This window comes from Furipterus horrens, unplaced genomic scaffold (assembly GCF_987537825.1).
Source record: "Furipterus horrens unplaced genomic scaffold, mFurHor1.1.pri manual_scaffold_4, whole genome shotgun sequence".
In the NCBI taxonomy this organism is placed as follows: domain Eukaryota; kingdom Metazoa; phylum Chordata; class Mammalia; order Chiroptera; family Furipteridae; genus Furipterus; species Furipterus horrens.
Window position 1 is genome coordinate 179,387,126 of NW_028327174.1, and position 72,089 is coordinate 179,459,214.

The 72,089-nt window shown below is 35.5% G+C and overlaps 1 pseudogene; it reads right to left on the reverse strand.

Moving 5' to 3' along the window:
* Positions 1 to 30,242: 30,242 nt before the first annotated feature.
* Positions 30,243 to 30,546, reverse strand: LOC150013482 (non-histone chromosomal protein HMG-14 pseudogene; annotated as a pseudogene).
* Positions 30,547 to 72,089: the final 41,543 nt, after the last annotated feature.

The following is a 72,089-nucleotide window of genomic DNA, read 5'->3' on the forward strand; positions in this document are numbered from 1 at the left end:
AAAGGATGTTACACAGGTTTGTCTCCACTGATAAGTGTGTAAAGATTTTGTTACCCTTCTCTTCCAGGCACAGAGAAGGACACGACTTTACAAATGGAAATTTTCCTTATAAATGTAAATGTCTCTTACAAAAGGTTAACTACTGCTTGGTTTTAAGAGCTTCTCCTGTGTCTGTTGTTCCTTAAGAATACCCGCCCCAAATAATCTTTATGCAAAAGAGGCATATTTTGGGGTGGCAAATTCTGTTCCCCTTCACAAGTAAATCCAAAATTCATCTTCCATACCCTCCATGGAGGAAAATCTCTAGAATCAAGCTTTGCTTCCAGAGAATGTGGCAATAGATCTGGGAACTAACAGTGGGTAAAAAAAAAAAAAAAATTATTGTTGTTCTTTTAAGTCATTGAGATCTGTGCTTATTTGTTATGCAGCAAATAATTAATGCATTGACCACTCAAACAATTAAAAACAATATCATGGGACTAAAGGGGTCTGTTTGCCTATGCACATCAAAGCCCAATAAAATGCAAAAAGGAATTTGTAGCAAAGAAAGTAGAGGTTTAGGGAAATGGCACCAAGTTCAGAGTCACAGGTGAGTAAAGGGGTCTGTTTGCCTATGCACATCAAAGCTCAATAAAATGCAAAAAGGAATTTGTAGCAAAGAAAGTAGAGGTTTAGGGAAATGGCACCAAGTTCAGAGTTACAGGTGAGTCAGTGCTGTATGACCTGGTTCCCCGATGTCCACATGGTGACAAATTACATATTGGAAAAATTATTAATCATGGTGACTAAGTAGTGAGGGTTGAGGCTCTACTGACTGGTTGGGGCCAGGACAGGAAGTTGTTGATCACTGTGTAAGGTCTTGATGTCAGTCATGGCATCATCCTGCCTGGTTTTGTGAGTGTGCGGTAGGTAGGGTTGTTCTGCTTTCATGGGCTGGGCTGAAACACTACTGAGGTCAAGATGTTATCTTTAATTCTAAAGGAATTCTGTTCTCCTGTTCAATAAGCCGGAGGTTTTACTCTTAAGACAGTTTGATGCTGACCAGATTCTGATACCTTAAGAGTGTATTGATTAAGGGGGTAGACCTGCCAGGAAGGAGGGAGGCAGGTAAGTCATAGTGCTATCAGATTGGATGAAGTCAGTTTGAATCAAGGAGAAAGAAAGGAGAAAAAGTATTAGTAAAGAAATGAAGTTTCTGAGTGGTTACAACAACAAACGAACAGCCCAACCCTTTCCATCCCATGACTCAACTGCTTAAATTTTGGTTAATATAATCAGAAACGTTCACTTAATTTATAATTGCTAAGTGATGCTTTTTGAGTGGATAATGAGTCTGCCTTTAGTCATTCCCTTAAATCAATTGAGTCCAATGTGAACTGTATTTAGAAACAATTCTGTTAGGGTGGCCGTGACACAAGCTGAGAAAGAATTCACAGAGAGAAGGAAGTGCAGAGAGTAAAGCTTTTATTCACTCTCCAAGAGAGGAGAGGAGTATGGTGTGAAGAGATACGGCAGCATTGAGGGGTGGAGGCTTTGAGCTTTTATTGGATTATAATTGGATTTTAAAAGTGTGGGAGGGTTGCTGTTGTGTGGCTCCTGAGTTGTTGGGGGCATCTTAATGCAGGAGGTTTTGATTGATTTTGCATACACTGCAGTTTGTGCCAATGTTATTTTCTGCCTGCAGCTGTGGGGTGTGGTTAGTCATGTTCTGTTTTGCTTTCCAGTAATTTCCAGTACTGGGGACATAAGCTCAGAAGAGTAAAATGGCAGCCATGTTTAAAAGGTCATAGGCCTGCTTAGCAAATGGTGCCTCAATAGTAAATGGTGCTGGCTTTGTCCATTCAAATTCCTCAAAGTATTGGCAGGTTACTAATACTTCTATATAGTGAGTCACCACATGGCCCTCTCCATCCCTTCATCCCAAAGAAAGAAGAGGCAGTCTATGTGACAACACCCTTGCCAGTCCCTTCCTCCAAAAAGATGCCCTGGTCTAAAAATAACCCCTTCTTTTCTTTGGTCAATAGCTCCTTTGTTCCACCATTTTTCCTATAAAAATCCTCTATTTTGTACAACCACTTGAAGTATCCTTCTAGTTCCAAGATGGAACACTGCCTGACTCATGAGTCACTTAGAAAACTCAATTAGAGCTTCGAAGTTATTCAGCTGAATTTTGCTTTTTAACAAAAGTTATCTGCATTTTCCTGTTACTTTTCATTGGGGATAATTCATTTCTTTCAATAAGAAACTTTTATTTGATTAGTATTTCACAATATAGATATAATCATTTTAGTAATTTTAAAATATTATTTATATTTATTTATTTTTTTAGAGAGTGAGGGAGAAAGAAAGAGAGAGAGAGACACACATTGATTTTTTTGTTCCACTTATTTATGCATTTATTGGTTGATTCTTTATGTGCCCTGACCAGGGATCCAGCCTTGGCATATCAGGATGACACTGTAGCCAACGGATCTACCCAACCAGGGCTTTAGTAAATTCTGAACTCACTAAAAAAGCAAATGAGATGCACAAATAAATGAGTCCAGGATTATACATGTATTTATGGAAATCAAACTCACTGAAGTTCTTTCCATATCTTAGCATCATTGTATTTATTGTTATTTAATTAATCAAGGTTTTGTGGTTTCACCATGGTATGAATTGGTTGTTTTCATTGAATAATACCATCATGTAGACTCTATTAATATGGTAAATGGATGTGAATGTGCATAGAAATTTTGCTGAAAAAGATTAAAAGATTTCCTGCTATAATTCCCAAGACGGTGAGCATGATAAGATAGCATACTCATGATTATATTAAATTACATGAAAAAAAAGATTTTTGTAGATGAAATTTAAATACTTACCAACTGACTTTGTAATAGTGAGAAAAGACATAATCTGGGTGGGCTCAATCTAATCACAATAACCTTTTAAAACCTGAGAAATTGCTTTAACAGTAGTAGAACAAGAAGTCAGATTCAAAGCGCGGGAAGGACTCCAAGTGCCCTTGCTGATTTGAAGATGGAGGGAGCTATGTGACAGACCACAGAGTAGCTTCAGCTGACAGCCAGCATGGAAATGAAGACTTGCAATCTCAATGAGCTTGGAACTGGGTTAGAAATATTAAAAATCTCTAGAAAATCTGAATGCATTTAGGCATATCTAATAATCCTGATATTACTCATCCTTTGAAGAGGATGGTCTCTTTTTATCATGATCATGGACATTTACCATTCCTTAATAATTTAGTTATTTGAATACCCATGTGCTGTCTTTATCTGTGCTCTATTTGGAGGTATACGCTCAGTAAATCCCATAACTTTGGACTTAAGTAGTGAAAGCGGGCATCTTTCTCTTCTACTAAGAGATATCTCTCTCTTTTGGCTTCTCAAAGGTGACAAGGAGTGGGTCAGGAGGATGACATTGGCATTGCACACCCACTCATTTCTAGATTTCTAAATTGCATCTTATCAGAGGTCCAATTGCTTTAACACTGCTCTTTTTTATTTTATATTCACTTTAAGGAAAATATAAGAAAAGTACCTTAAGCTACTCAGAGGATTTTCCTACTGAGAAAAGGCCTGGCTAATCAATCAGGCATTCCCTTGCTCCCTCCAAACTTCTGGCTTTATACAGATGTGTGACTGGGTGCAAGAAGAAAAGGAGGTCCTGGGTTTATGGAGGTCTAACATAGCTGCAAGTTCCCCACCTGGCTTACGGCATGGTTAAGATACAAGGAACTTCATCTTTCACAACATTTGGAAGTGAAATTTGGGAGTGGCTGCACTCTGCATCCACAACAGAGGAGAAAACATAATCTATTTGTGAGGAAGAGATGCCAGCATCCTTCCCACCATCCCAGCAGTTTACTCTCCTGCTGGAGAAGGCAGAGACCTACACTGTTTCCCTCCACTTAGTGCAGCCTTACAGGAATTCTACTGGAAATCATGCAAGTTGCCCTTCCCTCTCCCTGCAGATAGTCTAGAACAGTAGGGAACAGAGCACTTCCAGGTCTGTGGAGTGTGCTCAAAAGAATAGTGTCTCTTGATCAATTACCTATTAAAAGATCATGTACGTCCTTTCCTCCTCTAACCCAGAGAGGACATAGACAGCTCAGTATGAGTGGAACAGATGAGTGACTATTTGCGGAATAACTTGGCTACTGGCTTTTAAACTTCATAGACCTCGCATGGGGGTATGGAGGGTAAACAGCACCATTTACTCCTCTTCCTCTCCCTGACAAACCGAGGTCAAATAAGTGGGAGAATGGAAAAAGGTCTTATTAGAAAAAACTGAGAAGGGAAGAGGCACATGTTATTTACAGCTTTGCTCAAGGCATCTCAATGTATACAGGAAATACGCAAGTCAACTCCATGCAATGCAAAGGGACTTAAAGCAAGAGAAAATCCATTGGACCACCAATCTCTCCCTCAGAGTGGGAGACTATCCCAAGAACAAGTTTCCAGCGCAGCTTGAACACACAGAGGGCTGCACATTGGCCGGGTGAGCGTGAGGTTATGTGCTGGGTGGACTCTGGGCTAAATTGAGCCTGGCAATAGGAGAGATGCTGCTGCATGAGCATCCATCATACCATTGCCTTAACTTCAAATGGGACAATAATTTCTCCCTGCAGAGAAGATATCTTGAGAAAAGGTCTCTACTAATATTTTTTGTCCTTTTTTTTTCTGTCTGATATTACTAGAGCCCTTCAGCACGCTCTCTCTCTCTCTTTTACTATTTACATGGTTTATCTTTTCCAGTCTCTTTACCTTCAACCTCTTTTTGTCACTTTACATTTTTTGTACAGAGCATATTGGTATTACTTTAAAATAATTAATTCTGCCAAACTCTGCCTTTTGATTGAAATTTTTGAATGTTTAATCCAGTTACATAGAATGCAATTACTAGTAAGGTAGGATTTTCCTGCTATTTAGCCATTTTTCCTCTATATTTTATATCTCTTTTGTTTCTATTTTCGATTCCTTTTTTGTTTTGTTAAAAGCATACTTTTGTGCATCATTTCAATTCCTTTGTGTTTTCCTTTGATATATTTTTTGTTATTTTCATAGTGGTTGCCCTGGGGGATTAGAATTAACATCTAAACTTTAAATAATCTAGTTCAAATTAATATAATTTTGTTTTCACTACAAAAACTGCTTTAACATAGCTTTATTCTCCCTACTTTGTGCTACTGTTGTCATACAAATTGCATCTTTATATTTTGTCAAATCATAAGCATAGTTTCATGATAATTTGTTTATGCGGGTTTCTTCTAAACAAGATCAGAAAAGAAAAGATTTACAAATAAATACATTTACAGTGTTTTAATGTTTCATCCATGTCATTGATGTTATTGATGCTCTTTATTTCTTCTCACGGATTTGATTTACTGTCTAGTGTTCATTTATTTCCTCCTGAGAACTATTGAAATAATTCTAAAATATTTTTTGAGATATATAGACTATATTCTGATGAAGAATTCTTAACTATACAAGACAACAATCATAAAAATGTCACAAATCTAAATACCTCAACCTTTTCTTCTTTAGTGGGGATGGTGAAGAATAACAAAGTGAAAGGAGTAAGGAACAAAAATAAAAACCTTTTTATCAGTGGTCTATATTTATTTATTTATACTGCGGGTTACAGAGTTCTACTGTCATAGATTCCAGAAATTATTTTCTCTGTAAAGGGTTAACTTTTCCACTAGGAAAGGGAAGGACATAACATACCTTTTTCTCTCAAGGTCTTTGCATATACCCTTATGGATATCCTAGGAACAGAGTAAGCATTGATAAAAATGAGGGGAATGGGGAAGAGGACTGGATGAAAGAAAGTGACAGGATTGGCCAAAGAACATACATACATGACCCACAGACACAGACAACAGTGTGGTGAAGGCCATAGGGAAGGGGGAGAGGGGCAGGAGCAGGCAAAGGCAGGAGAAAGTGTGGACATCTGTAATAACGTCAATAATTAAAATAAAGAAAAAAATGGAGCTAGAGTTTATCTAAACCATAAATTCTTACAAAGGTCATTTAAATAATCCATCTGTTACCTATTCAGGTTATTCCAATTCACTCAGTTTTAAGAAATGATGTTCTAAGTAAGAGGTTGGCCAGATATGATTTCTGATGTACATTAGCTCTCCAGAGGGGACACAGAACCATAATGCCTCACGCATTGTACAACATTTCCGCTGAAGTTGCCACAACCTCTGCAATCGCTCATGAGATGGAAGGACTGGCAGTCAGCTTCTGACAAAACTGAAACTCATATAACTTCATCTACTTGGTTTCCGAGACTGGTCCCTGTTTGCTTTGAACATGTCTATTGAGTAGGATCCTGGTGCCTGCTCTCTACTATTGAAGCCCTGTAGTCTGTATATCTCTCCTGATTCTTCCGTAGCTGCCTCATACCCCACTCCCCCAGAGTTCTGTTTTAATGTTCTTTGTTATTTACAAAGCTCTTTTACATTCAGTGTCTCATATATTTTACCTCACAAAAATCTTGTATCTGGGAGGTATTATTATACTTAACTTGCTGATCATTATGACTGAGCTTAGAGAGAACCTTTGTCAGGTCTGGGTATAGGAAACTGCTTATTTACAGTTGGAAGACAAAACTTCTAACTGAAAGTTTGATGTATTTGTATATGTGTGCGTCTGAATCCTGTGGTAGTGGGAATTTTTGACCCTTTTTTTGTTGGTAGTACTCTGAACACTGAAAGCTTAGCTCCTATACTTGAAGGAATTTTTTAAAAAGACTCAGAAATACTAAACAAGTCATCATAATTGCCAGGTGATAACAGCAACAGGAAAATGATATTTCACATTGTCTTAAAGCATCTACATTTACTTACTACTCACTCTATGGCCTTTTAGCACCATATTGCATTTGAGTAGAATTGTTAACTGACCTTAAATATTCACAAGGCAGTGTTCTTGCCTGGTCTAAGGAAAACATGTTTTTTTTTTTTTTCCAACAGTCTTACTGTGTCAGCACACCCACACTTCTTCCTAATAGCACATTAGATACTGCTCTGCTCAGTGGCTGATATTTTCATTACACACACGCGCGCATGTATGTATATAATTTATCTTCTTGTCCTCTCCAATGTTTTTCACATTGATAAAAACTTGGTGGTTTACTTTTGAGAGGGCTGAGGTACAACAGGAGACTAGGAACACCAGTTAAAAACCTCTGAAGCATGTCCTGTCAAAGCAAATTAAATATCCTGTCAAAAAACAATATGAAAATTAAGATGGTTGATGTTTCTTTTTAAGTTCATAAATTGTGATAGTAGGTTTCATGTGATGTCTATACCATTAGGGTATTCTGGAAAGAAGAAATTAGTAATTTATTTAGTTACTTCTCCCTGAGCTGCAAAAATGCTATTTCTGCAACTTTTTTCAACTCAACCCTTTAATGGGTTTGCACTTTAAAAGGAAAGACCCCCTCTTTTTATTTCTTCAAAACTATCTCCATAACCAGAATTCTAGGGACTCGAAATTCTCCCATTTTACAAATTCTTCCAAAAGTTAGTTCTTAATATGCTCTTTAGTGATAAATAAAAAGAAAGCCACAAATGGAGCTTCACTGAAAAAAATGCTAAGTAATAATAATGACAACATTTATTGGGCACATTATATGCCAGAGACTGTTTTTAAAGTTATTTGCAAACATTAACTCATTTAATTCTCACAGCAATCCTATGAAGTGAGTATATTGACTACATCTGTTGTCCAGATGGGGAAACCAAGGTACAGAGGGGTTCTGCAATTGACCACAGTTAAAGAGCAATGAAACTGGAATTTGAACCCAGATATTAAGGATACAGAGCCTTGGTATTAAGGCTTTATAAAAAACAATCTAAAAAGAGAAAGACAGATGAGAAAAAATTAAATTTAAGAAATGAAAGTTTGGTTTCCAAACTATAGGATGATGAATCTTTCTCATTGCTACTGGATCTGACTCCATTCCCTTTCTTATGAAGGACTGACCTAAAGATTCACGGTTCAGGAGTCTGAGTCGGTAGAGTTGTTGATGCAGAAGCAAGAACATGTCAATGTATCTCAATAAACCCTTCAAGATTCAAAGTAAAAATTCAATCTTGATGCATCTTTCCCTTCATTCGTATCTAATGCTATGGTTACAGTTATAGAGTTAGGGTATTCTGGGATGAAGAAATTAGTAATGTATCTAATAGTTTTTTCTTCCTTAGTAGCACAAGAAGATCCAGGTTAGTTTTTATAAGTGAAACACAATGTCTACAGAGAAGATAGCCTGCCTACTCAGTCAGTAGGAGGAGGCTGGATCCTGCCTGGGAAATGTGGAAATGATTGCTCTGTTGCTCATTTTTAAGTCAGTGAGGTCCTACATGATGCCAAATGTGTGCTAGTATAAATCTAGTATTATTTCAGGAAGCATTTGGTTTTAAGCTCATTATTGACATGTATCGGAGCTTGATTAAGCTACCTTAGGTGAGTTTTTACAGTAAAGTTTCAGTTCTGTAATTAAACAACGAATCATTTTCATACTCTCATGCCAAGCTAACCAGGCTTACGTGAGCTGTTGAATCTCAGCCAGCAGCGTGGGAGGTAACACTACCTGTAATCTTAATGGCTGTTAAAAGTTCATGTTTAATAGCTTCGAAAATAGAAATCCAACTTGAAAAGTCTATGCAGACACGTGGGATGTGGGTGGATTTCTCAAACATAAGGTAAAGGGAAATATTGACAATGTTTGAGTGCATTTACAATAGTCGAAAGACAAAATCATTCACTGGAGCCACGCATCATCTTTCAGTATGAGTAATCGTGGGAGGCCATCTCTATTTATCAAATAAACAGAATATTCCAGTAGCTTGCACACCATTGTGAATTCTGTGGACAGAGTTACAATTCCTTTAACCCCCAAATAATCCTTAGTTCAGTGGACTACAAAGGCCCTCTTTAATATTACTGTAATATATGACCTAGATCTTTGCTTTAAAGCAGTTCCTACTTTTATCAGTAGAAAGAGAACTGACTTATATTCAGGAAATATTTAATTTCTATAATGATCATAATTTTTCCACTGGAACTGTTCATTCTGTAGCCCCTAAATTGGGCTGCTTTTAAAATGTCACATTATCTTCATGAAAAGTAGTGGGTGCTTTTTTCACCAAGCCATATCTTACAGTTAAATCTCTCAGTTGTTCCACAGTGTTCCCCTCAAGTGCCAAAAGAAATGAGAACACATTTTTATTTTAGGCTCCTTATTAAAAGCTTCATTTTCTTGGACAAATAGATTGTGTTTAAGTCCTTGGGTCAATAGAAATGGTCTCCATAGGTCTAGAATATTTAATCCAAATGACTGGTTAACAGGAACTCACACATTAAGATAGAGCAATCCTCTGAAACTTGTTACAAGATCTGAGTGGACATTTTTTCCCTTAAAAAAGCTAGTGTTTCTGAAATAATTCAGAAAACAATAAAACGTACATCTAAAGCAATGTCTAGGCAAATTCCTTATACTACCAAGCAGATTATATTGGTATATTAAGTATCATGCCACTTTCATAATAAAAAGATTATAAAAGAGTATTTTAAAATATCTTAAAGGGAAAAAATGAATCTGTGTGCATAAAGATGTTTATTGCAGGATAATTGATTGCTGTGTTTCACTATTATACATGCTGACATGGCACAATTAAATATCACTAGGAAATACTTAAAATATAATATTGTATGACTAATAAAGTGTTACACACACTGAGGTGATAATGCAACATAGAAAATACTAACAAAGAAAAACTAAAAGAAGAACATTACATTAAAATTGTGTCCACACTAATTTTATAACTACAACTCACATTTCCCTTTGGACAATAAGAGACTATGTCCAATGAAAGCTACTTACATGGCAGGCAAATGGTCCTCTTTCTTATGAAGAGTTTTATTGATGTTATTGCAATTTCTAATATCTCCTATGATATATGAAAACAGGAAACTTTAAATAGTTTTCTCTCCCACTGGTTATTAGTTGCCTGAGAGGCATGTTTCAGAAGCGCCTAAATGGATAAAAAGCTATATCTCCTTGAAATTATAAACTTGCAAACAAATGTATATGTCTGTATATATGTATATATGCATACATATGCATATATATGTATGTATATATTTGTGTGTGTCCCTGGCTGGTTTGGCTCAGTGGATTGAGCGTCGGCCTGCGAGCTAAGTGTCGCTGGTTCGATCTTCTAGTCAGGGTACATCAGAGAAGGAAAACTCTGACTCCAAAAAACCTCCGCTGCCTTGCGGCATACCTCTTCAGGGGAAAGGCTAAGGGAGTAAACCCCGACAGAAAATCCGGAGCCGGAGTCCCTAAGGCGGTTTGACGTTGTAGTCAACACCGGCAACTCCTGCGGCGCACCTGAAGCCAAGCTGTATTGACTCCGTCTTTCCCTTGGACCCTTCAGCTGCGAAGAGAGGGGGGGTCTGCTGCATGGGCAACAGCAGACCCTCCATATCACCCCGCCCAGGCTCTGTAGCTTCAGCTTCACTGGAGAGGACACTCCAGCGTCATCACAAGATGTCGATTCAACACGGGAGGAGACAGATACCGTGTCACTCCCGAGTCGGACTGCACAGCCATTCTCGGCGGTGCAGATAGACTCTTAAGAAGCTACACCATTGTCTCTCGAGATGGACGGCTGCCGACAATATATGTGTGTGTGTATGTGTGTGTGTGTGTGAAGATAGGTAGGTAGACAAAGTGAGGCGCAAAGACGTGCAATCCAAACATCCCTTAAGGTTTTGAGTTATGTGATTTCCTTTTAGACTAATTTTTTCATTAAAATATTGTTATATTTAAACATAGAAAAAAATTCTAATTCTAACTTTTTATATTAAGTTTCTTAAGTAATCCTTCATTATCCTAGAGACTTGGAGACACTATGTTTTATCTCCTCTAGTTGTAAAGTCTTGTGAATTATTTAGTAAAGAACCTATGGTTCAAACGGTGGTTAAACAAGGAAATTATCAACTTCAGAAAAAGTCAGAAATATTCTCCAAGTGCCCACCAAAGAATAATTCTGCAGACCATATTTATGGAAGCATGTTTAAAACATATTTAGTGAGGACACAATGGCATAGCTTTGATTTAAAGCTCTTGGCTCTGGTAAAAATTAAATTTAAGTTCATTAAACTAAGCACAATGTGTTAAATACAGATCAACTCATTACTGAGCATCATCTCAATCACTGATGAGAGCTTTTTGAAAGGCCCATCATTATAACATTAAATATCATTTTATTACCAGACAGTAACTGCCTGATTAAAATCTTTAATGGATGGGAATCATTGAGAAGCCATATTGAAAGTATCTCTAGCTGATTATTAAAGTAAAATGTGCTGTAAAGAGAAATATGAATGAAAATGACTAATTTTCTTGCCTCAATATCTTTCTATTTCTACTGATATAACCCTAACTCAAGACTTAATTTTCTCTCTTTTATTATTACAACAGCTATTTTTTTTTACAAATCTGGCCTTTCTGCCGGCATACCCAAACTCCCTTTAAGTAAATTCAGGATAAAACAGCTAGAGAAACTTTTCCAAAGTCCATTTAAAAAAACTATGCACATTCCTTCCTCAAAATCTTTTGGTAGATTAACAGTGATAAGAAAATGATATTTATCTTATCTTAACATTCAAGACCCCACTTAATCTGAATGGTACTTATTTTCTATTTTTAGTTTATTTATTTTTTCTGGAAAATAATTATACATAATTATGATGAATTACTTATCATATTTCAAGCTATTGCATAAGCACATTACAATCTATAATTCAAATTCACTTAATGGATTTTAAACTAAATTCATGTGTTATATGCTATAAAATCAGAAAAAAATATTTTTACATTGTCAGTTAAACATCCAGTTTGAAAATCTAGAAATTTATGTCTCAATTTATACAGTGTTTAAGTTATCTCCTTATTTCATAGCGTTTTCTCCATCAGGTACTAAGCCATTTAAGCATTGTATAATGATTTCTAGAAGCAATTATCTTCCACATTTTTCATTAGTGAATAACTGGCCCAAGGATACTGTCAGTTGGGTCTCTTAGTTTGGCAACAGTTATTCCTTTTGCAACCAATAAACAGGTCAACTGGAACATGTCTGAGTGTGCTATAACTACATTATTAACAGACCCTAGGAAACACCAGAAAGAATCATTTTCTCCTAAAATAAATGCACATTATAATTATATAGTAAATGTATTCAATATTTGTGGGGCCCAGGAGAAATTTTTTCTATTGAGGAGCTCTAAAAATATGATCAACAGTTTGATCATTTAAAAAACTAAAAATCCCCAGGATGCTTGTCTTTTTATCCTAGTATTTCCTATCCTGTAAGTGACAGGGTCATGAATTCCTTTGGGACTGACCAAAGCTACAGATATACTTCCCAGACAAATGAACAGAGCAAAGAATATTTTCAAATAATTTGAGGGAATTATCAGAATACATTTAAGTGTTGAGTTCCAGATTAATAACACTTTCTCACTTTATCAAAAAATAATTTTCTTCTATAATTCACTCAGAAAATATATATTGAATCCTAGTATTAAATATTCAAGGGACAGCCATGTACAAAGCAAATTGTATGCTTTCAAAACTCATATTCTGATAAGAGATCAACACAGCAATAATGCAACAGTATGAGGAATGCTGTAGGAAAGGAAAAATGTTCTTTGGGGGCTAGGGAAATAGCTTTTAAAAAATCTTATGGATATTTATTTTCTCCTCTCTTAAAACATGTATCTACTGATCATGTCATTTTCATTTGGCTGTTAGGAACCTCACAGAATATTTATAGTTTACAGAGGCTTCTGTCTTATTTATATTTTAACTGACTTGGATTCCCTACTTGTGCTTAAATTTTAACCATCATTTTGCTGTATGAAGTCTTTCTATAAGTTGTCATGCTCCTCTGAGGCAAGAGCTAGAGTACAGCAGGCTAGTTCACTGCAAAGTAAATATAAAAACATTGTACATGTAGTCTATGACCTTCTTGAGTTCAAAATTTTCTCCATTTCTAGCCTTGTAAATACTTTAATATTCTTATCCTACGTCCATTTGATTTAGAGATAAGAAACATGTTATCTCTTATGCTTTTAAAAAGTTTAAGTGTTTGTGATATTTGTTGCCCCAGAGGTGGTATAAAAATGAGATTAATTTTAATACATGGCTTGTGATACATTTCTATTCAATATTTTATCTTAATTTCTCATTGTGCATGCTATAAGTTAAACATTTTCTGTTTCTGAAGCATCTATGTTATGCATGCAGGCACTCAACAAAACTGCTCCCTGGCTTAGCCACCATGTCACTTGACAAATAACTTATTGTCTCGTCGTCGGCAGCCGTCCGTCTCGAGAGACGATGGTGTAGCTTCTTAAGAGTCTATCTGCACCGCCGAGAATGGCTGTGCAGTCCGACTCGGGAGTGACATGGTATCTGTCTCCTCCCGTGTTGAATCGACATCTTGTGATGACGCTGAAGCTACAGAGCCTGGGCAGGGTAATATGGAGGGTCTGCTGTTGCCCATGCAGCAGACCCCCCCTCTCTTCGCAGCTGAAGGGTCCAAGGGAAAGACGGAGTCGATACAGCTTGGGTTCAGGTGCGCCGCAGGAGTTGCCGGTGTTGACTACAAGGTCAAACCGCCTTAGGGACTCCGGCTCCGGATTTTCTGTCGGGGTTTACTCCCTTAGCCTTTCCCCTGAAGAGGTATGCCGCAAGGCAGCGGAGGTTTTTTGGAGTCAGAGTTTTCCTTCTCTGATGTACCCTGACTGGAAGATTGAACCAGCGACACTTAGCTCGCAGGCCGACGCTCAATCCACTGAGCTAAACCAGCCAGGGCAAACTTATTGTCTACCTATGGAATAAAAACACATACTTCTGCCTCTTTCAGTCAGAATAATAATAGAGGAAAAATCACTTTGAGGGTTTAAATTATTCAGAATAACAAGACAGGTGCTCAAAGTCAGCCTGATTAACAGAACCAAATGTACATCATGGTGTATACTGTGTAACTCAAAATACAGAAATAGAAAACAATTAAATTCCTAAGTATACAAAAGGTGACTGGACTATATAGGTTGTGTCCTGTGTCACTGCCCTCATACTGATATTTGATGAAGATGTTAATTCATATGAAACTTCCAAAGCAGAATCAAAGGTCCTCCTGGGGAAATGTCAAGTCTTTAGGATAAGCAGTCTTACATGAATAGTACCAAAGCTTTACCACATGGTGTAGAATACACTATTAAAAAGGTTAAATTATGAAAAATAAAATATGCAAGCCTTTAGGATGGCATAAAAATAACAAAAGTTAATGCTTCTTGGGCACATTTCTTAGAGGGCATGCCTAGTGTGTAAATAATTGACTTCCACTTGTGTTACATGACTGGTGACTTCCTTGAAAATCTACACAATTCAGTTTTAGTTCTGGATTACTTCAGCTGACCTTTGTGATGGTTTTATCTGTGTAGATGGTTGTTTGACTTATTTTAACCTATTAGGGCTTGGGTTTTTTTTCACTATATTAAAGTAAAATTCTAATAAAAGAAAAGAGGTGTGTTAATGCTGAGTGGCTTGGCTTATTTTAGTCAGGCTTTCTGAGCATTGAGAAGTTAGGTGATAAATTCTCAACGTGAGGTCCTTCAATTCTATAATCTTTATTAAAAGCCTGAAACTTGAACCCAAACCAAAGTACTCTCATTGCCTCTTCTCTAAAAGGTCATGAAAAATATTACCAGTTCATACTTTTCATTACAAGGGAGGATCATTTGCTTACCTTATAACAAAATGACTCAATGCTTATTTTTAAAGCTGGATTTAAAAAATTGGATGGTATAAATAAAAATAATTGAGTGAGCCACTTCTTATGTGCAGTTTTATAGGTCTTAATCTAAACTTAAAATTTTATATTCCTTTTAGAAGAAACTACAAGCCACCCTATGTACAGGCTACACAGTGATTCTGGACAACTCTCCCACAGCCTCTACGGTATGTTACAAGAGCCTCAGCTATTATCACCTTCCTTCTGAATTATTTTGAAATATTTTATTTTTGTTACATTTTGGCTTCAGTATTGGTAGTAAGAGGACACTATAATATGGATCATCTCTACTTCTCTATTTATTTATTTATTACTAGACTTCAACCACAGTCTTCTTTTTCCCCTTCCACCTCTGTTTGCCTGTATGGAGTCATGCATTTTGGATTAGTATATTAGAAATCTACAAATCTGCTTCATACTTTTTACTGTTGGATACTAACACTCAAAACTTTTACTAAGTGAATAAATTTGGTCTGATTAGAAAAAGAAAGACTAGAAAAAAAGTGATGAGCTCTCTCTCTTCTGCTTATTGTGCTAGTTAGTCAAGGTAGGGAGAACACTGAAAGAAGGTGCTTAACTTTTAAAAAGAAAAAAAGTATTTCTTCTCTTCTTTCACTTAGCTTCTGGAACTTTCACCTCTCGTTGTTTTGAGCAACATGCTCATCCCCATTAAATTAATATTTCTTGTTATAGCTTTTTTTTCAGAGACACTGCTTATAGTTTAGTGCCTGAGATAAACAGATGTCTTTCACAATGTCCCTTTTGAAAAACTGAGATTTTTATTCTGAAAGGTTTTTGTGAATCAATTCTGTCAAATCTATGGGGGTTTTAAAAGTCTTTGATTTCTTCTAAAATTAGATATCCCCATATGGCAGGGAAACGACTCACAAAATTCATGACTTGCCATAATGATGTGATAGATACGACTGTGGATAATAATGACATAAATGCTTGCCAAAACTAAAAGGACCAAACATTACCATTATTTGTAACTTAATATTTGTTCTTTGGGAAACAATCATCTGCTTTGGAAAAAGAATGCATGTTTCTGGTGGCCATCTGTTCATTTTCCAGTTGTACTACGATAATTTGCTGACAAAGACTCGGGGAGATTTACACTCCAGAAAATAGAAATTTCTTCAGTCCTTTTCATGGGTTGTACGTACCTTTTCAGTAAAATTGTAGTTTTCTACCTTTCAGCCACTTCATGCCTCTGCCTCCTTGGTATCATTTTAATCATTCTCTTGCCATTACATATAACTAAAGTGACCAATTCTATTGTTCTGTTGTTATTCTTGCTTGGTTAACCCAAACCATGGGCCAGCGTGACTACATCTGTCACTATATATGGTGAATACTGAGCCATGTTAATGAAAAATCACAGCAATACAAAAATTGATATTATTATAAATTCTATAACTTCATGATGCCCTAACAAATATTCTATATTTCTTTTGTTCAGTCAACTCCTTTTTAATTATCCAAAACACATATTTCTTATCTTATCAATATCCTATTTCTACCCTGACAAACTCTGTTCTTTTCCTTAGGATCAGCAGATCACATCTCTTCCAATTTCTTGAGAAGCAGCAGAGGGCACTTCTTTACTTTCCTCCAATTAAATGTAACATTCTTTCTTCCTTCCCTCAAATGATAATAGATGAGGCATCCATCTCTTTTATAAAGACAGTCCTAGATGTAGTTATGCTCCTTTAACTCTCTACCCTCTAAGATACTTTGCTCTTTTAAAAAATTCCCTTAGTGTCAATTTTTTATTCTCCTTAACCAACAGTTCCTTTCTCTTAATCTTAGAAATATGCTTAACTCTCATCTTAATTTAAAAACAAACTCACTTTACTTGACTCCAGATCTCTTTCCAAATGCCCTTTTATCACTTTCCTCACCTCCAGAATTATAAAATAAGTCAGTACTTGTTGTAGGCCCTTCATTGCCCACTTACCCTTAAACTGACTTTGGTTTCTAATGCTCCACTGACAATATTCTTGCAGAAATTCCAACAACCTTCACACTGCTAGATTCAGTGGGCACTTCTGAGGTCTTAGATGACTGTGTTAATTTATTTTATGCATTAATTGCAATTTCCTATGGTAGTCCTACCGATGGCAATCCTATGAGAGCATAGATTCTGGCTTTTTATCTACTATATCCACAATTATATTACACAGTGCTAGAAAGTATTCATTAATGAATAAATAAATCACGCAGGGTAAATATAGCATTGGAGTAAATATTATGCAGGGTAAATATTGTTATATTATAAGTAATATTATATAATAATGAAAATATTTATTAATAAAGAAGTAAATTATACAGGGTAATTGATGTAGTGATATACTGCAATGCTAAACTTAAATTTTATGTAGTATATGTAAGCTTTATATTTTCTGCTGATTCTAAATATACAATATGTTTAAACACAAACACAAACAAGTAACACAAAATGAATAAAATAAAATTCCAAGTAGATGATATTAGGAAACATGGACTAAGAAATTAATATACAATGAATATGATATCTTAAGACTTTGTTCTGAAATTCTTTTTCATAATAATTTTTACAGAGGTCTAATTTACCTACAGCAAAATGCAGAGTTCTATGAGCTTTGAAAAATTAATGCATCCACATAAGTAACACCACAATTAAGATATAGAACATTTCCATCACCTCAAAAAGCTCATTTATGCACCATTAAAACCAACCCACCTGTAACAGAGGCAATTACTATTCTGATTTTTATCACCATGGATTAGTTTTGTCTGATATTAAGTTTTGTGTGTGACTTATTTCACTTGGCATGTTGTTTCTTTTGAGATTCATCTGTTACAGCACTTTCTACTTACTCCATTGTAAGAATGAGCCACTCACCTCATTATAAACACACTGTTGTTCCTAGCTTTTGGTGACTATGAGTAGAGCTGCTGTTAACATTTTTGGAGAAGTCTTTTTGTGAATATAGGTTTACATTTCTCTTGGATAAATACCTAAGGCGCTATATCTGCACTAATATTTGATATAAATTTTCAAAGTTTTGTCTACTAGAGTAGACATAAAATGATTTCCCATTCTAATTTTTATTTACATTTCTTTGATAACTAGTGCCACTTAGCACCTCTTCTCATGAGTACAGTGTTGTTTTTCATTCAGCCTCCTTAGGGTTCACGAAGCAACATGAACTGGTAAGGGACTTTTTTTTTTTTGTCAGAATTGGGAAATTTCAAATATTAAATATTATATATAGATACATATTTTGTGCCCCTTCCTCTCTCTCTTGTTTTTCTAGTTATATATATTTTAGATCTCTTGATCTTGTCCCACAGATCACGATACTATTTTTCAATCTTTATTTTCTCTGTGCTTCACTTTAAATAATTGCTATTGATTTGTTTTTAGATTTACTTAGGATTTTTTTTTTTTTTGCAATGTTTAATACTGCTGCTAAGCCAATCCAAAGATTTCATGTATTATATTTTTCAATTTTATACCTGAAATTTCTCTTTAAATTCTCCATGCCCATTATATTTATATCCTCCTTAACATTATTTTGCATATTCATGGTAGTTATTTTAAAGTTTATTCTGTTAAAATTGAAGTCTAGGTCATCTGTGTGACTGTGTCTATTCTTTTTCTTGATTAAAAATCAATTTTGTTTTTCTTCTTCACATGCCTCATAGTTTCTTAATGAATAGTGGGTATTGCATTTCTATAAAGACTGTGGATCTTTGTTTCAAGAAGTGGTAAATTACTGGTGAAACATGTAGACTCTTTCCAAGTATTGGTATCAGGATTTCGGCTTTGTTTGGGCGGACCTATTTCAGTTTTTGTCTTAGCCTTAGGTTGTAGCCCTTAGTCTGGATATGTGGTTCTTACTCCTAAACTTTGACCCTGATGAGCTTTTAAGTACATAAAGACCAAGATGTTTATCTTGCTCCACTAACAAAATTTAGACTTCAAACTTTTCCTCTTAGCCCCAAAGCATCAATTTCTGCTCAGTTCTTAAGCTTGCCAGGTACTTCTCAATTTCCTGAAGAAGAAATGTACTCAAATTTTGGGCCTATCCCATTGTGCTTTTTTCTTTCTAGGATCCCCATTCAAGTTACAGATGCCCTGACTGCTCCAGAATCTGATTTGCAGCTCCCAATCCCAGCAACATTTCTGCACTCAACTTGAGCTTTGTACCAGGTATACCAAGGAGGTAAAGGAAATCGTGGCCAAAAAAATTAAAAGAAAAAAGAAGAGTGATGCATTATCAAATAGAGAATAAATTTACATAGAAGATAGAAAGGGTCTAAAGATATAATCAAAGCTCTGCCTCTCTCTCCATGTGGGATCCTTAGTAGCAACATGATATATGATGCTTGGTGCATCTCAGATTTTTAATTGACCCTGATTTCATTGTGTTATATCCTTATCAGCCTACCATTTTAGTGAACTGACCGCATGTGATTGACACCTGCACCAGAGAAAGGACAAGCCCTGATAAGAAGCAAAGTGTTCTGTTACCAGGAGGAAGCGTTGTGAGATAGTTTAAAAAGAAAAGAAAAACTGCACAGAACTAGGTTTTCCTTCTATGTATACAATATAAATATTGTTTTTCAATAATGTATGTGAAACAAAGATCTGTCCCTTCTAGAGAAGTAGAAAACTCACTGCTGTATATAGAGTTGAGTCTAGGATCACTGGGTAACATGAATTTTTCTTGGTCAAGTCAAGTTCAGTCACTTTACTACTGTCCTGGTTGTTAGCCACTTGGCCTCACTCAATCAAGTTCTGTTTTCAGGGAGCATCTCCTTATCTCTGTTGCCACAGACAGGATTCTCTCACTCTCTCTCTCTCTCTCTCTGTTTTTTGAGTTTTTTTTTTTTTTTTTTGAGGAGGCGTTGGAGGTGGGTTGCTGCGCTACTTTTTTCATTTTCATCTGGCATGGTTGCAAGGACCTGGAATTGCATTCATTTTTGTTTGCTTGTTTGTATGTTTTCATTCTGTTTTTAACCAACCCAGACCTTTGTTTGATAGGATATTTTTCTGGAATTTTTTTCTTAAAACTTGGATGTGGAGCAATTTAAATTTTCTTGACTTTAAGATCTAATAAATAAAGCTAAAGAGGTAGTTCAGTTATGGTCTTTAAATCTTGACCCTGCCTTAAGGTTTTCTGCTTTAGCAGCACTTTTGAGACATTTGCTTACCCCTAGGCCCTCAGTGAAGCCACTGTATTTGGTCTTTACCTTAGAAATGATAGGCTCTAGTTATAAGATCCAGTTGATCTGATTATGATCCCACATTGCATTCCAGAGATATAAATATTATCTTTGTTAGTACAGGAAGAAAAGTGTTTAGCAAAGCCTGAGGCATCTGGCTTTACTATATCCTCTGGCTTTAGTTAGGTTGTAAATTTTATTCCCATTGTTGTCTCTAATTCCCCATCCTTTCATGTGCTAATATTAATTTGAGGACAGATAATTTGGGACAGTTAATCAGAAGACTTTTCCAACTACACAAGGGACATAATTATCTGACATTCAAGTGTTTGGATTGCTGACTCTAAGCAGACAGTACTTCTCAACAAAGCTGTATTTTCTTTCTTTTCATCTTTTACATAAGCAGCTTAAATAAAGGTTGGCTTTTTCTAGTAGGCTATTATTAAAGATAGTCCTGGCTGGTTTGGCTCAGTGGATTGAGCGTCGGCCTGCGAGCTAAGTGTCGCTGGTTCGATCTTCCAGTCAGGGCACATCAGAGAAGGAAAACTCTGACTCCAAAAAACCTCCGCTGCCTTGCGGCATACCTCTTCAGGGGAAAGGCTAAGGGAGTAAACCCCGACAGAAAATCCGGAGCCGGAGTCCCTAAGGCGGTTTGACGTTGTAGTCAACACCGGCAACTCTTGCGGCGCACCTGAAGCCAAGCTGTATTGACTCCGTCTTTCCCTTGGACCCTTCAGCTGCGAAGAGAGGGGGGGTCTGCTGCATGGGCAACAGCAGACCCTCCATATCACCCTGCCCAGGCTCTGTAGCTTCAGCTTCACTGGAGAGGACACTCCAGCGTCATCGCAAGATGTCGATTCAACACGGGAGGAGACAGATACCGTGTCACTCCCGAGTCGGACTGCACAGCCATTCTCGGCGGTGCAGATAGACTCTTAAGAAGCTACACCATCGTCTCTCGAGACGGACGGCTGCCGACCCTGATTATTAAAGAAGGCAATAAGCAGCAAATACAGCAATATCCTGACTTCCCTTCTACCAAAACCCCTAAAGCCCTAGTGTGAGGAAACAAATGGGGAAGTGGTTAAACACACAATAAGCAATAATTTGTCCAGTAGCTTTGCTATTAATAAATTAAGACCCTCAAACCTGAAGTTGGAGAAATCCTCCCTACTTGGTATTCTCTATTATTATTAATTATTTGACACTTTAAGGTCTGTTAAATGCATAGACCACATTTATATTTTTTAAGGCTTTTATCTATTATAATGGCAGAATGCAAATTCAAAATAGCTCAAGCAAAAGAAAAAAATGTATTGGCTTCTTGTATAGCTATTATTAGTGGTACTTAGTTTATACTGTACTTAGAAGGGAATAGACCCTGCCACAGAAAATTAACATGTATAAATGAGCCAAAGGGATCAAAGGACAGAGATCATTTGTCACAGCTAGATAGGGATTAAATAGCATAACAAAATTATCAGTAAGCTAAAATATTTACTCCTTCACACTTTTTCTACAGGAAGTGTTCTTACTGGACTACATTTACAAAAGAAAGTTAAAAGAAATAGAGCAAACAATTTAATGAGAAAGGGCAGTTATCTTTTTATATGGGGAGAAGGTGGGTTGAGGCTGGAAGGCAAATTATTGAGAAAATCAGTGGAGAAAAACAAAGATCCTATTGTCATGTTAAAGGCCAAATGCCAGAAGTCAATGTGGTCAGAGAAGCGTTTTTGAATAAACTTACTGATGGCAATTGACTCTGAGTCTTCCTATATACTCTCTATAACATACTAGACTCAGGCCTATCTCAGCAAATCAGAGGCATCACTTTATGCACAATATACAAGGCTGTAGATTTTCTAGGAGTTCATTTAACCCAGCACTTCAATTTACAGATGATTAAACAGACTGGAAAAAACAAACAAACAAACAAAAAAACTCTCCATAGCTTTCTTTTTTAAATGATAGCAATCTCTTTTGTTAGACTGAAAATAAACAAGCAAACAACAAAAACACAGACTTGATTTATGGGCCAAGGTAAGGCCAAGTAGTCCTACACTGTAAAAAGTACTCATAGATCCTTGTGATTTTGTAATATTAACTGTACTTTCATCCTCTAAGTCTCCCTGGAATAAAAGGAAACTTACTTCTCATTTCTAAAAAGGTATGCTTTCACTTTAAGAGAGGTGTAATTTAAAAAAAGAAAAATGTTAGGTAGAAGTTAGAAATGTGGAAGGAGGAGGGGCCGGAAGGGGTTCACAGTGCTTAAAGGAAGAGCCCATAAATAACTGGTTCACTGTCCTAACTTTTATTAACTGCGTTGGGTCACTATCTGTTTTACAACGGATGACAGGTGGAGTAAGGTAAGGATCTGGATTAAAAGATCCAGCCAAGTCTTTCCGTGAAAAAGCACACACCACCTCTGCCCACCAAATCAATAGTAACTCCCGCACCCCACCCCGCAATCTGTGTAAGTCCGCAGGACAAAGGACCTGACGCCTGCTGCCCTTCCCTTGCCTTTGCCTTTACCTATGCCTATGCCCTTCCCACCCACCTGGCAAGGCCCATTCTCTTCCCTGAGAACTTAAGAAACTTTGCTTGCATGCTAACTGACTTGCTCATCTTTAATTCTTTACTGCGTTGGTAAGAAGAACCGAGTTTCCAACAACAAAACCAGCAATAAATCTGATTTTTTAAAGAAGATTTTATTTATTTATTTTTAGAGAGAGGGGCAGGGAGGAAGACAGGGAGGAGAGAAACATCAATGTGTGATCTCCTCTTGCACATCCCTAACTGGGGACCTGGCCCACAACTCAGGCATATGCCCTGACTGGGAATCGAACCTGCGACCCTTTGGTTCGCAGGGTGGGGCTCAATCCATTGAGCCATACCAGCCAGGGCTAAACTTGATTTTTAAAATAAGTATTTAATTACCATTATTTAAAAAGTAATCTGATGAACAAAATTAGGTTAACCTAAGAAGATTAAAGTGTATACTGATAGGGAGAGAGAAAGTGATTACATTCATTGTGGATTTCATTTAAATGTATTTATTGCCCATGCAATTTATAATTTGCAAATCTGAAAGTCATATAGAATCAATGAAAATTTTAACCACTCATTTTTCAGTTCTGCAATAAAGTAAGTAATAAAGTCAGAGTGTGAAGAAATGACTTCACAGCATTTATGAGACATAAGGAATCTAGTGGTATTACGAACTGCAAAGAAAGATTACTTTAAAGTTTTAACTTTAGCTGAAAAGTGGCTTCATATAAAAGATTCATTGTTAATTCAATGTTTTATTGCTTTATACTTGGTTTAAGTTAAATTATCTGGTATGTAGAAAAAAAAAGTTCTATCCCCAGAGTGTCTGTCTTCCTTATCATCTAGAAGTTAATTTAGCATCAATAGTCTCTTTATAATTTCTCCTATGTGATCTTTGTTGTTGCAATAGCAGTTTTGGCTAACAAATGTGGTTAGCATCCACATTTTCAGTGTATGGTGTTTATGTCATAATTAATAAAAAGAATAATTTATAGTAATTATCAACAGTATTGAAAACTTTCATTATCTTCTAGCCAATAATCATTGTATTGGTTAGTTTTTCTAAGAATCTGCAGTTTCATACAATAAGCTCCATAAATGATATTGGGGACATCATTAAAATAAAAAAAAATTAAAATACTAACTCTTGCTAAGAAAATTGTATATGAAGGGGCCCAACCCTGGAATATATATCATATCGGAAATGGTTTGCATTAGCTGAAAGCTTAATGTTCCACAATATTAAGAAACATATTTATCACTGAGTAAAATTTTGATAGAAGGTGATTGTTAAAAGTGGGTACTCTGGGATTAAACTGGGTTAATTCAAATCCTGGATGATTTTTATTAAGTCCGTGACCTTGAGTAAGGTACCTGACCTCCTGAAAGCCACAGAGTTTTCATATGTAAATGGGGAAAATGAAACCTACTAATTCATATAAGGCATTTAGTAGACTGTCTTCACATATTCTTACTACATGTTTGATGTTATCAGAAGGGAAAATCACTGCACTGTAGTAGGAAAATATATTAATGTAAGTAAATTTAAAAAATAGTTTACATTTTGTAAAAGTATCATCACATATTTTATAATTATTTATGTTTGGAAACATTTTGTATATTTTGTCAGTAAAATAGAATGTACTAAATTACTGAATTTAAGAACACAGATCTTACATATTAAAACATCTGGAGATACATGCTACATAAGGACAGGGAGGTTCCAAAGGTCCTATAATTTTGAAATCATAAAATAGTGTCATTTTCATGTGAAGCAACTGCAAATAACAAAAGTCATGGACTTGATAGAAAATCTGGAAGAAGCAGATTAAGTGCAGCGTTTTACATACTACTGAAATGTTTTATTGAATCATCTTCTTTCACCTCTTTTGAACCCCCCCTAAACTCCCTTAACTAAACATGTTCCCATATAAATTACCCAAGACCTCATGTTGCTCTACCCTGATATAGAAAAATAAATCATTAACTGTAAAAAAATAAGTATGAAGATGGGGCAGCAAGATATATGGACCTTTTAATGTGTGTCCACTTTCACTATCTTTCTCTCCTCTCATTTCAAGTATACAAACTATATCATGGGCTCACTTTTTCAAAGGGGTGTATAGCAGTGTTTAAAAGCATGATAGGGGCTAGTTTTGAGAAGCTAGCTTATTTGTTCATGTCTGGTTCTCTGGCATTGTGGTGCAGAGCAAAATTACTATTTCCGGCATCCAGTGCTGTAAGTGTTGTTTTGTTCCAATAGTCTAATTCATGACCCTGTGCAGGAAGCCAAACTCCCCTGAAAAGTTGCTGCACCGCCATAGTTTCAGCCTTTCTTCCTCTGCCTTCTCTGACGTTTTTTTGAGATTGCATCGGTTTGGGTTCATAAAAATTTAGGTATCAGGTCTGGATATATTGCTTGCTATTAGGTTGAATCATATGAATTTGATATTTTTAGGTGAAAGTGGTGGTAATTGGAAATTTCATATGGTTCAACACAAACAGCTAAGTGTTCTGGTCTTCTTTCCTCAACTTTGAGTAGAGACTAAATAGATCTGTTGCAAGAATTAAATGGGATAATGTATTTAAAGCACTTAGAATCTCATTTGGCATAAAACGTCCATTTATAATAGATATTTAATTATTATTATAACCCCTGCCTATATGAAGAAGTATTTGGATTGAGAGAATATTGTTAGAGGGAACTGTGTCTACTCTTTTCACACATCAGTCTTTTAAGGTGGAGATTGATACTTAATTAATAAAGGTTCCAAGTCTCCAATAATAATATAGATTGTGGTTTAGATACCATGAAGCTTATATTTTGGGGGACACTCTTATCTGTAGAATAAAGCTTGGATGTACCATGAATTAAAACCTGATTACCTTTCTTTCAATCCTGCTCCAGCTAGATTCTGACATTAGACTGTTTTTCCTCTTAATTTTATTACTTCTGAGTTTTTATATTTTATGTGATTCATGGATATTTTAATTAAAAAATGGGAGCAATTGCACTGGAGGCTGCTAGTTGTAGACTATTTAAAACCCGCCATGTTATGGTAATATCTCTAAAATAAATTTAAGAACACAGTTTAAAATGTTTTTTTATTACTGTGAACATGTAAGTCAATTCAATTCAATTCAATTACTTTATAATCTTGCAAGTACACATACATAAATAAAAATATCTTTTACTGATGGTTCCCCTGAGTGTTCATTTGCTGTTACTCCACTTGCATAGTTGCTATTAAATTACATTTCCATTTATATCACATAACTTTAGGTTAATGCTTACTTAATATTTTCATTTATGATGTATTCATGTGAAATGTCCACTTTTTTGACAACCGTTTTAATTTCTTATTTACTTATTTTCAATTGTACAAAAGAGAGACATTTCACAAACAAAGGTAATAAAAGGTCTACTTTGTTTTAGAGTTCTTGAACAAAATGTGTATCGTAATGGTGTACAAGAAATACAAAACATTACTACAGTGCTGTTGCTTACTATTTATGCATGGTATTGAGATGTATTTGTGAAGGAGAATTGATAGCTTGAATCAATGTCTCTGCTGGGACCCCCTGGACTGCAGTAAGCTGTGTGTTAGGTAAGCGCTGATTCTGCTGTTAGAGGTCTTAGCTGAGACAATTGTATGGATGTGGCTGTGCTTCATAAGGTCTCTCACCCTTCAGTAAGTTAGTTTGGGCATATTTACACAGTGGTTGCAACAGAGTAAACATAAGTGTGCAATTGTGTAACAGTTCCTGAAGTTTAGGTTTTGAATTGGCACACCATCACTTCTGCTTCTTTCAGTTGGCCAAAGTAAACCATGAGGTCATCTCAGGTTTAATAGGAAAGTAGACTCCCTCATGGGAGTCACTACATGAAACCTCACTGCAAAAAGAGGTGTAGACAACAATATCCATATTTAGTCATCTAGAAGCAGGTAATTAGGAACAAGGTTCTGTTAAAGAAAGACAGCAGCAGGTCAATCCGGAATCTTCATAGTATCAGTAATTTTAGTAAACTAGCAGTTAGTGTAATTAGGGCGTAGATGTAATAATAGTGGTAACAGCAGCCATGACTTGAGAAAATTAGGGTAATACAGAATTCAAAACTACCTTTTCCACTCGTAAAAGTGGGGTAAGCTCCTTGATGTTAGTCTTGGTAATGATTTTTTTTTTAATTTGACATCAGAAGATATGGCAGTAAAAGCAAAAACTAAACAAATAGCGCTAAATCACACCAAAAAGCTTCCACACAGCAAAGATAATCATCAACAAAATGAAAACACAACCTATGGAATGGGAAAAACTAATTGCAAATCATATATTAATTAGGGGATAATATTAAAAATATAAAGAACTCACACAACTCAATAGCAAAAACACACAAACAATCCAAATAAAAATGGGCAGGATAACTGAACAGACATTTTTACAAAGGAGTCATACCAGTGGCAAACAGGGACATGGAAAGGTTCACAATATCACTAATCATTGGGAAAATTCCAGTTAGAATGGCTTTCATCAAGAAAACAAGAGATTAGGTTTGGAAAGGATGTGACGAAAAGGGAACCCTTATGCACTGTTGGTGGAAATGTACATTGGTGCAGCCACTATGGGAAACAGTACGGAGGTTCCTCAAAAAATTAAAAATAGAATCACCACATTATCTATTAATCCCACTTCCGAGTATATCCAAAGGAAATGAAAGCAAGATATTGAAGATATCACTGCCCTCCTGTGGTCATTGCAACATTATTCACAATAGTCAAGATATGGACATAACCTAAGCGTTCAGTGATAGATAAGTGGGTAAAGAAGATGTGCTATGTATCATGAAATTGATAATGTAAGACATGGAATTAAAATAATTAAATAATTGGCTCATAAGCATATTGATCTCCCTAGGATATCCCACAGTATAAATATATCTATATCTTCAGAAAAGAGAAGGAAATTCTGCCATTTGTGACAACTTGAATAAAACTTGAGGTCATCAGCTAGGTGAAATAAGCCAGACGGATAAAGACGAGTACTGCATGGTATCACCTACATGTAAGGGGCTAGGGGGAGGGGAAATTAGGCAGAGAGTGGTAAAAGGGTATACTTTTTCAGCTATAAGGACATCTTGATACATAAAACATTTTTGTAGAACTAATATGCTTTGAGTTGAATATATACTAAGCAAGTCCTGAAATACAATGTTCAGTACATGTTAATTGGTGTGACTGTTGAAAATTGAAAAATACAAATGAAATTTCCCTGTTAATTTGAAATCAGAGAGGTGTGGAAAATAAGTCAGTGATTCCAAACCGATGTTCTGGAAATTAAAACAAAATCTGTTCAGCCCACAGCAACATGCAGCCACCTTATGTTTTTGAGAAATGTGCATCATCTTAGCTATGTGATTCTTTCTTTGTGCAACATACAATGGTAATAAGAGACTAGGGGTTACTTCTCTCAGGAGACACACATAGAATTCTAACTGTGTTAGAAAAATTCTGGGCATCATTTGAGTCATCGCTGTAAAGTATAAAATGGAGTTATTTCAGATGAAAACAATCAGATTTGATGAAAAGTTTGGGCAATAGCCCCTATGAGATAAAGCAAATGAAACTGCGCTTCTATGACCTATAGCAAAAAAAGGATATCTGCGGATTTACTAAGAGACTTGAGTCTATGAAATGGCCCTTAACAATAGATGAGAAGCAGGTCTCCTTTTCCTACACACAAGAGTAAAAGGGCTCTAATTAGATTATAAATCAGAGAGACAGTCTACCCTATAATAGTTATAAGATCCTGGAAAGAATTATTTTAAGGGTAATAGGAGAATCTGCTCTCTGAATAGGAAGAGTCTATTCTTATGGCACTTTGAATAGCTCAGGCTGAGCGATGATCCAGCTGACCTCTCCATGAACACTTCGGCCCTGTGACTTGGTCCACAGGCTTCAGTGCCATATTTCAAAGGCAAATTTAAAATGGATCGCTATACTCCTGAACGGAAATGCGATCTATGTAGCTGATTCCAAACCAGTCTCTCCCAATTAATACCTAAATTGTTTTTAAGACCATGGAAAAACAAACAAAAAAGAAAAACGTTCAACCACTGTCTGCCAAGTCGCTAAAGGATTGAATGTTACCGTCTTCAAGAATTTAAATGCTAACATCTTGCAACAGCTTAAAAAACCAAAGGGCACAAAGGAGTATGGACTATTAATGGTTTGTGTCATTCGCACTCTCATAGAATCATCCCAAAGAATGGCTGTTAATCAAAAAGGAAAAAGTGCCTTTACCACCCACAAAGCAATCTTATAAATATGCCTCTACATAATGATCACGCTTATCAGTAATAATGAAAGGGAGTTGGACTTACCAGTTTGATGTCCTGTATTCCCTGGCATGTCGTGTACAAAAAGGAAAGACAGCAGTGTATTGTATCCTGAAAAAAAAAAAAAAAAAAAAAAAAGTTGAATCAATCTAATCTTAGGGAAACAAAAAAACCAAAACTAACAAATTATGCAAGGCAACTCTCCCTTCTTTCCTTCCTTCCTTCCTTCTTTCCTTTCTTCCTTCCTTCCTTCCTTCCTGAAGACTAAGGAGCCATGACAACTAAGTGCAATGCATAATCTCTAATTGGATCCTGAATCAAAACAAACAATCCAAAAGCAATGATGAATACTATTGTTCCTATAACAGGAGAATTTTAATATGGACTGTAATTTAGTTGTCACTATTATATTGATGTTAAATTACATCAGTGCAGGTGTGATAACGTAAGAGAAAGAATGTTCTTTTTTTCTTTAATAATTGAGATTTTATTGGTTGTTTGAGGATAAGTACACAGACATTTCAATTTGTACACAATTCTTAACACACATGCCAAAAGCCTAAAAAGTCATGTACTGTAGTTGTGATTCTTTTCTAAACAGTTATTCCAACAATTTTCCAGCTAAAAATTTGGAGGCTAATTTTTCTTAATAGAGTATCAAGTGCCAATATCTTCAAAAGTTGATATGCTGTTACATCAAAGTCACGTTAACTTACACTTTAATATCATAGCTACTACATAATCAAAGTTTCAATCTTTCACAGCACACTAACAAAGTTACTAGGAAAGCTGGACTACCACACCAAAGACAGTGCACAAAATTCTGTCAGGGAGAGCCAAGATCAAGGGGTGGTTTTCTTTAGAAACACTTCTACCAAAAAGCATAAGAATAGAAGTGATTTAAAATGTTCAGGACATAGTAAGTGTATGGGTGACTCCAAATTGCCATTTGGTATGCCTGTATTATAGGATATAAAAACTACCCCTTCTATGGAATGTTAAGCTGACACTAAAGACAGTCAAAGCCTCTCATATTCAATATCTTACTATTTTCTGGTTCTACCAAAACATAAACAACCAGCAAACGATTTTACCTCTTAAAAAAAAAGTATTTACTCCTTAAAAAATGGGATGAGGTCAAATTTCCTCCTCCTTAAAGTATTTCTAGAACTATGAAAAAATTTTCATTTACAAAGTAGCTGATAAAAATAGTCCTCTGGTTGTACAGGAAGGGAGACAACATGGCCTATAATACTAATCAGACTTGGCTTCTTTCTCTCCTGCTTCATCCAAGGCTGGGCTCTCCTTATTTTTAGCTTCTCTGTTTTCTGCTGGTCGATTTCTTAGGGTTCTTGGTTAGCCACTTCAGCCTGTTTTCCCTCTGCTCCCCTTTTCCCATTTGTTTGCACTTTTTTGTCTCCAGATTTATGCTTCCCTGCCAGCTTTTTGTACTTCATTTCCACCTTTGCAGAAGCAGGTTTAGCTGATAACCTTCAGGTCTCTTCTTGGGCTCCACCCCCACCCCCACCTTTGCAGAGCTGACCTTCCTCTTGGGCATTCTGAGGTCAGGATGGGGCAGGCAGGTGGCAGCCCACGGGGACCTGCTGGGTTAGGAGTCCACCCCTCCCTACCCTGCCCTGGTCCAGCCTCTGTGGGCTCCCCCTTCTCACCCAAAAAAGAATGTTCTTATTCCAAAATATTTAGAAACTTTCACACACACACAAACACACACACATGCACATCTGAGAGTTGCAGCAGATATGGCAAAATAATAATGGCTTATCTAGGTATACACAGACATTCCTTGTGCTATTGTGAGAATTTTTCTAAAGATCTAAAATTCTTAAAATAAAAATATTGTTAAAAAGATAAATATTAAATATTAAGTCTCAAATATGAAAAAAATTAGATTATATATTAAAATCACTAAATTTTAAAAATAAGTAAAATAGTAAATATTAAAAGACTTAGGTTACATATTAAAAGCACAAAGGTAAGCTCAATTATTTCCAGAGAACAGAAATTTAAAATCTTTAAATATTACTGATTTATTAAATATTATGTGGTAAAATTATGACATGAAAGAATTTTCTGTACAAGCTGTACATATGATATAATCCTAACATGGATACATTCATGTATCTATGTGTATGTATGTGTATAACAATCCCAGTGGTAGTTATTACTAGATGGTTGAAATACTCATATTTTTTAAAATTTAATTTTGATGATTTTTTTTTACATTTTCCAAACATTCTATGGTGGAAAAATTCACTATTCTCATAGTGAAGGGAAATAGAAATACAATTTAAAAATAGACAATTTAAAAGTGCATATATATTTGAATTATTTTCTCCAAAAGTTAATCATGAAACTTTTCCTATTTATAATATTAATATACTCTACTATGCAATTCATCATCATGTTACTTGTCATGGTAAAGATTTATTTAGAGCTTTACAGTCCTTCCCTTAATGTCACATGGCTATAAGTGCAGGCTCCTTAATTTCTCTTACTGACTAATATCAACATTTACCCTGCTCCTCTTGGAATGCCTTTCACTGTGTTCACATATTTCTAGTAAAAATTTCCACTGGAGAGAATAGAAAATACTGTTTGGCAATACATACAATTACACAGAAATATCTGAGACAGTGGGGATTGTGGTTCTTATGAGGATTGTTTTTGGGGTCAGACACGTTTGTCTGCATTCCATAGCAATCAATTAGTAAATTTTGCATTTTCCTGCTTTCTTACGTTTTTCAGCTACTGCATCTTGCCATCAATTTCATGGTTCACTAAAATAATTAAATGGGAAATTTGATAAAGTAAAGGGTATGCAGTATGAACTTAGCAACTGTCAACCCTTTCCCCCTTTCTAAAACATGTCTACTATCAATGTAGGAGAGCTGATGATCCTTCCATTTTTAATACCCTCAGTGTTATTAGAAAAAGGACAAGATTCATAATCCTTCTTTTAAGGATCCTAAAGAGTCACACGAGCAAGATAACAAATCATTGGCTCAGTTATTTAAATATTCACCTTTGAAAATTTGGTGAAAAGAACTACAAGAGAGTAAGAAACATGTGGGGAATTGTGTTGTGGGAAACTCTAATTTAGGGGAACCTCTCTCCTCTTTTTAACAGTTTAAATTTAGAAAACATTTACATCATTGGGTCAGGACTGAAAAATAAGAAAATTTATGTCTTACCTCAAAGACTGTTTGAGAATGAGATTAGTATCTTTATCTTAGATAGTTATTTTCAATGTTATTTTTTTCTCCCACTTCCTCTGGTGTATGATTTTGTAAGACTATTTTTTCCTTTAAATTTTCTTTTGAGAATTCTCAAACATTAATCCAGAAGAGAACTGAGTATAATATTCTCTAATAATAATAATATACTGCCTATTTGCTTTCTTTCCCTGATTTTTCTTCAGGTTTTAAATCTGATTCTATTGTATGATTGTGGATTGTTGAATTAGAATATATATAAAAGGAAACATTTTAACGAAGGAAAAGGCCTGTAAAATAGCCTTTTGTCCCATCAGAAATTTTCTAAAAATTTGAGAACTGACTAATCAGCTTTCTGGTGTGTTCAGAGAATAGACCTTAGGTTACAATGGTTCTTTATCTTGAGACAGAATTCATGCCATGTGTCTCTTCTGAATATATTTCTGACTTAAAAATTTATAAGTAGACAATTTATGCCTAAAATTTTAATAATAGTTTGGTGATAGTCTAAGCTTTTAGTACCTTTCCAAATTTGCATTCTGAGTTTTCATAGAAATGCTTAGTGAGAAGTTAAAACTATCCTTTAAAAAATTTTTATTTTAGAATGGTTTTACATTTACAGAGATGTGGCAAAGATACTACAGAGATTTACTGTAAGCCCTTTATGCAGATTTCCCTAATGTTAATATCTTGCATTACCATGATATATTTGTCACAACAAAGAAACCAGCATTTGTACATTTAAATTAACTAGACTCCAGACTCTATTAGAATTTCACAAGTTTCATCACTAATGCGAAGGAAAAAAAAATCCTTCTTACAATCATAGCTCTTTAAACATAGAACATAGTATCTGTTAAATCTATAAACTGACCTTGTATGGGTAACATGAAATGTTTTGAAAGTTTTATTCCTGCACTTTGATTACAAGTCCCAGGCTCCTTTTTGCCACAGTCTAGATTCCATATATACCCTCTTTTCTTTTTGTATGTATTATAACAAAGCTCTGAGCGAAAAGTTCTAAAGTAAGTATTATTCTCTTCTCATAATTCCCTTAAGAACTGATGGTAAGGTGGCTGTGTGTCCATCACCCTTAGTATTGAAGTTTGATAGCTGCCGAGAGATTAATAGATAGTGTCTTCATGTCTACGCAAGTGTAGACACAATTTTTGCATAGTTATTTCTGGCTCTGAATCTGTGAGTAGAGTTTCTTCTGCAAGGAGACCTTAATTTGTAAATAATAGAGAGGTACATTAATAATGACTAACTCATAACAGTGATTCAGGGTTGGTGCATGTATCAAAGTTTACATAATTAAATTAGTGAGCTGGCATGCATGTAGAGTCTGTAAAGTATTTTCATATACATAATAATATTAGTTTTTCACAACACTTATTGTTATTGTTATTGTTATTAAAGGATAAGAGAAATTAAGTTACTTTTCCAAGATAATACACTGTGATTGGACATCAGATCTTTTCTGTCTCCAAAGTCCTTGTAATTTCTATTATTACTCTCTTGCTTGAGAAAGAGACTGTATAGCTCCAGTCCCTTTATGGGAGAAAAAGAATTACTTCAGCTTTATAATGTTTTCTCCCAACCAGGGTCTCCTCAAGACATCAGAGTTTAGGTGCTTTGAAGTGGGTTATTGTTGACCAACAGCTATTGGGGTCCTGCTGCCTGTTCCCACCCTCTGGGCAAAATTCCAGAGGCAAAGGTTTGGTGATAAAGGAAAGGAGTTACTTAAGCCTATCAAGTCACAGCTTAAGTCACTCAAACCTATCAATTAAGTCTAAACTCTTAACACCCGTCTTCTCCTATCATTCCCCCTGTTAATTTTTTGTAGGGGTAATTACTTTATGTCTATAGGGTTAGTTTACAAATTAAACATAAGAAACAAAATCTACACAATTTTGGAAGAATGGCAGCCTTCTGCTTCAGAGCCCCTTCTAGAACATCCGAAGAATAAACCTGCCACCCTCTGCCAGGCCAGCCTGATCCTAGGCTGTGCCCAGAGTTCCTTCCCATACAAAATACCAACCACTGGAAATTACAGGTAGCTGCAGCACAGTCAACCAGGCATCCTCGACGAAGAAGAACCAAAGAGCAAGCCTGAGAGAGAGCCAGCTCAGGAGACAGAAAAGCTTGTGAGCCAAGGAGCCAGCCCTCCTTTTATTTCCATTGGCTCTGGAGCTTCAGCTTCTCAGCCAATCCCAGCTAGACTGCTGTGCATTGCCTTGGCAAACTTCTCCTACGGCCCCTCCTCCTTCTCCCCAGAGATCTTAATCAGATCTCTCTGTGTCATTATTACAAAATTAACCTACTTAAAGCAGATTCTTTCCCTTATATCCCTCTACCTATAAATTTTGGCTAATACCAAACTTGACCTATGGGATCCCACCTTGACTCTGTCGTAAGAGCCTTTCTCTAAGGCCTTAGACCCTAGATAGGCCCACATTCACCGTTAAGACCTCTTATGAACTTGACTTAGTGCTACCAATGCTCCTGGACTTGTTGCTAGACTCAGCAGCAGCTCCCTGGGATGTCTGCCTCCTGTCAATTAAGTGAATCCTTCTTTCTCATATCTTACTGACCCCTCCCCACCAAACTATTATGTCATATGTCAGCTATTGGGAACAATTGCTGGTTTTATTTCTCCAAATACTCTACCCTTTGTCAATTTGATATGCTTCTCTTTATGTCTTTCCTGACTATTCCAACCCCTTTGGCTGAGGATCTCAGCGCCCCACAGAGTTTTTAAGTCTCCTTTCCTTGATAAACTTTTTGGAACGTTATCATCCAGCTGTCACCCTAGCATTATTTGCTTTCACGGACACAGTCTGGTTTATGTGCCAGATGCACCAGTTTCCTCCCTCAGCCCTGCGAGACCAGCACAGCCAGTGTGATCTGAACGCAGCTCAGCCGCACCGTCTCCTACCAAAAATCCACACCTAGATGTTGTCATCAGTGTTACTTACTAAATCTATTTTTATTAAAAATGAATATGAAAGACGCAAATACAATTTATTTTAAGTCAAAGAGTATGAACATTTTAGGGCTCTTGCTACTACAGCTGGCTTCCCAGAGAGTACTAACAATTTTCACTGCTTCCAGTCGTACAGGCGTGAATTTATTTTACTGCACCCAGACAGGCAACGTAAATTCATTTTTAAACATTTCCTTATGCCAACTGTGTTTCCCTCATGGCTCAAAACAGTTACATGAGCTGAACTATCTAGGAAGAGATCACACAGGGCTACCCCTCATCAGACCTCCTTCTACTGTGGGAAGACCGTGCCTTCTCCTCAGAATTTACCCCTTCTGCCAACACCTTCTCATGCTTACATTTACTGCGCACCTGGTTGGTTTTGCATTTTGGACTTTGCTCTGCATGTGCTCTTGGATAACTCAGCTCCCGTGCTCTTCTCCGCAAAAGTATCCTGACTAATTCTTTTACTTATCCTGTTGGACTGCAGTTTGGGCCTGGACACCTGGACTCAAGCTTCCCTTTTACAGTAAGATGAATCACTTTACCCTCTCTCCCTTTTCTCACTCTGCTCTGTGCCTAGAGAAGTTAATACTCTTGCATTGATTTAAACAACTCCCTTGTCTTGTAGCTTTAGTTTGATGCAAATAAGAGACACTGACAGAGTATCAGAGGACGAAAGGAAAATATGGGTAAAGGACGAGTTCTTCTGGCTCCCCCATGGCTCCTCTTTGCCAGCTCTGTGTAGGTTGGCAGCACCCTCAATCCAAGTCCACAGCTCCTTGCAGGCTGTCCTCTCTATACAGCTATGTTTTATGAGTTTCAGTAACTATTCTCTGCACTTGAACTTCAGGTTTATGAGTGGTAACCTGTCCCTACAGTCACTAGACTCAAGGTACAACATTGCCCCTCAATCCTGTTCATATCATGTAATTCATCTATTTATTAATATCCTTGGAAATAATTTGTTAGAGTATGTTATCTTTTTATGTCAAGATTATGACTTATACAAAGGAAATTTAAATAATGCCAGAAGGATATCATATCACCAAATACCAGAGAATATTTCTTTGTATTTCCATAACATGGTACTTGGTTTAAATATGGTATTACTCCTTATAATTGGCCTTCACTCTTTAGTATATTTGATTAGGCCATGGCTATTAACTCAGTCTAATATTTGTTTATGTCTATGTTTCAGTGCCAGGGAAACATTCTTTTTAGGCTTTAAATAGGAATTACCTTTTGAGCTTTGCCCCCCAAGCTAGGTCTTAACAGCTATAATTTAACTCTAACCCAATAGAGGATGTCCACTGGGGATTTTCATTTCTACTCAGGGATGAAATTTATATACAATAGCATCTCAATTTTTTATACATTGGGGTTTGGGATAAGTTATCTAATGTATGTTCAGAACTCAGACGTGCTATTTTGTGCTCTGCATATATTGCATTCTTTACAAATTGAAGGTAAGACCACCATCAGCAAGAAGATTACGACTCAATGAATGCTCAAATGATGGCTAGCGCTCCTTTTTAGCAATTAAGTTTTTTTAAAAACTAAGGTATGTACATTTTTTTTCTTTTTAACACATAATGCTATTTCATACTTAATACAACAGTATAGTATACACATAACTGAACTGTTATATATATGAGAAAACAAACAAACAAAAATTATGATTTGTTTTATTCCAGTGATCTAGAACCAAACCCGCAATATCCCCAAGGTGGGCTTGTACTTTTTCTTAGAAAGTTCTTTGCTATGGATCCTTGTGCTAGATCTGTATCTTGAAAATACCTTCCTGAAAAATGACTTTAAGGGAATGTAATAATCATAGAATCCTAATCCTATCAGCTCCCTTGGCCCTGCTATTTGTAAATGGCTGGTAAAAACATCTTTCTCAAGCAAGTCTTATTTCTTTTTATTCAAAATATGTTAAGGTATAGCTTCTGAGATCTGTCTTTGAGCTCATATACTACTTTCTGCTTCTTAGATGCCTATTGGCATCTAGTGAAGATGCAAGAGCCTTAGTTGCCAAACTAAATGTGGTAGGAAATTGGTCCGCTCACACTTGCCCTATATTATACTAGGGAATATAAAACTAAGCAATTGTATTTTAGACACTTTAGCTATCTCTGTGGATAGGCTCTGCTTGGAATCCTCAAAATTGTCTATTATAGGAATAGGATTCCTAAATTTGAAACAGGAGTAGTATTCCTGGTGTGTTTGCCATTTTTAATAGTTAACCATGGGAAGGTGTGTTATGTCAGGTGTTTCACTGAATTCCAGATTGTGGATTTCAGGGTAGGTGAGATTAGAGTACTGGATTTCTAAGACTTGAACTGGGTAAAAAATTTAGGACATTTCTATCCTTTTGTAGACTAGCTCTATAATTACATGAAGATAGATATCATAAAGTTCAGGAAACTTAGGTTTTCTAGAGCATTTTTAGATATAGGGCTAGTTACAAGAGGAAGACTGCCCTAAGGAGTTTTAACCTCAGTCTGTCTCTCTTCTTCCCTTCTCTCTCTCTCTTTCTCACACACACACACACTTTATTTTATTTTTGAGACAGGTACCTGAAAAATAAAATGATATATGTAACATATGACATAAACAGAAGATACAGGAAGAAAACAAACTGTCAATAATTAAAACCAAATATTCAACATCACTAATAACCGAGGTCGTGAAAATAAAACCACAGATAAGGAACTGATACACATAAAAGCACAACATAGTATCCTATGCTTGGTAGGAAAACATGTTTTCCTAAGAACGATTAAATGTTAGATAAACATTGTGAAAGCAATATACATAAATTTTAAAATTTTGACATAATATTAATAGTTTCTTCTATGAGAATTTATCCTAGGGAAGTATCATGGATTTGTACAAAGATTTATGACAAAGCTATGAATTACAGCAGCACAGATCTAGATAAAAATTAAATGGCCATTAATAGGGATTTTGGAAACATAATATTCTTATATAGTATACTATTAAAATTATGTTTTAAAATTATATTAAAACTTTAAAAGTCTAACTTGAACTTTATTAAAATGGAAAACTTCTGTTTTTCAAAACAATATTAAGAGAATTGAAAGACAAGCAAAAATGTGATAGAAAATGTTTGCAAAACACACATCTAACAAAGGACTTGTTCACAAAATGTTAAAAGAAATCTTGGAGATCCTTGATGGCAGAGGAAGCTACACTCACCTCCCCCTAGGACCTAACTGGAATTACAACTAAAATATAGAACAATACAACTGAATAACCAATTGAGGACTAGCTGAACAGAAATCTTATAACCAAGGATTTACAGAGGAAGCCACAGCAAGACTGGTAGAAAGGACGGAAATACATAAGGGGCAGGTCTTGCTCCCAAGAGCAGTGGCTGAGATCCTGGAGGGATATCTGAACTGAAAAGGCTCCCCCTCAGAAGTGTGGAGTCTCAAACCCACGTCAGACTCCCCAGTCCAGAGCACCAGAGCTGGGAAGAGGTACCTACACAACATCTGGCTGTGAAAATCAACAATGATTCTGTCCACCAAGGAGAGATGCAAGTCTGCTAGAGACACTGACAACTTCTTAAAGGGCCAATGCACAAAATCTCATTTAATTAAGGTCATTTACCCTGGGCTCTGGCAGAGGGGTGGTGGAGCAGATGAGAGTCACATGAGGAGAACCTTGGGTTTGGAGCTCTGGGGGGAGAGTTAAAGAGACAGTTGCCAGGATCTCTGTAATGAGTCCCTCTCCCACACAGCCATCTTTCTTGGGTAGAGCCCTCCCCTCCTTAAGGCATTAGCCCGGGTGAATGCTATAGCCCACTCTCTGGACTACTTGTCTCTCCACCCTGTGAAGCTCATATGCTGCTGAGAAAGTCAGCTGGCTTGAAAGGCGTATAGAGGTCTGGGCAGGCTCAGGGTGTGTCAGTGACTGAGTTGTATGGCTCTGAGCTGCAGGCCAGTCCTCCATTCTTCCTCCATGGCTGACCACCTCTTCCCCTCATGGGAGATCCACTGGCTCTACCCTCCTTACTCCAAACTGACCTGCTCTGCTGAGCTCAGGCTCCCAGTAGAATCTGGGACAGCCTGAGTTGTGTGGTTTTAGGTTGGGGGGTCATTGTTCCATTGCATGCCAAGCAGTGCAGAGCCCTCCCTTCACATGGCCAAATCTAGGTCTTTTGGGGCCTGATAAACTCTTCAGGACTCACCCTGATGACTTCCTGAGACCCTGCCCCACCACAAAGGTCTGCAAGCACCTGGAAGGTGACACCTTCATTTGGTATACACTAGGACTTTTGCTGAGTGCCATTACATCCAGCACTGCCAATGAGATTGAACCTGTACCAATCCACAAAACACCACTCACCCCACCTGGTGACATGCAACTTGAGTACTGACACAAGCTCTTTCAGTGACTAAGCTTGACATGTAGCCAGCAGGCAGAGGCAGGTACAGGCAGATTTCAGAGTACCTTGGGCCTTTTGCTGACCTGCACCTAGACTTGGTGCTGGTGGAAGCCAGTGTTGGTGCACATCTTGGTCCTTCCCATGCACAGCTAGGCCAAGCAGAGACAGCCACAAACTGTGAATTACTTTATAGCCTCAAACAAGTTGTCCAGGGCCAGTCACATCAGCATCTGACATTGACCTACACCAGGGTCCCTCCCAAAAGGCCCCAGAACCAACATGCCCAATGGCCAGTTTCAGACAAATTAGAGCAAGTTCCAATTAGCCTCACAAGTGGCATATCAAAGGGAGATCTTGGCAGGCACAAGACTCTGCTGAGGCAAATTCTGCTTTACATGGTTAGCACCTACATAGTAGCTCAAACACTGTGGTTCTGTCGATACTCATTGTAAGCCACCCTGAAGGTCAATCTTATGCACAAATAGAGCAATAAAAATCAAGACTCAATTACAACATGATGGATCATATAACTCACACAAGGGACATTACTGGAGCACCCAGCTCAGGTGATCAAGGAAATTGCACCACTGGGTCCCACAGGACACCTATTACACAAACTTGGAGACAGATCTACCTAATACATAGAAAATGCAAAGAAGCAGCCAAAATGGGGAGACAAAGAAACATACCCCAAATGAAAGAACATGATACATCTCCAGAAAAAAAGCTAAATAAAATGGAAGCAAGCATTTTACAAGATATAGAGTTCAAAAGAATGGTTATAAGGATGTTCAGGAACTTAGAACTACAACAGCATAAAAAAAAGCATGTAAAAACAATATAAAAGAATCAATCATAAATGAAGAATATGGTATCTAAAATTAAGAATACACTAGAAGAAATGAAGAGTAGGTTGGATGAAGTAGATGATTAAATCAGTGATTTAGAAGACAAGGTAGCAGAAAACACCCAATCAGAGCAGCAAAAATAAAAAGAAAATTAAAAAAATGAGGATAGTTTAAGGGACCTTTGGGACTATACGAAGTGTAACAACATCTGCATCAGAGGGGTACCAGATGGAGAAGAGAGAGAGAGCAAGGAAGGAATTGAGAACTTATTTGAAGAAATAATGATTGAAAATTTCCTAATCTGGTGAAAGAAAAAGACATAAAAGTACAGAAATCACAGAGTCCCAAACAAGATGAATCCAAAGAGTCACACACCAAGATACATCATAATTAAAATGGCAAAGGTTAAAGACAAAGAGAAAGAGAGTAGTTACTTACAAGAGAGCTCCCATAAGAATGTTAGCTGATATCTCAACAGAAACATTTCAGGCCAGAAAGGATGGGCATTAAATATTCAAAGTGATCACAAGCAAGGTCCTACAACCAAGACTATTCCGCTCAGCATGGCTATCATTTAAAATAGAAGGAGAAACAATGAGCTTCCCAGACCAGAAAAAACTGAAGGGAATTTGTTAACGCCAAACCAGTATTACAAGAAATTTTAAAGGGACTTAAGACAAAAAAGGGAAACAGAAAAAAAGGAGAAACATTTTGTAAAAATAAAATGGCAATAAAAGCATATCTATTAATAAACATTTTAAATGTAAGTGCAAATGTGAAGGCATAGGGTAGCTGAATGGATAAGAAAATAAGGCCCACATATATGCTGTTTTCAAGAAACCCACCTCAGGACAAAATATAAACACAGACTAAAAGTGAAAGAATAAAAAAATATTTCATAGAAATAGAAATAAAAAATAAGCTTTGGTAGCCATATTTACATTAAACAAAATAGACTTTAAAACAAAGGCTATATTAAGAGACATTGAAGGACGCTAGATCATGATAACAGGATCAATCCAACAAGAGGCTATTACCCTTCTAAACATTATGCACCCAACATAGGAGCACCTAATTATATAAAGTTAATCTTGATGGACATAAAGGGAGAAATTGACAGTACTGCAGTCATAACAGGGGATTTTAACACCCCATTGATATCAATGAAAAAGTCTTCCAGACAGAAAACGAACAAGGAAATAGTGGCCTTAAATGACACACTAGTCAGGATGGATTTAATTGATATCTTCAGAGCATTTCACCCTAAAACAGGAGAATTTACATTCTTTACAAGTGCACATGGAATATTTTCCAGGATAGACAACACGTTAGGACACACAACAAGTTTCAGTAAATTTAACTCTGTGGAGGGCATGGTCAAAAAATTAGAGTGTAGATCGTGTATATCTCAGAGATACATTCAACACTAATATATGCTGAAATGCAAAATAAAAAACTTAAAAATGTGTGCTATAGACAAACTGATGGCTTAAATGTTATGGCTTATCATTAGTCACATATAAATACACAGCTAGTCATATGTAATACACCTGATATATGTAACAATATTTAAGAAAAGAAACGTGTTTGTATGTCTCAGATCAGCCACTACCTCTGCAGGGTTAAGAAGATTGAAATCATATCAGGCACCTTCTCTGACCATAAGGTATGAAACTAGAAATCAATCATGAGAAAAAACTAAAAAACACACAAAGACATGGAGGCTAAACACTATGCTATTAAACAATGAATGGATAAAAACGAAATCAAGGAAGAGATCAAAGGATACCCTGCAACAAAGAAAAATGAGAACACAGCAACCCAAAACCTATGGGACACAGGAAAAGCAGTCCTATGAAGGAAATTGATATAATTACAGGCCTACCTTAAGAAACAAGAAAAACCTAAAATAAATAATATAGCTTTACCCTTAAAGGAACTATTAAAAAAATAACAAAGGCCGAAATGAGTAGAAGAAAAAATATAATAAAGATAAGAGCAGAGGGAATAGACATGCAAATCCAGGAAGCACAGAGTCCCAAATAGATGGATGCAAAGAGGCCCGTTCAAAGACACATCATAATTAAAATGCCAAAGATTAAAGATAAAGGGAGAATCTTAAAAGCAGCAAGAAAACAGCACTTAGTTACCTACAGGGGAGTTTCCATAAGACTGTCAGCTGATTTGTAAAAAGAAACTTTGCAGTCTAGAAGGGACTGGCAAGAAATATTCAAAGTCGTGGAGAGAGGGGACCTACAGCCAAGATTGCTCTACCCAACAAAGCTATCATTTAGCATCAAATGGCAGATAAAGAGCTTCCCAGACAAGGAAAAATGAAAGGAGTTCATTATCACCAAACCATTATTATAGGAAAAGTTAAAGGGACTTATTTAAGAAAAAGAAGATCAAAACTATGCACAATAATATGGCAATAAATACATAACTATCAACAATTGAATCTGAAAACAAAACAAAACTAAGCAAACAAGAAGAACAGTGACAGAATCATGAATACAGAGAGCATTTTGATGGGTGCCAGAATAGCCATGGGGATGTAAAGTACAGTACAGGAAATGGAGTAGACAAACAACTTGACCCATGGACATGACAATGGTGTGGGGGTTGCCTAAGAGAGTGGGGAGTGCTGCATTGAGGGGGCCAAAGAGGAGAAAGTTGGGACAACTGTAATAGCATAACCAATAAAATATAATTTAAAAAAGAAATAGTCTAAAAAATAATACAAAATATCAATGAAACCAAGAGCTGGTTCTTTGGAAAGATAAACAAGATTGACAAACTTTTAATCAGACAAATAAAGAAAAAAAGAGAGAAGATCCAATTAAATGAAATCAGAAATGAAAGAGAAGTAAAAACTGACACCAAAGATTAAAAAAGGAATCTTGAGAAAATATTACAAATAAGTATATGCCAACAAATTGGACAACCTGAATGAAATGGATAAATTCCTAGGAACATATAACCTTGAATACTGACTCAGAAACAACCAGAAAATCTGAATAGACATATTACAAGTAATGAAATTGAAGCAGTAACAAAAAAATTCCCAACTAACAAAAATTCTCAAACATTCAAAGTAGAACTAACACCTATCCTTCTGAAACTATTTATTTTCTTAAAAAGCACATGTCTTTTAATCCTCACCTGAGAATATATTTTTACTGATTTTAGAGAGAGGAAGGGAGGGGAGTGGGGGAAGAGAGAGAGAGAGAGAGAGAGAGAGAGAGAGAGAGAGATTAATCTTCTGCCTCCTGTATGCACCTTGACTAGTGCTTGAACCCACAATCCAGGTATGTGCTCTGAGAATTGAACCTGCAACCTTCTGGTTTATAGGATGATGTTCCATCTGACTGAGCCAGGGTCCTTTTCAAACTATTAATATGAAACATTTATATTTTCGGTATATACGTCTTTTAATTTGTGCAGAAAACATTACTATTAATTTTAAAATTTGAATTGAAAATATATATGAAAATAGACAGACTATAAGCACCAAATTATCAGCAGTGATCATCTCTGGGTGGGTAAATTTTGAAAAAAGAGATGGAATATTAAAAAAATATTTCTGACTACATAAAGTGAGCATAAATTATCTGCGTAACTAGTAAAGGACACGCAAAAATATATTGCAAGAAAGAGGAAAAACAATGCATCTACCAAACTCAGACTTCTGAGAATTACCTTGTGTCTAGAAGTAACACCATAATTGTTTAGGTCAACCTTGTTCCCCTCCTACCTTCATTGGATCCTGCTCTGTTGCTGTATTATAATATCTCTAGGGACAATCTCCCATTTTTACAGAAACTTCATTTACTATTGGGCTGAACAAATAGTTCATTTAGTTTTTCGGTAAAATAAAAGACACATTTTTCATTTTCACCAATAAATTTATGATTTGGATATTTTGAGTATGTCGACTATCTCCTGCATGGTATAATATTGATGGTTCTCAATTAATATCTTGATTAGGTTGTTATCAACTTCAACTGTTCTACCCGACTGTGGAGCATCATCCAGCAAGAAATCTCTAGCACAAAACTTCCCAAACCACTTTTGATACATTTGATCAGTCACAGCACCTTCTCTATACGCTGCACAAACCTTGTTTCTTTTTTCTTTTTTTTTTTTGCATTTCAGTTGCATTTTTACTTTTTCTGAAATAATAAAGCATAACATGCTAAAATGTTGCTTATTTTCTTTCATTTTCAATATTAAAATAGCTACACAAAAATTCACCAGTTTTGATGTTTTTTTAAAGTACTTTATTTATGTATTTTTTTGAGAGAGGAGAAGAGAGAGAGAAAGAGAAGGAGAGAAACATCAATGTGTGATTGCCTGTCACATGCCCCAACTAGGGATCTGGCCTGCAACCCAGGCACGTGCTTTGACTGGGATTCGAACTGGTGACCCTTTGGTTCACAGGCTGGCATTCAATCCACTGAGCCATACTGGTCAGGGTGATAAGTTTTTAAAAATGCACACTAATATGACAGCTGTCACAATACAATCTAACAAAACTATTTTGAATGAAGTTAAAGACAACTAAGTGCTACTGCAGCCATTGTATGGAAAAAAGCAAACGAACATTTTGGCCAACCTAATGCATACTAACCTTGGTAATTTCTCTGAAGATATATTTTCCCTAGGAGCTGTAACAGAGTTTCCTACCATTCCCTCTATGAATGCTAAGACACATAAGGCACATTGATCTTCCCCTTCTTCCCCTAGATAAGATGCTCATACAATAGCACACATGTACTTGTTTACATTCCTGCATGTGCACACACAAACACACTTCAGACACACATACACATTTTTGTCTGCTCTTCAAACAGTGGTCTTTTTAATGATTTTAATATAACTCAACAAAACAATGTCCATGATGGGAGTAGACAGAACATGCATCCTATCCAAAAACTGAATGGCTAGTAGCAGCCAAGGAGGAGGCTGAAACCTCCTCAAAACCACAAGTCAGGACTGGGAATCCCCAAGCGTAGTAACTACCAAAAGAAACTCAATTTCGAAAAAAATTACTTTATTGGTAACAAAGTCAATTCTCAGCAAAACTGACATCCATTTCTCTATTTTTCTGATGGATATTATATGTCATTGTTTTTCTGTATTATTTGACAAGATCTTACTTCTGTATCCAACTTTTAGAATTTATGGCTGCTTTATTCCAAATAATAAATCTTCAATAATTGCATTATTTTTTTAATTTAAATTTCATATTCTGAAATGCTGAAAATCTCATCAATTCCCCAAGGCATATTCAGTAAGTGTCAATTCATCTAAATTAAAATTTATAATGAAAAACATATTAACTTTATAAAATCAATAAAAAGCTGACTAGTCAATAGTTAACAGATATCCATAAAAATCTATAAAAATGTTATCCATATAAGTTAGCCTAAAATAGAGAAATGGTTTACTGAATAATTATCTTCTTTTAGCTATCATGTATCGAGTACTAACTATGTACCAGGTACCATCTTGTGTGTCTATGGATCATCTGGTCTAACGTACACCCTCTAAAGTACTAATTTCATTTTATAAGTGAAGAAATTGGGATATAGAAGTTATATAATTTGACTCAAGTCACAGGTACTGAAAATGAAAGCTAGAGTTTGGACTGGGCACATTTATTTCAGAAATCAATCTCCTAACCTTGAAGACTACAATATTGGTAACATCAAATAGAAATATAAAATAAGGAATTGAAGACTGATTTATTGGGAGGGAGGTAGTTTTCTGAAAAATCAAAAAGCATTATTCAGAAGTTGCTTGGGATAGAGATCAAAGACAGTGACTCTTCCACACTTTCATGAGTTTATGGTAAATGTTTTCTACATCACAATATTAATAGATTAATACCAAGTCACTTGATAGGTTTATTTCACTTAATTGTTCACAAACACTGTGTCAGGAAGTTATATTTATTATACAAGACCCTCACTGATACCAAAACCCACATTTGCTCAAATCCCTTATGCACAATGACATGGTATTTGCACATAACCTACATTTGCATATCGACTACAGCATGGTATGGCTACACCTGATTTTTTTTTTTTTTTTTTTTTAGTGGATTCAGCATAGTGCTTGGCACATAATAAGTTCCAGTTTTGCGTTTTGAAACTTTCTGGTATTTTTTAATCAAATATTTTTGATCCACAGTTAGTGAATCCATGGCTGTAAAACCTATGGCTTTGGAGAGTTGACTTTGTCTCTTTTTGTGAAAGTTCTAACAGCAAAAAGAAGCCCATTTAAAACTATATTTTAATTACCAGATAGTAACACATTTATAGTTTCTTTTTATCTACATATGTAATAGTATTTAGAAATTTAGCATGCATCTTTGGTTTACATAAAACAAATTACACTCCATTACCATGGTTTATAATACTCTCAAACACTCAAGAAGGCCAGTTTTAAAAAATGAAAGATAGGATAATTGGCTAGATTACATTCTGCTTTGATGTGTTACATTTTGCTGTGATCATTCTGATTGGTCAAGGAATCAAGAAACATCTGACAGGTCCAGGCAAATATTGGAATATATTAAATTAAAAACAAAATACTATTATTCATACTTAAAATTGATCTACTAATACCCAGCCCGATCACTAAGTCAAAATTGATGAAACAGCTAGGTCCAATCTCTCATCCTGCTCAGTATAAATAGTTCATGATAATATTTTACCTACTATTGTTTACTTGCATGTAAACTGATAATATCAGAGAGCATCAGAGGAGGAAAAAATAAATGAATCAAACTATGGTTTACGAAGGGATACTGTTATGCTTGTTCTCTGGGGAAGGCTGTATCTCAAGCACACCAATTTCCCCCCGTAATGTTTTATAAAACGTAGCCTTGAGCATATGAAGGGCCCCTTACTGTCTTTTCTTACAGCAACATATCAAACAAGTATCCAGGAATCTTTAGGTAAAGAAACATAAGAGGGACTATAATAATACTTGCCATGCTGACCTCAAAAGAATATTTATATAATATTATCAAATATTTCCATTTATTAATCAAATTTTGAACAATTCCTTTATGCTAGGCATATTTCCATGGCATGGGAATACAAGGATGGCTACAAAATAATCTTGGCATCCTGGGTTGCTCAGGGTAATGGCAGACAGGAAGGGAAATGATTTCAGTTGCTATAGCTTTAGTACTTGGACAACAATTAGAGTAAGAGGTTATGAAAGACTTCTTCTTGGAGAAGCTGATTATACATTATCCAAAATGATGAGTAGAAATAGCTCAGTTCCTCCCAAACCCTCAATACTTATTAAATTTTTAGTTCATATAATGCACTGGAGGAATATTTAGATCTCAATAGTTTCTTAGCTTATTAAAAGGTGTGTTAGTAGCAGAAATTTCTCTTTTTTTTGGTATAAATTTTGGGATAAATATCTGTTTACTTGTAAATAACCAAAACTAGAGAATTTTCTATGGAACTATTTGTTCAGAAGTTTGCTTCCAATTTTTTGCTGCGATGTGGAGATCAGCATTTATTTATTTCAGAGAGTATTTGAGTCAAGAGTGCTTCCATCTGGCCCAGCTTTCTTTAGAAAAATACGTATAGGGCTCTAAGTGATTGCTCACAATAAAGACTAATTTCCCCTCTGTGTAAAACTTCCAAGTTTTAGCTCAACTAGCAACAATTATCTTCAGACATTGAGGTGATAAAGAAAAGGATGTACACATCTTGATTTATTCAGATTATAAATTGACATTATGCATTTTTAACTGAGACACTTTTAAAGTATATTGCCACAGAAGGAAATTCTCAAACATGCCGTACCATGGATGACCTTGAAGACATTAAGTTAATCACAAAAGGACAAATATTGCCTGCTTCCCCTTAAATAAGATACCTAAAAATCCAGTTTCCAGAGTCAGAAAGCAGAAGGGGGTTTGTCAGAGCCTGGGAGGTGGGAGGAGTCGTTGTCGTTGGCAGCCGTCCGTCTCGAGAGACGATGGTGTAGCTTCTTAAGTGTCTATCTGCACCGCCGAGAATGGCTGTGCAGTCCGACTCGGGAGTGACACGGTATCTGTCTCCTCCCGTGTTGAATCGACATCTTGCGATGACGCTGGAGTGTCCTCTCCAGTGAAGCTGAAGCTACAGAGCCTGGGCAGGGTGATATGGAGGGTCTGCTGTTGCCCATGCAGCTGACCCCCCCTCTCTTCGCAGCTGAAGGGCCCAAGGGAAAGACGGAGTCAATACAGCTTGGCTTCAGGTGCGCCGCAGGAGTTGCCGGTGTTGACTACAACGTCAAACCGCCTTAGGGACTCCGGCTCCGGATTTTCTGTCGGGGTTTACTCCCTTAGCCTTTCCCCTGAAGAGGTATGCCGCAAGGCAGCGGAGGTTTTTTGGAGTCAGAGTTTTCCTTCTCTGATGTGCCCTGACTGGAAGATCGAACCAGCGACACTTAGCTCGCAGGCCGACGCTCAATCCACTGAGCCAAACCAGCCAGGGCTGGTGGGAGGAGTGGGGCATGAATATTTAGTGAGTACGGGGTTTCAGTCTTGGAAGATGAAAAAGTTCTGAAGATGGGTGGTGGTGTTGGTAGCAGAACAATGTGAATGCACTTAATGCCACAGAACTGTACTCTTAAAACTGGTTAAAGATAAGAAAACATATGAAAGATTAAATCTCACTGGAAAGGTAAACATATGCTAAAGGTAGTGAATTAATTCCTTGTAAAGCTAGTATAAAGGTTCAAAGACAAAAGTAGTAAAAGTAACTATGATCCCAATAATTAATTAAGGGATACAAAAGGTAGAAAGTAAAACGTGACATCAAAAACAAAATGTGGTAGGAAGAGTAAAAACGTTGAGCTTTAGAATGTGATCAAACTTAAGTTGTTCTCCTCTTTTGTTTTTTTATGTTTCGTATTTGGTTTTCTTTCTTGTCTGATGAATTTTCACTTTTATCCTCCATCTTTCTAATTTTATTTTCCTCATGGTTTATTTTTCCCTATTCCCTTTAACGCATTTTAATTGACTTTATAAACTCCTTTACGTACCCATTTCCATGTTAATTCTTTGTTCTTTTTACCTCAGCCAATTCAATCCTCATAGCTTTGTTTCACTGAGAAAGTACAACTTTTCTAGAACTCATCATACTTTTTTTATAATAACTGACTCTGGGAAATGATTTTTACTTTTGAGTCCTTAGCTTGGTGGTTTCATTTTATTGGGTCTAGATTATTTTGAATGATCCCTCTATATTTTTGTTATTTGTTCATTGGTTCTTTTCAAATGAAATACCCAGATATCCAAATGTGTGTAGTCTTTGGTTCCTCTCATTGTTCCTGCGGGCAATGGCTGAACTCTTCCTCAGAATAGCAGCTGGAGGGCAGGTTAGTGTTTATGGTTTCCAGACCAATTCTAATTTTTAGCCCAGAACTACTTCTGCCTCCACTTCTAATTCTCTGATCCTTGAATTATCAAAATTTATCAAAATCTATAGTTTTCAAGATTGCCTGCTCCAATCCACTTCCCAAGTCTGCTTTTACAAACAGCAGTGGAAGCCACTCTTTGGTCAGCCTCCCTTGTCCTGTTAATTGTTAAAGTCATGATGGGTGTTACTAAATTCTGCCATCAATGGATCTTATAAAAGGGGGCTACACACAATCCAAATACAATATTAACTACTAGTTTTGTTTATCTGTATAAGGAGCAAAGACAGGATTTTTTTTTTTTTTAATACTGTAAATATGGAAGGATATGTAGAAGAAGGATTACTCGTATTACCTTATCTCCAGATCTTGGACATCACATAGATTTCAGGTGCCCACATGAGCAAATTCTCTGGGGCCAAAAAGCAAAGAAGATGGGGGGTAGGAAGAGAAAAAGAGAGAAGATAATAGCCTTCTGTTTTATTCTGATTGGGAAAAGAAAAAGCTGCTAACTTTGTTTCTTCTTTTCAGGCACAGTACATTGCTCGGTGGTAAAATGTATCTCCCGGAATTAGAGGAAAGCTAAGGTCTCAAACACGGATATTGAGAACAGAATCTTTCACAATAATAACTATGTCTCACACAGACACACACTCTCTCTCTCTCTCTCTCTCTCTCTCTCTCTCTCTCTCTCTCTGCTGGTGTTGAAAGGGGAATTCTAAACAGTGGTTCCATGTAAAATTGAAGAGGAGTGTGTATTAATCAAGTAATGAAAGGGCCCTGAGGGTTTTCTTCCTCCTCTCTCATTATCTTATTTCATTTTTTCTCTGAATATAGGAAGGCTGGGTAGCAATAATCTGAACAATTCAAGGAGAATAACTTTCCAGCAAAGATAGGGTTGTCATACTTTCGGTGGTTTGGTGGGAGGGTGATATGCATATAACAAAACTGCACACATTTTTCTAACCCAACAGCATTAATTTTATAGTATTAAAATTTTCATATTTTCATAAATTGATTTGAATCTTACTCTTTAATAATGTTTCCATTTTATTGCCATTTTGTTGGTATTTTATTGAAAAGTTGAAAGAAGCTGCACTATACAATGCTGGTCAAGGGCTTTTTTTAAACCAGTAAATTATTTATTCTTTTAAAGAAGACATGCATTTTAAATTACAAATGCTAGTAATATTCTATTAGCACCAATAAAATGCCTAAGGAATTTGCTTTAAAAGTTTTATTCTACACATTCAGAGATTGAATGGAAAATCAAGTTTATCAAAAGCACATGTGAATGATCATGCATATATGTGTGTGTGTGTGTGTGTGTGTGAAGGAATAAAATGTCATGTCTGTGTAAATGAAGGGAATACAGTGGCATTGATATCAGTATTTACCAACATGTTTATACTAAAGAAACTAATAACTGTTGATAAAGTAGAACAGACCATAAGCTCTATGAGCTTGCATGTGTTTCTTTTATTGTGACACAAAGCCTGGAACATAAAAAAAAAAAAAAGACCTTAAGTAAATACTTGTTAAATGACAAATTAGAGATGGGTAATAGTGTCTGAAAATGTCTCTTTGAAGTAGACTACGTATTGAGATAAAAGAGGACAGTAGCAGTGGAGAATAAAAGCTGAATTTTGTTTATTTCATGGCTTATTTCTCCAAGAACATCACAGCAAGGATTGCAATTAGCACTCAAACTAGTGAAGTTATTTGGATGTATGTGGCAAACACCCGATCATTTAACAAAGAAAAGCAATACTAAGACTTTTGGAAGAATTTCTATGTACTTCATTTTTGTTTCTTTTCTTTCTTCTGGATCTGTAGCCAGAGGATAAACAAGGTACCAAGTGAAGCTAGAAAGACTATTAGCAGAATAGCACTTAAAATAATAAGAATAAAAATAAAATCATATGCTGTGACCCAGAACAGTGTTGTTATTAAATTTACTGGGGCAGAAAATTTACTTTGGGATTAATATTACCTTTTGGCTATTTAATGTCTTTCAGTGTAAGTTCAAATCCACATTATCTTTTCATCTATTTTATATAACAATATTTACTCTGAGTTGCCTTCTTTAAAAAAGAAACCGCTACTTTTAAAACAGGACATACCTAAAACCACCCTTTTTCTCACAATTATTTTAGCTTTATTTTCTCCCTAAAGTTTATCCAAAAGCCGAATAAAATTTACTTGGCAAGACCATGGAAATAATAAAACTTGATCTGTTGCTAGTGACTGCATTTGCTTCATATGGGAAACTATTGAGATACACAAGGAAAACAATGTATTCTCTCTGTTCTATGAGGGAGATTGTAAATAACCTTTCTACACCCTCATTATTCCTACTGAAAGGAGGAGTAGTAAAATATCTGACTGGTGATAGTATAGTTCTAACTCTCCTCTTACTTTGCCTTTCACTTCTCTCAGCTCTGCTCTTGACCTTTCTTCAAGTTCAGTGATCAAGGTCTGTTCCTGAGAGCAAGATCTGCGGTTTCCTCGTAGGACCTGTTATGGTGAGTGAGTCTAATTCTGGTCAACAGATTTGTTCTCCCATATCTAGGTCCTCCTAGTATTATTAGGTTGATGTTATTGTTTCAGAGTCAGTAACAGAGCTAACATTTTTACCTCCACTTGTTTGACCTTCAGTTGGTTCATAAATCAGTAACAGAAAAAGGGTCTTTTTATTTTTGAGATCCCTGAAACTACAGCATCATGGAAAATATAATAAATATTTATGTTAAGACATATTGTACAGAATAAAAAAGAAGGTAGGATGTTGAAGTTATTCTAAGTCATTAAGGCTTAAGAAATGTTCATCTTCCGTCCTTTCTCTTGATTGAAGAAATCAGTTATCCATCCATTTTCTTCATTAGTCAAATAAATGGGTATTCGAACTCTGTAGCAGATACATACATTCGAGATATTATGAAACTAATGGTAAAATAGGAAAGATACCTCCTTGGAAACAAATGGCTTAGGCACATATTGTCTATGTTTCTGTGGTGTAAAATCATTATATACTTTGAATCAGCTCCCTGACAACCAGTATTTTCTTCATTGCTAAGAAGCATGTTGTAGAGCTAAGGATGAACAATCAATTTGTTGGTATAGATGATCTCACAGGAGAACATAATTGTACAGTAGCAGAATGGAAGTTTTCCCTCATTTTAGTGTCTTCTAAGAGCCAGTTTCACCACTAATAATTATAATCACTAAAAAGATTATCTTTACTTCATACAGCATTAAAAAGCAAATTAGTACTTTGCTTAATTTTGGAATGCACATTTTATTTACATTTTTTTTACAGGTGCTTAGTACATTCTTCTACCACGTGGATTTATTTTTGCTCTTATTTATTCATTCATTTGGAAAGGTTGACTGACACCTACTTTGTTCAAGGCAATGTACTTGGAAGAAGGTTTACAATAGTGAACACAGTAGTCCCTCTCTATATCACGGTTCACTTATCGTGGCCTCACTGTATCGCGGGATTTTAAAAAATATTATATTTAATTATTTATCGCGGATTTTTCGCTATATCGCGGGATTTTGCGGTACTGTATGCTATGTTGTTAAAGTTACGTAGGTTTAAGAGTGTAGAATATGTTTAACAACATAAGTAGTGTTTATAAAAGTGTGGAAAAGGTTAATAAGGGACTAGTAACAGTTTATAAGTGTGTGGGAAGGGTTTATAAAGCCCTAATATATATATAAATACTAAAATAAATGTAAGGTTCCTACTTCACGGATTTTCACCTAACGCGGGGGGGTGGGGGGTTAGAACGTAATGCCCGCGATAAGTGAGGGCGCACTCGTGGCAGCTGCTTTCATGGAGCTCTCCACCTGTATTTAACAAGGTTGGTATCATCATATTTACACTATTTTATAATGTTCTTTTTAACATGATAAAATGTTTTACATTATTTATACTGTTAAATATTATTTGAAAATATGGTTGTATAGTATTTACCTGTTGTATTTGCATACATAAATATGCTAAACTGGTTTCACTTTTAGACGGTTTGGCTGTTACCGATTTTTTAAAACTACTATGATGTTGTGATGACAAATTGCATGCAGCCCCTTTAAGGTATACCTGGATTTTTAATTTTAAGGTCCAAATTTTTAACTTTCATAAGCCGTTTTATAAATATTGTACTTGATTTCTTGGTTGACTTAGTGTAAGAAAAGTGTTATTTATGTCACATTGGGTACGTGCAATTTTAGTAATAAAATTGAATTGGGCAATTTAAATAAATTCTGTAACCTAATCATCTTACACTGTTTCTACATTTTTAATATACTTTTATTACTTTTAGTCTCCCAGGTGAAACGGAAATTTAGATGAGCCAATTTTAGGTGAACAGTAATGTATATAATTAGTTCCTAATCTACCTCCAACTCAGTAGTTCCTGAAGGTATGATAGTTAATAGAGCACAGTAATCCGTATTCATAGCAATTGCCCTATGTAACAATGAAGTTGTTTTCAGCTTATTTCATGTTAAGTTATGAATTATTTAAAAGCTAATTACATAAATCAGCAGGCTATTAAATATTTGGTGTTTTTTAATAAAAGATAATTCCTATTAAAAATGTTTTGTCATCTTACTGATCTGGAGAGCATGTGAATACACTTCTGAATATGATTATTCTCCTATGGATCAGAATCTTTAAAGTCTTAAAGACATACAACAAGTGTGAAAGAATGAAACAATGAAAATGTAGTTCTAATGTCAGAAATATACCCTAAATTACTAAAAGATTATAACTTTTTACTCATAGGAAAATAAGACACTATCATTTTCCCATCAGAATTCCACTGCTAGCTCAGGTCAGATCAATGGCAAATTTGAAAGGAATATTTTATAAGTTACCATATTGGAATAGTTTCCAATACTTCAGAACATTGAATGTTAAACTATTTATGAATAGATAAAGTGACAGAAAGTATTAGTTCTAAAGGTAACCCATATTCATTTAAAAATGTTCGTTCTGTTTAATAAATGAAAACTTGAAAAGTTCACGAACTGTGTCATCTAACAAGACAATTTTTTTCCACCTGGGTAATCACAGATATATAAATTTAGTGAGGTGGCCAAAAACTAGTTGAGTTATGTGAATGATCTCAAATTTTGTGTGTCTGTTTCTCTCTGTGTGTATAACATTTTATCTCAAATATTAATTACACTACTCAAATATGGGAAATGATTTTTATCAGATAATTATACTTATAAATTATTTAACTTTTATTTATTATTCTTATAGATGGAACTCACTCTTAATTAGACTGTAATTATCTTTATAGTTTTAATATTATTGGATACTTACAAGCTGTATTTGGCCATTACATATTTCATTATTTAAGGATAGCCTGCTATCTGGGTAATTAGATGAGTAATTGATTTAATAAATTTCTACAGTAACAAAATTGAAGAGCTGTTTATGCCATTAAATTCTTTATTCTTTAAAGATTACAAATAAACAAAACAGAACTAGCACCCAGGCACAAAAAAATCACAACAATTCTTAAGCAGTAATGACAGCTAATTCTTGAGTGCTTCTTGGAACCAGCCACGATTTTATTTACTTTGTAGGTATCAGTTCAATCTGCTCCTTTGAGGAAGGTGAAAATGTGCTCCTTATGTAAAGTATGAGGAATTTGAACACTAAAAATTACATAACTTGTTTAGTTTTTTACATTTGTAAGTGAGAAAGCCAAGATTCAAGTCCAAGGGATTAGATTTATAAATACACTATATTAAACATCATTTTGCATAGTATATTGTATATATTACGCCATACGGAATGGTAACAGAAGCTCAGAAGAAGAGATAATTTTGGGCTCAAATTAAAACTCTCCTAACAAAAGTTTCAATTAACATTCCTTGCATACCATCAAGGTGAAGGACAATTTTGAATTCTTTATCTCATGTAGCCTCAAATAATCCTATAATAGTTGTTTTTTTTTTTTCAAAATTAATAAAACCAGTAACTGGGATTTGAACTCAGACTCTCTCCTGAATAATAGATCATCTTCTACTACACTCTCTTTTCTTATTAAACATAGTGATGAAAGTGCCTGAGGCATTTTTTTCCATGTGATGGCTTTCAAAAAATATCCACTAAGTGCCCTGGCTAGTGTGGCTCAGTGGATTGAGTGCTGGCCTGCGAACCAAAGGGTCACCAGTTCAATTCCCAGTCAGGGCACATGCCTGAGTTGCAGGCCAGGTTCCCAGCTGGGAGCATGTGAGAGGCAACTACACACTGATGTTCTCTCCCTCTCTTTCTCCCTCCCTTCTCCTTCCTCTAACAATAAATAAATAAAATCTTTAAAAACATATACACTAAATGATTATGAAATTACTAAAAAAAAAAACAAAAACAAAAACGACTGTGAATTTAGGTTTTAATGTTTGAAATGCAGGATGTGGCAAAAGTAAGTTTATAGTTGTTCATATGGAAAATAATATGATAATTAAAAAATAATAATGCAAGAATAAATTCTGTGTTTCATGTACTCACAACTGTAAACTTACTTTTGCCCCACGCTGTATTTGTTCCAGATTCTGCTTTAACTGAATAAAACAAAGAAGTGGTGTTAAGCACTGGGGGAGTTCTATGCTGTGCTTTGGTATCAGTAAGCATTGTAAATTTAAGATATGGTGGTAGCTATTCTAGTTTTGTCATGAGTGTTGCAATATTATTTTTAAGACAATCACATTTCTCTAAATAAAGATGATTTATAACTATTAATCAAAATCTGAGTGTTTCTTAACTACTTTATAAGTGAAGTTGGAGTTGTATGCTCTGTTATTATTAGAGCATACCAATGTGACACCTGATCATAAAATGGGGACAAAATAGTAAGATAAATTTTTATTATTGATTAAATAGAAATTTTTGATTTAAAATAATTTCAGGCAATTCACAATTAGTATCATCAGCAGTACCATTTTCACTGTTTTAGCATAATAAATGATTTTATATGTAATATGCAGTACTCCTATTAATTCATCTCAAATAAATTTTTGAGGTGAGAAATGTGCGTATCAGTCTAATCTTAATAGCAAGATTTTAGGCAACTTACACTTATAAGAATTAGCAAATAACTGCAACACATTCTACCATTACACCTTATATTAGGAAAAGTTAATCTGTAGAAATGGCAAACTAACAACTATATTTTCCAGCATTTTGCAAAAGAAAGAAATAGGTAGGATATTCTTACTATAGTTTGGGCTGAATTTTAGAAAAGTACTTATTTCAATCAATACTAAGCAATTGATACTGATAATGAAGATTAAACTACTGAAATAAGAACCACAATCCAAAAAGATTAACCATTATTTTTGTGAACACATACAGAAAATACAAAAACAATATGAACCTCTTCTCTGAAGACCAGACTCAATTAGAAAAGAGTTTCAGAAGGGAAGATTCATGTTCAATATAGAAAACATAGTAAATTGCAGCTACAGGTATGAAACTCAGGCTTGCTGAATCAAAGTCTCGTTCTCTTCCAATAACTATCTGAATGTAATGTCTTGTTGGTAAAACCTCTCACCAAAATATTTCAACAAAATTTTTGCTAACTATTTTGAAATTTATATTAAGCAAAACTCTCCTAAAATCATATCAGATAACTTTGAGTTGGATCTAAGCCTCATACAAGGTAGTTGGATTTGTTACTAATAATTTTTTTATCAACATAAAATAACACTTTCCACTTTTAAATACAGCAGAATTTAATATGAACACACATAGTCATGACCTGACTGTGCTGTGATTTTGTGGACATAGTACAGACTTTCTAATATATCATCAGTTCTTTTTATATTTTTGTTCCAGAATTTCTTTGCTTTTATTCACATACTTTACCCATTTCCAGACCAACATGCCCATTTGAACTTCTAATGCCTCTCTGACTTGTTTCTTCATTATACACTTCTACCTTTGCTAAACAGCTAAACAAAATTTATAATATTCACAATTGGGTCACTACTCTTAATGACTATAAACTGTGATACATTTAATTATATAGGTGCCTATGATTTCTTACACTTTTACTCTAATAATGTGTATAAGTGAATACCAAGCATTTTTCTAACATTTGTAATATCTAAAAATACAATGAAATTCTGGACTTGATATATTTATTATCTGTGTTATATGACATATTTTTCATTTTTTCCCTGAGAATTTGTGGAAAAATATTCATGTTACCTAAAATCTATTGCACTTTAAAAAAATTTATTGATTTGATTGTGGTGACACTGGTTAATAAAATTTTATAGGTTTCATGTGTACAATTCTATAATATATCATCTACATATTTTATCGTGTTTTCATCACCCCAAGTCATCTTTTTCTGTCATCATTTGTCCCCGTTTTACCCTCTGGTACCCCCCTTTACTCCCTGAGCCTCTGGCAGTCAGCATACTGTTGTATGCTTTATGAGTATTTTTTCTTAATCCCTTCACCTTTTCTACCCAGCCCTGAACACTCCAACAACTGCTGCCAGTCTGTTCTCTGTATCTATGAGTCTGTTTCTACTTTGTTTATTTATTTTATTCTTTAGATTCCACATATAAGTGAAATCATATGGTATTCATCTTTCTCTGACTAGCTTATTTCATGTAGAATAATACTCTTCAGGTCCATCCATGCTGAAGAAAGGATGAGATTTCCTTTTTTTTTAAATTGCCAACCAGTATTCCGTTGTGTAAATGTATCACAGCTTTTTTAATACACTCATTTACTGACGGGCACTTGGGGTGCTTCCAAATCTTAGCTATTGTAAATAGTACTGAACGGACATATGGGTGCATACATTCTTTCAAAGGAATATTTCGGGTGTCTTCAGATATATTCCCAGAAGTGGAATCTCTGGATCACAAGGCAGTTCCATTTTAAATTTTCTGAGAAAATTCCAAACTGTTTTCCACTGTAGCTGAACCAATCTGCATTCTAACCAACAAGCATTAGGGCTCCCTTTTATTTCCTGCCAGTAGTGATTATAACTTTTCCACTCTACATATGTGGCCAAAGGTAGTTAAATAACTTACCCAAGGAAATGGGAGAGTGCAGATTCAAGCCTGGCCTGCCTGACAGCTGAATCAGTGCTGATGAATGCCTACATTACATGTAATCACTCAATAGATTCTACTGCCAATTTTCAGTCTGATATTTGGCCAGCAACTGTAAGTTTAAAAAATTATCTTTAGTTTCTCTTTAAACTTTCCCCCTGTAAGCTTTTTCTTTAAGCCAGAAACATTTCATGTCCTCAGTTTCTCTGTCTCTTAATCACTGGAGCTCTCTATCTCACTATCTTTATCTTAATCTCTCATTTTTAATAGCTTATTTACAACATAGGAAATATAAGTTTTGCCAACATTATTACTTTATCATACTTAGAGTATTGATGGACATAATTTAGAAAAAAACTCAAAATATTAAATAAATTGTCTGAATCACAGACATTAAAAACTAGGGTTAAATAATCTCTAAAGTATTTTGAATTATTTAGTTAAATTGCAATTCTGGGGTATAAAGTTTTCTGAGTACTGTGCAATATCTCTTATCATAAATGACATCTGATGAGCTGGTCAAGATGGTAGCATAGGCAGACATGGCTTGTCTTTTCACACAATCACATCAAAGGGCAGATAAAGAGCTTCCCAGACAAGGAAAAACTGAATTTCATCATCACCCAATCATTATATGAAATGTTAAAGGAACTTTCTTAAGAAAAAGAAGAAGATCAAAACTATAAATAATAAAAAGGCAAAAATAGGTATTTATCAAGAATTGAGTTTAAAAAACAAACTAAGCAAACAAGAAGAACAGAGACAGAATCATTGATTCAAAGAGTGTTTTGATGGTTGCTAGAAGGGAGGAGGTGTAGGGGAATGCATAAAGATGGGAGGGGATTAAGAAGTACAAATAGGTATTTACAGTATAGCTACGGGGATGTAAAGTACAGTGTAGGAAATGGAGTAGCTAAAGAACTTACATGCATGACCCATGGACATGAACAATGTTGGGAGGATTGCCTGACTGAGTATGGGGTACTGGGTGGAGAAAGGCAAAAAGGGAAAATCAGGACAACTGAAGTAGCATAATCAATAAAATATAATTTAAAAAAAATGGTATATGATGAAAACTTTATTCATTTTGAAGGGAGCAGTAAAAAGGTTTTTGGAAGGGAACTAACTAGGGAAAGCACAGAAGAGAGAGAATACTGAGGAAATGAAAATTATACAGCAAGGAATTGGAAGTTTATTTGAAAATGTCACTGTTTGATGCTTTATATCATTATTGTACTGTATACTGCATGAATATTTTGCCTCAACCAACCAACCAATTAGCATCCCATGGCCAGGAAACAGTGAAAATAATTAATTGAATTAAGAAATTATATAATGTTTTAAACACACACACTTGATGTTGTCTATATTTCTGGTACATCAAATACTGAAGAACAGTTCAACCATTTTATATGGATAAAACTTAGTTGTGGCTTGAATGTAGTATTTAACATTTTCAATGACTCTTTGTCTAATAATATTGTAACGGTAATGTTTGATGGAAGTTGGACGTCCAAGGGCCATTCCAAAACTTGAGATTCTGTGGGACTACTGCTAGACTCTAGTTTTTCTCTCACAAACTATTGGGAAAATCAATAAAGTTTTCATATTCATCAATTAGTTAATGACAAACCTAAAATATATAATTTTACAAGTTAAAATCCAAGGTTAACTGCTTTTGCAAAAAATAGAGATGCTTTAGAGTTTGACAAAATAAATCCATATTAATGTACTACAAGTGAGTAGCTAATACACTTAGATTTAGGATTATCTTGATGTTAAACACTGCACAGCATAGATTCTGTAATAAACTGTAACCATAATAAATTATCATATATAGAAACAGAATGACAAGAAATTGAGATATACAAGTGTATTTCAGCATTGTTACCAACTTAAAATTTGCTATATCCTCATCCCTTCTTTCAAGTAATAATGCTTATTGGCTAGAAGTCACATATAGAGTTTCGATTCATGCATTTTTCAGTTCTTATAATTGGTCTCCTTTCTCTTTTGGAAGCCAAAATACAACCCTGGAGGCAAGGCTCAGTCAAATATATATATACTACTTTATATTTTTTTCACTCAAAGACCTAGTGATTCTATGTTCAACATATTATTTTTATCTATCTATCTATCTACCTACCTATCTTTAATCCTCACTTGAGGACATTTTTATTGTTTTAAGAGAGAGAGAACATAGATGCAAGAGAGAAGCTTCCATTGGTCACCTCCCATAAGTGCCCCAACCAGGAACCAAACCTGCAACACTTTGGTCACAGAACCATGCTCCAAACTACTGAGCCACACTGGTCAATTCGTTATTTAAAAAGGCTTTCTAGGACTCTAAATATTGTTGCCTATATTTAATTTTAGAGCTCTTGTGACTTTATGTTTATTTTAATCTTTTGCTTTTGTGAAGATTATTTTATGTTTTATACAATTAGATATTTTTTCTTCAAAAATGTTACCACTTATTCCTATGTAATAGCCTAAATGAGACCTCATGTTTTTTTCTTCAGTGTTATATTTATTTTTAAAATATATTTTATTGACTATGCTGTTTCAGTTGTCCCAATTTTTCCCACTTTGTCCCCCTCTGCCCGGTATCCCCTCCAGCAATCTCCCCCACTTAGTTCATGTCCATGGGCCATGCATATAAGTTCTGCGGCTTCTCCATTTCCTATACTATTCTTAACATCTCCCTTTCCATTTTGCACCTACCAAAATATGCCTCTTAATCCCTGCACCATTTCCCCCATTCTCCTCTTTACCCCTCCCAGCTGATAACCCTCCAAATGATCTCCATACCTATGATTCTGTTCCTGCTCTGGTTGCTTGCTTAGTTTGCTTTTTAGAATCAGTTGTTGATATTTTTGAATTTGTTGCCATTTTAATGTTCATAGTTTTGATGTTTTTTTTTCTTAAATAATTCCCTTCAACAGCTCACGTAACAGTGGCTTGGGGATGATGAACTCCTTTAGCTTTACATTGTTTGGGAAGCACTTTATCTGCCTTTCCACTCTAAACCTTTGTTGGGTAGAGTAATCTAGGTTATAGGTCCTTGCTTTTCATCACTTTGAATACTTCTTGCCAGCCCCTTCTTGCCTGCAAAGTTTCTTTTGAGAAATCAGCTATCTTATGGATACTCCTTTGTAGGTAACTCTGCTTTTCCCTTGCTGCTTTTGAGATTCTCTCTTTATTTTTAACCTTTGGCATTTTAATTATGATGTGTCTTGGTGTGGTCCTCTTTGGGTCCAACTTGTTTAGGACTCTCTGTACTTCCTGGACTTACATGTCTACTTCCTTCACCAAATTATGGAAGTTTTCTTTCATTATTTTTTCAAATAAGTTTTCAATTTTTTGCACTTCCTTTTCTTCTTCTGGTATCCTTATGATTTGGATGGTGGTCCATTTGGAGAAGTTCCAGAGGATCCTTTTACTATCTTCATTTTGTTTAATTCTTTTTTTTTCTCTTGATGTTCTGGCTGAATGCTTACTTCTTCCTTATGTTCCAAATAGTTGATTTGAATCCTGGCTTCCTCCCCTCCACTGCTGGTTCCCTGTAGATTTTTCTTTATTTCTCTTAGTGTAACCTTCATTTTTCCTTGGGTCTTTTCATGTTATTGCTGTATTCAATGAGTTCTGTGAGCATCCTGACCACAGTGTTCTGAATTATGCATCTGATAGGCTCATTATCTCTGTTTCACTTAGTTATTTGTGTGGGGTTTTGTTCTGTTCTTTCATTTGGGCCATATTTCTTTGTCTCCTCAATTTGGCACCCTCCCTGTGTTTGTTTCTGTGTATTAGGTAAAGCTGCTTTGACTCCCTGTCATGGTAGCATGGCCTATTGTAGATAAGGTACCTGTAAATTGTGTGGGGCAGAGCCTTAGGTAATCACCAGGATGGGGCAACTCACTTAGCTACTTTGTGGCGCTGTGTGGGAGAAGTCTCAGAGAGAAGACAATGCTGCTACCTGGCTTCTGGAGGTTTGCCCAGCACTCCCTGCAATTCCAGTCACTTCATCCACTCTCCATATGTGACTGGCACCTTTACAGCTGCTGCCGTGATGTGGAATTCCAGAGATGATGGGTTTGCATAATTTCTAAGTCCATGTGGGCCCTTTAGATGAAGTCTACTGAAAATTTGGCAAGTTCTTCCACTGTCCCAACCCCCTGGTTTTTACAACCAGAAGTTACAGGGATTTATCTTCACAGTACAGGAACCTTGTGCTATGCAGTCTGACTTTGGGCTGGCATCGCTTGTTCCCAGGGTATCCCTCCCAATTTTTATCCACCACATGTAAATGTGGGACAGCTCATTCTGCTGCTGCCACCTCTCCACACCACATCGTGTCTCTGTGCCTCTCTGCCTATCTCCACATCTCTGTTCCTCCTACCCGTCTAGATGAATTTTGCTTCTCTAAATCCTTGCTTGTTTAACTTCCATATAGCTCAGTTTTCTAAATTTCTGGGTGTTATTTGTTTTGAGGTCTAGTAGTAATTCTTTCTGGGTTGCGCGAGGAGGTGAAGTGAATCTACCTATGCCTCCATCTTGATGGAAGTCTTCTTCAGTGTTTTAATATTCTAATTCTTTCCTGTATAAAATTATCAGGGGTTGGGGGAGGGGAATTTTTTAGCTTACACACCATATTACTGCAATTTTTTCATTATTCCTTATTTTCAAACATATTGTATCTAATATATTTTCTTTAGAAGATTAATTTTGGCTTTTTTTTTTTTTTTGGTTATCATCTGTATAGCAGATCTTGAGACATCCTTATTTTTTCTCAACCTGATAAGTTAGTTTTTATTTTTATGATTTTATTATTGTTTTATGTTTCTTCTAGAATATGCATGAAAAGAAAAATAGTTGTCTTGCTGTCAAAATTTTTATTCCATTGTAGCAATAAAAAAAATCTTCCATCTAGCAATTACTAAGGTTGATTTTTATTATAGGCATTTAGGAAATGCATGCATATACATATAAAAATGTTTGCAAATAGCAGTTATTTTAAAGTTATTTACTCTATGTTTTTATCCTAAAACAATATGTTAAAAAATAAAGGTAAGATAAAATATTACCACAGTGACGTAATAGCACTAAAAATTCCTCCTGATTCTTTAATAACAGAAAGCTGATGAGCACAGTACATGAGTAACAGAGAATATATAAATGAAATTTATTGTTGCAATTAAATAGAATCTAAGAAAACAATTAATCTGAGATACATTAATGATACAGTAACGGCACTGTGCATATTATAAATGGAAAGTGAATCACATAAGGTATATAATGATATTTCTTTTGTATGAACAAGTCATTTTTTTCTATCTATAAAAAAATTAGTTTTCTGTCTATAAAACAGTATGTACATTGGTATTATAGGCAATGAACTTTCCTTTCTCTATTTTACTCACACACACAATTTTAAATAGTTCACATGCAACAAAATTACAAAGTTACCCTTTTACAAGGTAAGAGGAGGGATATTGAAAATGTAGGCTCTTTATGATAATAGGTAGCAAATACGGACTCATACCCCAAGCCTTCCATGAATAATGATGTTTGATCCCATAGAGGCTTTAGAAAGGGTGTCTGTGTATAGAGATTCTCAACCCAAATAATGTATCACATGGTGGGATTTATAAGGTATGACTTGGACGTTCAGTAAGGAACTTTAGGTTGGAAGTATTGAAAGGTGAAAAATAATGCCTTAATTGGGTACATACATGATCATCTCCAAAAAGTCTGATTAAACATCTAGAGTGAAAGATTCCCTGTCCTGCAGTTCCCTTGGTGTGCATGAAAGAACTGACTCAGAAACAAATTGTCTGAGGAGAGAGAAGGGTGAGTGTCTCTCAGAGGAGATCACTGATCACTCTTTTCTCAGTCAGGGTTTTTATTGAGTTTGCTATGGGCAGAAACACATGGGATAAGCATGCAGACCTCCATGAAATGGATCAGAGTAACAATGAAGGGAAGCATAAATCAGCATGACTGTGAGGCGCCGAGGCATATCATAGAAGTCCAGGTGCCTCTTTCTATTTAAACATTTTGTTTTCACATTCTACTGATAAGAATTTGGGGCTACACAGAGCAAGCAGGGTTCATCAGCTTCAAAAAGTACATTGCATTCCCAGTCTACTTCTAAAACCCCCCAGAGTGTGGGACTGGCAGCATGGTGTGTGGGGCGCATTTGCCAGCTGGTTAAGACTTACAGGCCCATATCCTGGTCCTGGCTCCACACAGTGGCTGCAGCCCTCTGTACCACACATACTGGTCTCCCACACTAGAGTAGGTCATGAGCACATGTACTATTTAAAGCTCCCCAGGGACTTCTGTTTCTAGAAAGATAGAGTTGAAATACTTTTTCCTATTTCTCCTGTTAATTAAACCTAAAAACCTTGAATGTTTTATATAAAGTACACATGAGAAGACTGTAATATGTAGAAAGGAGAAGATAGACCTGAGGAACAACACATGGTAAGCTTCCGCCTTGGACTCATGTATCCTAGATTTATTTCTGGAGAAACCAGAATCCCAGAAATATAAATGGGTGCCAAAAGAGCTCCAGTAAAAACATGCTAACTAGTCATAGGACCAGGAAAAGAGAAGCTTAGCAAGACAGACCTGACAGACAATAACTGGTCTATGCCAGCCAAATGCCACAGAAAACCTGGCTCCACCCCTGCCTCTGTCAGCAAAGGCCAAATGGGAATCAAGATTTCCTCCCTCAACAGGTTGTAACTAGGTGCCTCAACCACCTTGCTGGGCGGTTTCAGAGAAGGCTCCTTCTGAGAGTTGTGCTAAGTGAAACAAGCCAGTCAGAGAAAGACTTCACTCACATGTGGAATCTAATGAACAAAATAAACTAACAAACAAATAGAAACAGACTCATAGATACAGAGAACAGACAACTATCAGAGGGGAGGGGAATGGGGACTGGGTGTAAAAGGTGAAGGGATAAGCAAAGTGAAAAATAAAAACAGGCACAGACAACAGTATGGTGATTGCCAGAGTTGCGGTAGAGAGAAGAGGCTATAGAGGGGATAAATGGTGATGGAAGGAGACTTGACTTGGGGGGTGAACACACAATACAATATACAGATGATGTATTATAGAATGTATACATGAAATCTATATAATTTTATTAACCAATGTCACTCCAATAAATTTAATAAAGAAAATGTATCTCAGAACTATTTCCACAGTAGTTAAAAAGGAAAAACATTTATCCCATTAATTTTGTCCCATGAGTCATGGGTAGCCCATAGGGCATTGGCTTCCCTTACTTCTAGACTTCACATGCACAAGTTCCAAGTAGGTTCACAGAGTGAGGTACTTCAGATTGTGGTGATACTTGAGGGCTGCACTGAACGCATTCACTTGTATGCACTTGAACAAGTGGTGGAGTAAAGACAACCTAAAGTGGTGTAAGAAAAGGTGTCTAATACATCATATTATACAACTGATTACACTTAAAAACATTAATTAATTGGTTATAATAGTATGTTCCATGTTATTCTAACAAATCCAATCTCTTATGATATAGTATCAGGTAGATTAAAAGAGAATTTCTCAGTGAGAAGACACGATTCTTCCAGTTACTAGTTATGTGAGCGAGTTACATGACCTCTCTTACCATTATCTTTCTCAGTTCAAAAATAAAGATTAGCAGGAGTTGGTGAGATAACAGATGCTCACAGCTTAACACCACATTGAGTAACCAACAAATGTTAATTCTTTTCATTCTACCTCTATTAATTTAACAGCTAATAATGATCATGTATTCCTATAGTATTTTCTAGGATATTAAATTTAAACATATCATTCCACTTAATAACCATAATAACCCTGTGATGTTTCCAGAAAAGATATGTTTTATATATGAAGACAGATTGTAACTAATGAATGAACATTTGTAACTGAAATTCACATTTTTTTCTCTTCAAATACAGTGTCCCTTCCACTACATGATGCTGCTTCCTAAGAACACGTTTTAGTTAATTTCAAATTATGTTTATACAAAATTAAATTATATTGTTTTTTTTTAGAAATTAAATATTTTATAAAGGTAATACCATATTTCACAAAGATCTGGGTAATTACTTTTAAGAACATCACATCACCTCCAAAAGTGAGAGATGGAAAAAGATCATTCCTTTGCTCTTTTTATAACTTATTATAAGGTTGCTTTTGCTTTTCTTTGTTCCTTTTCCTTTTTGATCTGGGTAGAAATAAGCTGTATTTTGAGACTTTCATCAAAAAGTTTCTCTTCAATCTCCTCCACCAGTTATAAAATTGCCTTTACTTCTATGTTTTTTAAAGAGTAATATTTTGTAATATTGTTGTAAAAGCACTCCCTGTTGAGATATGAAAGACCCTTCTTTCCTTCTATTTGGAGATTTTCCTGTGACGTTATCTCCCCTCTCCATTAACGGTACAGCAGACATATACACATAGTCATACTGCCCACTCTGTCTATTCTAAAGAGCACATACATATGAGGACATACATTTTTTGTTTTATTTATTTTCCTTTCTTAAAACTTATAGAACTATTGTTTTTATATTAGAACATAGTATTACCTACATTTGAAATGCAAGTACATTGCTTTAAAAAGCTTATATTCTTGAAGCATCAATTTTTGAAGATGGTTTAATTTTTAGCATCTCATAATTTCAACAATTAAGAACAAAATAAAGCAGACATATGCCCTCCTACACATGATTTGTTTAAAAATAGAGTACAGCTAACCATACACAACTATCACAATTATCTAAGCACTGAGATATCTATATTTAAACTAATTATTCTCTTGGTTAATATCTAGAAACACTGAATATGACATGCCTTATAGAATGGTGTTAACAGTGTTAAAAATGGTTTATCTACAAACATATAACTAACATTTCATCTAAGGCAGTGATTTGAAAAACTTAATTCAAGGTAATCCAATGTGATTTATAAAGGCAATTCTTATAATTTCTTATACAAATTAGGTTCTTACATGTTTTGATATTAACTAGTATTTATTTTATAAAGTCGCTGTTATTCCTGTTACACTGTATTGAACCTTGTAGTTTTGAGGTGATAAGCATGGTACATATATTCTCTGTTTAGAAACAGAGAAGTGTTTTTCCCCTCTTTTTCTTCTCCTTTCCTATTTCTACTCTTCTAGGTATTACTAAGTGAGATTGAAATCCTTCCCATTTAGATTTATGTAAAAATCCTTAATGTCTATTACGGCTTCTATCCTGCTCTGGATCCTTTTCATGTTATTTGTTTTACATTTATCAGAATGGTTTCTGTCTTTGTCCATTTAGGCTGCTGTAACAAAATACTATAGATTGTGTTGCTTACAAATGATGGAAATCTACTTCTTAGAGTTCTGGAGGCTGGGAAGTCCTAGATCAAGGTAGTGGCAGATTCAGTATCTGAGGAAGGCCTGCTTCCAGCTTCATTCACAGCTGTCTTTTCCTGTGAGTTCATGCATAGTGGAAGAGGCCAGGGACGTACTCTGAGGTCTCTTTTCTTTTATAAAGGCATAATCCCATTCACGGAAGCTCCATCCTAAGTATATAATCACCTCAGAAAGGCCCTATTTCCTAATACAATTACATTGGAGGTTAGGATTTCAACATATGAATTTTGGGAGAACACAGCATTCAGTCCGTAATAGTTGGATTGAACCAGGAACTGTGTATCATGTTCTCGGTGAAACAGAAGAGCCATGGGACAAGATTATTGAAGATAATACTTCAATGATAGTTTAGATTAGGGATTACGTGATCTTTAATACATATAAAAGGAACTGAAGATAAAAGGTGGCTGGAAGTTTGGGAGTAAATTGAAGGACAAAAAGTTTGGAGGGAGATTTAATGAGGCTCGATTGTAGCTTTTTTTTGTTTTGTTTTTTAGAATGAGGGAGAAAGATGGAAGGATTGAAAGTGGAAGAGCATGAGATTATTTTTAATTATAATTCTTTAAAAAATGGAGTGGTTCTGGAAAATCAAGTGTCTTGGTTGACTTGGCCATGAGATGGAATAAAAATGTTCATTCTTTGAAGTCTACAGACCTTGAGTCTACTTGAATGCTGATAGGCCATGTACACATTTATAGAAATCACTCAGAAAGAGGGTAAGATTTGGACAGAGAAATGTTTAAACATATATAGTCATTAATAAGTGTTGAGTGGGGGTAGGAGGGATGACCAGCAGTTCAGCAGAGCTGAGATGAAGCAGATAGAGTGTTGTACATCTTACTGACATTGATGTAAAAAGGTAAATGTTAAGATAGCACTGGTTTGGAGGGAAATTGGAAAACTCTGAGAATTCTAAAGTCCCTTCCTATACCTGAAAGAGATCTGATGTTCTATTACATTGGAACTGACCTATGAGGGGACAGTGGTCTAAGTAGGCACAGCCAGGATTCAGCTAGGTAACAATTAGTAGTGTTCTATGGAAATATTGAAAATATAGTAGTATTAGAAGGATTAACATAAATATTTATAAAGAGATGGCAATTTTTCTAAGAGGAGAATAAATTAGTAGGAGAGATGAAGAGAAAAATCTATATTTTTATCATTATAAAAGATGCCTAGCAAATCAGAAAACATGCTGCTATCTGATTTCAAGTCTTATGCATGTGAAAAGTAAGGTTTTGAATGAGAATTCATTACAGTGGTTAAACTTTTCTTTATTGGAAAATGTAGCACCCATTCCATTACATGGGAGAATGCACTCTCTTTTGATGGAGGAGCTACATTCCAACATGGTATGGCATGACAGTAAACTGTATCAAAGCTATAATGAATAAGAAGAATGATAACAAAAATAACAACGATTATAGGTACACGATACTGGATAGCTATTACGTTACAAGCACTGTAATAGGCAATTATAACATTATATCATTCTTTGAGGTAATATGTAGAATATTATCCATAATTTGGAGTGGTGGAAACTAAAACCAAGAAAAGTTATGTGATATGCCAAAGAGCACATATCTAATAAACCCATAATTTTCATCTAATGTCCTCTCAACTTCTTTGAAGATTCACAGCTTGAGACATTTATTTATCTATCTATCTATCTATCTATCTATCTATCTATCTATCTATTTATTTATTTTGCAGGTAAGTTTTTGAGATCTGGATTTTAGCAGTTTCCATTTCACAGCTTACCTCAGTTTAGAATGTACCTCACATGTCCCCTTGACAGACAACTGCATGCACCCGACTTAAATCATACAAGATGGGAAAGCCCCCTTAGGAAACATAAGCAGGTATGGTTGGGTGGGACAATCACGCCGATGCTGTCTTCTACAGAGCTGGCTTCACCATCATAATCCTAGTAGTGCTTATTATTTCAATTGTTTTCTCAACAGTAGTAATGGATTGGAACTGAGCCAACCACACATACTCTTTTCACAGTCTGTTAATATTAGCACTCACAGACATATGGGATGGTGAGAATATCCTAGGGTAAAAGAAACTAAGCAAAGATTAGGAGGGTGAACTAAGTGTTTTATTAGAGTTATGGACTTATTTACTTGATAATTGCATTACAATCTTCTACTAATCACTAATTTATGAATATGTTTGTGATCCCAATTATGGGTAGGCAAGATAGAATTACTGTTTCTTTGCCTGCACCAGAAAAGACAGATGGAGATTTCACTTCCTTATTTTCTTTGTGGAGATCATTTATGCTTATAGGACTTGAAATATTTTCATTTATGCTTATAGAACTTGAAATATTTTATAAATGGAAAAATAAGGACATTGCTGATTTATTCACATCATATTGTGTGTGTATTAGTGTCAAATTTCCTGTCATTTTAATCAATAGATTTGTTTTCTGTTTTGAGAACACAAGTACTTTAGGTAAGTTGACAAGTATTTTATATGTTTGTTACTGTTCTTTCCTCAAATGTTGTTTGTTGTTGATCAATAGAATTACTTACCTTATATATATTTGTATGCTGACTCAAATGGAATTTCATAATAAAAGCAAAGGGTCCACAAATCAGATTGTAAAGGAATGGAGAAGGGAATTCTGATAAATAAAATGGCATTGGAAAGGGTGCATCCATATTCATTACTCCTAGGAGAAACTTTTCTATAAATGACAGAATGGTAAGTTAAAATTGGCTAGGACAAAATGTCATAAAAAAGATGCTTGGTATTGACAGAAGCAGTTATTTTAATTGATTACCTGCCATCTACCAGCAACATCAATGTGTTTTGATTGAATTTACATTGATACAATGAATTGCTGCCCTTAAACCTTGGCCTTTCTATCATAAGTTACAAGGTAGGAATAAAGACAGGACAAAATGGGAGTAATATTATAGCTATACACATGATGACAGAATCAACTGACTGCCAGAAACATATTAAAGTACCTTAAAAAAATCAGATGACGTGAAATCACTAGCCTGACCTCACAATAGGACAATTCAAGGACCAGATTAGACTATCACATTATCAAGCATATAAGGTGAGAAATATGTTTCCAAATGTCAGAGCTTTTTAAAACCTTTTCTTTCTAAGTTGGGCCTGGGGGGTACCAAGTCAGGTGCTGTTTTATTGAAATTCTTCACAGAAAAATACTATAAATTGAAATATACTACAGTCATACAAACAAAAGCAAAATGGCTAAAATCTCAAGGATCAGAGGAGTGACACAAACACCACAGATATACAACAGATGACCACTTAGCAAGTTAGCATGGATCTATGCAGGGAAAGAATTCTATTAGTTTTCCTATAGAAAGGCTGAGGATGTAAACATGCCATTTCTTTTCTTGAGTACAATGGGAGTATAATTGTTAATTGGTTTGTGTAGAGGTGGGAGGGGAGCAGATTGAAGGGAAAAGGAGGTGATTACTAGGTAAAGGTTGTAGTTATTTTAGTACTTGATTCTACCAATCTTACACGCCACTTATATTTATAACAGAGTTGACCCCCCCCCCCACTATCTTTGTGTTAGTCTATAACGATAGGAAGAGATGAGAAGGAAAAAGTAGGAGGAGGGGCAAGAACAAGAGACCATTTGTAATTAATGGGATCAC